This window comes from Takifugu flavidus, chromosome 6 (genome assembly GCF_003711565.1).
Source record: "Takifugu flavidus isolate HTHZ2018 chromosome 6, ASM371156v2, whole genome shotgun sequence".
In the NCBI taxonomy this organism is placed as follows: Eukaryota; Metazoa; Chordata; class Actinopteri; order Tetraodontiformes; family Tetraodontidae; genus Takifugu; species Takifugu flavidus.
In genome coordinates, this window is record NC_079525.1 from 16,564,214 (window position 1) to 16,636,302 (window position 72,089).

Genomic DNA, 72,089 nt, shown 5'->3' on the forward strand with positions numbered 1-72,089 from the left:
AGAAAGATCATTTCATTCTCAATTTTTCCAATGTTATAACACATTTCTCTCACACAAACACACACAGTGAGCATTGAGTGTGAGTGTGTGTTTTGTGAAACCTATTGACAAGACAAATGATACTGGATCCAGCTGATGCAGACACACTCAACACACAGGGATAGTGACAACATCTTTAGTGACATTATTGCTGTTTTTCACTTTCTTTTATGCTGGATTTTATTTATTTATTTATTTTAGATTTTTGTCTTTTTGTTATATTAGTTTTCATCCATTATTTAATCCAATGATGGTGTACCATGCCTTTGGTCAAACACAGCTGTGATAGGCTCCAGGAGCTTCCCGGTGAACCCCAAAGGGATAAAGCAGACAAGAAAATGAAAAAAGAAGAAATATATCATTTGTATGCTCTAAAACTGTGCAGGTACTCTTAATAATACTTATATTTCAGTATTAATCTATTTGGCCCAGATGCTGCAAAGAATAGCAGCCCTGTGATGACCCAGATGTGGCCCCTACATGGGCCCAATCATTGCCCGATGTGGAACGAATCCAGCTGACCACTAGCAGTGACGGCTCGGTACCAGATCCCAAACCTGTCTAACAGGGACTGCTGGGATGGACTTCAGCAACCTCTATCTCCCATTAGTTAAAGATATAAAGATCACGCCAGCTTAAGCAATGTTTTCTTTACAATTTGTGTCTCCTAAGTGAAAAATAGGTATTTTCCTGTGTTTTTGACTGTGCACCTCATCCTCTGACATGCAACACTGCACATGACGTGCAGTTAACTAACAAAACACAAACACGCCAACAAGTAACAAATAGCTGTTACTATAACAACCCGAGGTTTCTTTTCAGCACTGTGGCCAAATCAACCAAGAGTCACAGTGTTTTAGATCCACGTATCCCCTCTTCCCTTAGTGGTGAAGACTTCATGAGCTTCTTCACTGATAAAGTTCTAGCTATCGGAGAGAAAGCTAACCAGGCCATCCCAACAACTGGACCATCACCAGATGTGCTGACTGTGGGAACATACAGGTTCTCCAACGAGCCCTTAAACTCCTTCACCCTATATATTTTTCTGAGGCGTCATCGCTAATTCAGAAATCCAAGACCATCACGTGTCTTTTAGATCTCATCCCAACACACCTGTTGAAGGATGTTTTACCATTGACAGGCAGCTCTATCCTGGACCAGATCAATTGTTCTTTAGTGACAGGTTATGTACCCCGGTCCTACAAGGTGGCAGTGATTAAGCCGTTGCTTAAAAAACCATCACTGGATCCTTTACGTATTAGCAAATTATAGACCAATATCCAACCTTCCTTTTATCTCTAAAGTTCTTGAGAAGGTTGTGGTGACTCAGTTACTGAAGCACCTGCAGAGAAACAGCCTGTTTGAGATGTTTCAGTCAGGCTTTAGAGCTCATCACAGCACAGAAACAGCACTTCTTAAAGTTACTAATGATCTTCTCATAGCTTCAGATCATGGACTGGTCTCTATGCTGGTTCTGTTGGACCTCAGTGCTGCTTTTGATACAGTTGATCACAGCATCCTGTTACATAGACTGGAACATGTGATTGGGATTAAAGGGACAGCACTAGACTGGTTTAGATCATACTTATCTGATAGATACCAGTTTGCTCATGTCCATGGCGTTCCCTCTTCATACAGTAGGGTTAGTCATGGGGTTCCTCAAGGTTCTGTACTTGGACCAATCCTCTTCACCTTGTACATGCTTCCCTTAGGGAACATTATTCGGCAGCATGGGATAAATTTTCATTGTTATGCTGATGACACTCAGCTTTATTTATCCATGAAACCAGAGGAGACAGAGAAGTTAGTGAAGCTTCAGACCTGTCTTAAAGACATAAAGTCCTGGATGTCTTCAAATTTCCTACTCCTTAACTCAGGATAAACTGAGGTCATGGTGTTTGGTCCTGAACCTCTCAGGGATAGATTAGATCACATGATCACTCTAGATGGTATCTCATTATCATCTAGTCTCTCTGTGAGGAATCTAGGAGTAACTTTTGATCAAAATCTCTCCTTCAACTCACACATTAAAACAGTCTCTAGAAGTGCCTTTTTTCACTTGAGGAACATCACAAAGATCAGGAAGCTACTGACGCGGCACGATGCTGAAAAGTTAGTCCATGCATTTGTTACTTCCAGGCTGGACTACTGTAACTCTTTATTATCAGGGTGTCCAAACTCCTCTTTAAGAAGCCTCCAGCTTAACCAAAATGCTGCAGCCAGAGTTCTGACAGGTATTGACAAAAGAGATCACCTGTACTGGCGTCTCTTCATTGGCTGCCCGTTAAATTTAGAATAATTTTTAAAACCCTTCTTTTGACCTACAAGGTCCTCAGAGGCCTAGCTCCATCCTACCTGGAGAAGGTAGTGATACCTTATCAGCCCAATAGACCGCTCCGCTCTCAGAATGCTGGTCTACTTGTGGTCCCCAGAGTTTCTAGGAGTAGAATGGTGGGCCGAGCTTTTTACCAACCAGGCCCCCCTGCTATGGAACCAGCTCCCTGTCCAGGTACGGGAGGCTGACTCCATCGCTACTTTTAAGATCAGACTTAAAACCTTCCTCTTTGAAAAAGCTTATTGTTACTAATTCTGCAGTTCCAGTTACTATCATAGACAGACAGATTATCATACTTAGGGGGTCGTCTAATCATTAGGTTAACATCTTAGTTATGCTGTTATAGGCCAAGGCTGCCGGGGTCCGGAAACATGATCACCTGACAGGCCTCTGTCACCCCACTGGGTCATGGTTTCCTCTCCTCTCCTCTCCCTCTCCCTCTCCTCTCCTCTCCTCTCTCTCCTCTCCTCTCCTCTCTCCTCTCCTCTCCCTCTCCCTCTCCTCTCCCTCTCCCTCTCCCTGTCCCTGTCCCTCTCCCTCTCCCTCTCCCTCTCCCTCTCCTCTCCTCTCCTCTCCTCTCCTCTCCTCTCTCTCTACCCAGCCGGCCATCAGCAGGAGGGTCCCCCTACATGAGCCTGGTCCTGCTCAAGGTTTCTTCCTGTTAAAGGGGAGTTTTTCCTTGCCACTGTTGCTTGTCTGGGGTTAGGCCCTGGGATTCTGGAAAGCGCCTTGAAGCAATTTTGATTGTATAAGACGCTATATAAATAAAGATTGATTTGATTTGATTTGATTTAATAAGGTGGGAGAAGCCTTCGAGCAGTGCGGCTCCACTTGACTCACAATGATGCACACATGCACGCACATGCACACACACACACCTTCATTTAATCTCCTTCCTGATTACACCAGCACACTAACCTTTTTTGTTCAGCACATATTTTCTACCTTCCCTAAAACCTTTTTCATTTCCTCTGGCACAAACACACATGCACACACATTCCCAGCTTTTCTTTTGCCCCCCCCCCACATCCTCCCAGTAATCTGGCTGGCCCTTGGCCTCCTCTCTTTCGCTCCACTGTTCTGTGTGATAGAATATCGATCGGAGGGCCTCATCTTGGCGTGAAGCGAGGGCACACGTGTCTGGTTATGTGTGTGTGACAGAGAGAGAGAGAGATGGAAGGGAGGGGGTAGTGGTCAGACATGCTCCAAGGTTGTTACCACAGCAACAGCAAGATGGGTCAGAGGGTTGCCATGGCGCCTAGGTCGCAGGGTCAAAGGGAAGGTCCAGGGGGGTGGTTGATTCCAGCTATATTGGGTGTGTTAATAATGAATGGTGCTGTGTAGCGTGTTTGTATGTGTGTGTGTGTGTGTGTGTGCACGCGCGCATCCACTTGTGTATGTGACTATTTAAGAGCCCACCTAAATAATAAATAGTGGTCTCCTCTATATGAAACTACAACCCAACACTCAAAACAAAAGATGTTAATTCAAATGATTGACGATAATCATTTAAATATGACGTCATGTCCACATTACCCTCATGCACACGATTCACACACTCTGATACACACAGCTTGAAAGACAACAATAATGCAGATTCCTTCCAGTTTGCTTTGAAATATTTTCATGACTTTGGATCATTTTCACTCCTTCAATCACAGCTGAAAAGTGATTGGTTATTAAAAAACAAGCTGTTATTTTTAACCTCTATCTTATCCAAGTCTGCTATGGAAAAGAGGTTTTTAATTTCAATAGATTTTATCTGATCCTAGTTTGGAGTTTCAGTTTTCATTACAAATTATTTGACAAAAAAAGTTAAAATATAGAATACATTTATATCTTAATGCATCAATTTTACATATATTTTATTGCCATAAACCAAAATTAAGATGCAATTTTATTAAAAAGTGAGGAATGTAAAACTAATTGGTTTGAACATTTTGCTGTCATGAGATGTGATTTATGTCATCTATCATAATTCTGTTATAAATGGACACTTTTAGATGGTCCTGGCAGTTTACAATGAAAGAAATTATTAGTTTTAATTAGAATAAGCAGAAGGATTGTGTTTATATGCATCAGCTGACCTTACATTATTGCAAGGCAATCTTCCTATATTTACAATTCAATTTACAATATATTTACAATCCTGAAAATTGTTTGAGCATTCTCAAACATCTCATGGTAATATTGAGCTAAAAGGTTTCAGTGATATTTTGTCACCCCTGTTGTGTATTTCTGTGAAATGGAACAGGATGCCTCCGTGTCCAGAAGAGATTCTCATCAGTCTCCGGTTCACTCTACAAATTCACATCCAACTCATCTTATCAGGCCAAACAGCACCATGCCAAGAGTTCGTTTTTTTTCTTTCTCACATTTTATGCCAGTGGACCAAATAGGATCTTGAAGTCATGAATCCAAGTAAAGGCGATCTCTCAGCACAACACACTCCCCGCCATCAAACCACCCATCCACAGCACCCTCCTCTCTAATACTCACCATGGCCACTGCGGGGTTATCAGGAAGGTCCTTGTGCAGCTCCAGTAACCACATATCAGTTTTTCAGAAAAATGTTATCTCTTAAAAATCCGCATTAAAAAAAAAACCTTAACAAACAATATGAGTCTATCTGAAAATCCAAGGAGAAACCTCCCATAGCAGGTAGATTATCCTGCAGGATGAACACATAAAACATAAAATAACATAAAGTGTCTTCATGCACATTGTTCCAGCAGGACAATCATGCTGTGTGAGTTTTTTACTGTATAAACATGGGCTTACTCAAGTATTTGTGCTGGAATAAGTATTCCTTTATTATTGATTTACTTTAAAAATGAAATACAACTATACATTTTAGAAGAACCAAACACGTAATTAAAAATAAAAACCTTTACTGACAGTAAATACCTGACCTACTCCAGCAGCTCGGCTTTTTAACCAGACGGTGGCGCAAGAAGTCCTCCTTAAGTTACTGCCATGAGAGGAACCAAAGTGAGTAGATCGACCAATCATCATCATGATTTTAAAAATGAGTTTGAAATATTTTTCATGGACAAGTGTCCTTCTGTTTTATTGTTGGAGGCTCATCTTACTTGCCAATAAATCTGCAGTTTACAATTCCACTGCAGACACTTGGCTCTTTTCTGTGGCAGAAACCTGTCTGGAGCAAAACGTAGACCAGGAAACATTCGTGGGAGAGTAGATCTTTTTTTCAAGATCGACTTGAGCACGCTTGTTTAAATTGTTTCACAATTATTCACGATGGCGCTCTCCTAGACCAGCTGGCTGTATCCACAAGACTTTGGATAACATAAAACTAGTCTACGCACTTGATTACAAAGTTATTACTTCCTTCACCACTTTCACACTATTACATCAAAATTTAACATCAAATGTATATTTTCCTTTCAGTTTCATGTCTGCCACGAGCCTCATCAATGAACGCAGACGCGACCTCTTTTTCTGTTTGGCGTCTATATCCCGTTGCCATGGAAACAGCGAAGCTACAGAGGGGTTATGGTTTGAAAGAGTGTGTGAAGTTATAGAAGTGTCTTCAGAACAGATCAGAGGTGATTGTGATTAGCAGCTTCGTCTCATTAACCGGAGTTGTTTGGCTTTAAAAGCCATTAAAGTTTCTTTTAAAGCTCGGGAATATTTCTGCTGCTGTCCAGAGGGGTTGGAACCTGCTGAACCCGGCTGTTGTACGGCTGCACCACCGCTTTTCATCCCTCACCTGCGTTTGGTTCTCTGTCTCCCCCCTTTCTCCCCCCTCTTCATGCCTCTGAAAAGCCAGATGGACGGGGGCCGTTTGTCTTTGTCGTTGGGGCCTAGTGCACGTGCCGAAAACGCATGGTGGTGTGTGTCTCTGTGTGTGTGTGTGTTTGTGGGGGGGGGGGGGGGGGGGGGGGGGTGTCATTGAGCAGCCTCTGAGCACCCCTGAATTACTCTATTATGTCATCTTAAACTTTTATTTTCATGTTGTGGAGTTTCCGGTCGCCATCATCTACCTGAAACTGATTCGGGTTTTTTTCTTCAACACATCCATATTTATTTATTTTAGTGGGAGAAATTGTTAGATTTAATTAGATATTTTCTCACCAAGGTCGACATTTGAGGTACATGTTATTTTTGCGTTTTTAATTTAAACATGAATTAAAAAGCCGTCTCGAATGAAGATGCTACAGATTGACATGTTGCCGACTGACCTCAGGGAGGATGTTTGTTTCTACCGACTCATTAACTTTTTAATTCTGCTACTGATTTGATGGTGAATTTGTACAAATGAACACTGTACTTTTATAGAGAAATCAAACCTTATTACTTTTTTAAAAATCTGGACATAATTTAGCACAGAAATGGTCACAAAAGCAAAAGCGAGATATTCCGACCGGAGGAGGGGTTTGAAACTAAATCTAAATTTGCATTTTCAAATGAAAGCGTCGCAGAGCAACTAATGGCTGCGGGCTTTTCTGTAAATACCCTGAGTCTAATTGTTATTAAACGTGGTAACATTTTATTCGGATTATTCGAGGTTAATGTGGAAATAATGAGGTTGCTGATCTCGCGGCAGTGGCGCCAAAGATCGATGAACACACTGAGTTAATTATGAGAAATCAATCTAAAGGAGGAGAAGACCTGCTCATGGCCGAGAGAAAGAGGGAGAGAGGAAGACGGGCGGCATGGTCCCTCTCTGATCTCTAGATTGTTATAAATCTTCCGATTACTTTGCTTTAGCACAGGCGATCGCGATCCCCCTATTCCCAACTTTAGTTAAAGACGTTAACATCTTTAATCTATATTTCCTTGTTTTGTTTTGTCTTTATTACAACGTTCCTTCACTTTATTGAGCGGCACTAAATTTAAACTTTCGACTGTCATTTTTTTTAATTGATGATTAGGCTGTGGTTACAATGTTGTAATTTGCGTCAGTATTGTAAAGATGTTTTAATGTTGTACGTTCTGGGGGGGGGGGGGGGGGGTCAAATTTATTCTGATTATTGTTAGAACTGTACAGATTTCTCGGTCTTTCTGAGTTAGGTTATTTGCCAACCGCAAATTGCTACTAGCAAGTGAAAAATTAACGTTGAATCTGTAATTAATAGCAGCAAATGCCATCTACCGTTTGCCATTGCAGCACGCAGTGGATTTCCTAGTATAAAGATTTTTGTCCTTCTGACTTCAAAATGTATGCATTACATGTAAATGGCCTGATGACCTGTAAAGATCCCGATCATGGTTCTGTTTATTTTAGTTCAGACATTTTCTTTTGAACAACATAGGCCTAGAAATCAACAAAATTAAATCCTAGATTGAGTCATTGATAATAAATAATTACAATTTGCATAGTTTGCAGGCCTTTTCAGAGCTTCCTAAACGAAATCATCAGTTCAGACTTTTTCTTCGTTTGCATAAGCAAAGGCTTTTCTGCACCAACGTTATAGCCTATTTTATTTTTAAAAGACCATCTTTTAAACCATTCGTGGGTTTTTTTTTAATGTCTGTTAGTGATAAAGCGACGTTTTTGTTTGTCTGGACGGTTCGAGTTTTATTTCGTAATCGCAGTTTTATGCGAGTTATTTCGGTTCAATGACATTTAACGCATTTTTTGGTATAAATAACTTAAATTACAAAAAATAAAAATTTCGTGACAGAAAATCAGCAAGTAGAAAAAAAGGAACTTTTTCAAACTGTAAAATCCATTTGTTTTTAACAATTAAAAAGAATTGTATTTTTCCACGGATTGTTTTTATTCATAAATCATGAATCACCTCAGTGTTTGACCCCACTGCAGACTACTGTGTCAGAGGTCAGCCAGCCACATCAGGCGACCCCTTTGGTTGTGGTTATCAGACACAAAAATCCCCCTTTTCTCTATGTGCATAAATTGGCGAAAGTCATAATTTGTTATAAGCATAAATAAGTATCCATGTCCTATAATTCGATGATGATAAGTTATGATAAGTTTAGTAAATCTTGCATAAAAAAGATTCAAAATCTTATTTTAAATATTGTAATGAGATTTTTAGCCTTACATGCTACTTAAGCAAATTCATAAAGTCAGCACTGCCTTCTCACACATGCACTTTTTTGAATGTCAGCAACTGATTTATTATAATTGTTATGGGCATATAATCCCTCATCAATTCATAATAGAATATGAATAAATTAGTGAGACTTTATGCTGCCATTGGACAGCTGACATCAATTAACAAGGACATGGACTTGGTCATTTGTTTAACAAATACTTATTTATTCAGGAATCTGCACACACAGAACCGAGCAGTATGAAGAATGTTTTGTAATTTGTAACATATTTTAATTTTGTCTATCATTTACTGTGCACTGGCTGGATACATTTACGACAACCTATAATAATTTCAAGACTTCAAGATCTTTTTCTTTTTTTGTTCTTTGTAAATGGAAAGTAGAAGATATGATTACAGAAAATGATCTCTTCAGATGATTCTATCAGGATGTGTTGTCATCAACTATGAAGTAAAGTTGTCCAGCTAAGCTATAACTGTAAGCTGTTAAATGTTATTTTCTCGGCGGAAAATAAGGATCAGGACTGTCTGGTGACTGATAAGAGAGAAAAGCCCCTCACATGGACACAAACCCCAACCCCCTGTGGTTCTCTGCCATCTCTCTCTACTTCAGCAGTATGAAGTACAATAATTCCAAATAATAAAACTGATGTTACTGAATATAGTTTTAATCTCTATTTGCCACAACAGTGAAATCATCAAATAAAAAGGAGAAATGAAACTGCATTCTATCTATGCTTTTTATAAAAATGTTCTCAGCAAACTTTTGATTTAGGAATCTCAAAATAACAATCACATACTTACTACTGACCGCAGAATAAACTGCACCATAGCCAGCGTTTGACCAATAGTCCTTAATAAATAGGGGAAATGAAACTTGACCGGTCAAGGAAACAGTAACTCCTTATTGATTCCCAATAATCTGGCCATTGCCTGTCTGACCCACAAGATGCAAGCTGCATGGAGTTGTCAGCCGTTGTCCCGATGGCTGTCGCTTTGATGATGATTAGTTAATGAGATATTAAACCTTCGATAAAAGGGTCATGGAGGGAAGACTGAACAGATAAGTCCAGTTTGTCACGGCATTGCATTAAAGTGCACAACTAAAAAATAGTTGTACACCAAGTGATGGTTGCTGTTGTCCACCTGGTTAGGATACAAGAGGCTGCTCGTGCCTTAGAGGCCAAAGGTCAGTTTCAAACAAGACGCCTGACCTCGTCCACCAGAGCGTGACCTCAGTGCCATCGGTCTGTGTGTTTATGTGTCTGAGAATGGGGGTTTCACAAATCTAGCTGAAGCAACGGGGAGCAGTTGTTTGGCCGCACAAAAATTTTTTCAATTTGTCTGTATGTCCTGAAATGATCAATAGGTGCATTATTGGGAGCCCCATGATTGATCACACATTTACCAGTAGGAAAAGTTATTGACATCACAGGTGTGGCTTGAATACAATAAGGTCATCAAAGATGGTATATGCTACCAGTAACAATCAGTTATCATGAATTAGTTATCAGAAGTTAGTTGATTTTGGAGGGATGTCGATTAAATTAAAGTTGGGAACCCAGAATGGCATGAAGATGAGAGGTTAAAAAAATTAAGGGAAAACAGAAATGAGGGGAGCTTGACACTTGGATGGTCAATAGAAGGTTTTCTTCCATGCTGCTGACACATCTTCCATCCGTTCCAGCCTCTGTGCCTAATTTCATCCTCCCACCTTTGCTTTTCTCTTCACTTTTCCTCTCCAGTCTCCACATCCACTCTTCTGTCCCCGGCTTCTCTAGCAAATTATCTCCTGGCCTTGACTCATCACACACACACACACACACACACACACAGATATACAGTATAAGAGAAATAGGAGAGGGACTGAGGGACTCAGTATCTCTAAATATATCACCTAAATTTACTGTAGAATATATTTGCCTTTAATTTATTTGTCTGCTCTACATGTTTAATAATGGGAAATCCAAAATCTTTATGTGTTTTGTTACCGAATTGTGACAAATTTAAATAGTAGAGCTGGTGCACCAACCAGATTGATTATGGAAGTAGGATTGCATTCATGATTTTATTCCTGAGAGGCTCTTGGGCAGGGTGGGATGACTAGTGACAGGAACGGATGTATTACAGATGTAGAATTGGATGTCGTCAGAGTTGCAGTGAAAGTAGAGAGAGTAAAGAATGAAAAAAGGGGGCCGTACACCAAACCCCTGTGGGACACCCTGAGACAGGAGAGCCCCAATCTTCCTGTAGTGATGGCTATATGGAAGTTCTGGTCAAGAAGAAGATGAAAGGGTGTGTGAAAGCACAGGAAAATGTCATACAACTAAAAGAGGCCGCTGAATCACTAGAAGAATGCGACAAGTGCTAGGGGGTTTGAGGAGTCTGTGTGAGTGGGACTTGCTCAATTCTTGGATCTGATACAGCATAGAGATCCCTTCTTCAATTTCAGAGCTTTGATAGCAAGGACAGACGTAGGTCGGAATCATTAGTGTGTGGGGGCTTGGTAAATAATAATGGTCAGTTTGGGAAAGTAAAGGAGCAGCAAAGGAATGTTTTGGAAAGTTAAAAGTGCAGGTGAAGCCATGATCTGCATTTATGGACCCACCAAAATACACAAAAAAGAAGCCCTATTAGACCCATCACCAGCAGCACGAACTCTGTCACGTGCAAAATTGCCAAACATTTACGGTAGCTATCATTTTAGCTCCTCTGGTAGGAAAGACCACACACCACATCCAAAACTCACAGGAGTTCACTAACAACATCATGGATGTAATATTAGAGCTGGATGAATCGTTGGTATCATATGATTTCACCTCTCTTTTCACTTACTGTTAAAGGGGAGTTTTCCTTGCCACTTTTGCTTGTTGGAGGTCAGGTCCTGGGATTCTGTAATGCGCCTAGAAACAATTTTGATTGTAACAGACATTATATAAATAAAGATTGATTTTATTTGATTTTATTTTATTTTATTTGACTTGCATCCCCACCACAGAAGCAGTTAAAACTGTAAAGAAACACCTTCTACAGGATAACTTACTAGCTGCCAGGACGAACCTCACTCCGGACCATGTTGGTGCACTACTGGACCTGCTGCCTGATGACCACCTATTTCCTGTTCTAGGAAGATTTCTACAGACAGACAGAAACATGGCTTTGCCATGGGCTCAACTGTGTTGCCCACAGTAGCCAATCTATACATGGAAGAAGTGGTGAGCAGACCATTGATCTCCTTCGCAGGAACTGCTCCCAGCTACTGGTATAGATATGTGGACAAAACATAGGTCAAGATCAGAGCACTGGAAGTAGAAGCCTTCACGAAACACATCAACACAATGGAGAAAAACATCAAGTTCACCCCTGAGGATGTCAGAGGAACAAGTCTGGCCTTCTTGGACTGTGCTGTGCACATCGAAGGAGAAGGGAGCCTGAACATCAAGATCTGCAGAACACCCACACAGACCAGTACCTTCTTTTTGACTCCCACCGTGCTCTGGAACACAAGATAGATGTCATCAGAACCACCGGGCCCAGAATGTGTCCACCAGAACAGAGGGAAAGAAGGAAGAAGCGAAGCACATTAAGACAGCCCTCAAAACCTGAGGCTACCCTGGCTGGTCTTTCATCAAATCCTCTGGAAAACCCAAAGGAGACATAGAAGAATCAGCCAAAAAATAGAATAACATTGTCATTCCATATGTTGCAGGGTTTTCTGAGAAGCTCAGGAGGATTTTAATTAAACACAACTTTTGGGTGCATTTCAAGCCTTTCAACATCCTGAGGCAGAAGCTTGTATACCCAATGGACAAAACACTGAGACACAAACAGAGTAACGTAGTGTCCACAGTCCAGTGCAACGAGAATGCTCAGACCTGTACATTGGGGAGACCAAAAAAACACTTCACAAGTGCATGGCTCAGTATAGAAGAGCCAACTCCTTAAGCTGGGACTCAGCAGTTCACCTGCATCTGTAGGACAATGGACACTCATTTGAGATATAGAGGTTTTGGCCAGGGAAGATAGGTGTTAGAGAGAGGAGTGAAAGAAGCCCTCTATGTCAAGCTGGAAAGACCATCATTAAACAGAGGTGGGGGTCTGAGACATCACCTCTCACCTGTTTACAGTAGAGTATTGAAAAACAACCCCAGGAGGAGAACAGGCCATTCACACATGACCACTTACGAACCCCATTGTGTCCGTAAGTTTCCATCCACATAATGAGGGGTGGAGAAACCAACAACCAGATGACTGAAGCTCCAAATGTGTTAATGGCTCATGAAGAGTACAAGTATCTGGAATTCCCCAACAGTCAGAACTGATGAAGCCTCTTGGATGAGAGGTGAAACGTCTTCATGGAACCCAAACAGTCCAGTTGCTGTGATTCATCTAATTACCATGACCTGGATGACTGAGAACCTTCACAGAATTAAAAGTTTAGTGCTCGATAAAACTTACAGTAGCTATAGGCAGGATGCAGGGATTTCTACACAGGTGCTCTTCCTAAAACATAGAGCATTGGTTAGACTGGTTGACAGAAATGGAATCACAGTTACAATACTAAGGTCCATACTTCAAAGCGTATTGACATGGTTTTAATGAGAGGGCCATCTGCAGAGATTCAGTTTTAGTTGAAGCATCCAATGCTCTCCACTTATTCCCGTCCTGCTCCAAGTTCTTGCACACCAATCCCATCACCACAAAGGTTGGACAGATGAAGGTGAGTGGATGGGAGGATGTGAGAGGGAGAGGAGGGTTAAAAAAAGGCTCAACTGATTCGTGTTTCCATCTTTTTCAGCTCATCACAACTCTGCAACCAACCCACCCTCAAAAAAACACTCTCTTCCTTTTTCAGCTCTCATTCACCTTCTAATCCCTTGCTACTCCACCGCATATGTTTCCTAATCCAGAGTGTGTGGGAGGCCCATGGACCCCTGCCACCTCATGCTCACCCCCCTCACAACTTCCCTTTCTCTCATTGGTCACAATGCTGTAATCTTCTTCTATTCGATTTTCTTTTAGCCCCTTTTTGTCTTTTTTCTCCCCGGCTGCAGTGTGCATGCACCTGCCCCAATGCTTTGCCTGTCATTTCTGGAGTCGCTGTTTTATGCACACCAATTTTCTGTGATCAGACGTTTGAAATTAATCTTTGCAGCGCCCAAAGACACAATCATAAAACATTAGAAAATGTAGAAAATGTTAAATATCATTAATTCATGTTGACATGCTAGTCTTCAACTGCTCCACAGGTGGGGTTTGTGGCGGGAAAATTAAATTACTTTTTGTTTCTCCACTAAACTGCACAGGGTACATTTACATTACATTTTATGTAGAATGCTACTAAATTGGACAAATAAGTCCTTTAATCAATTTCATTCTTCACTACCTGATTCTGTTATTGCCCCCCCCCCCTCCCCCCCACCTGAAAATCAATCATGGGTTGATTTTAAAATTTTGGGCATCAAAGTAATATTTCATGTTCTTGTGGGCTCTCTCCTTTTTCTTCTTGGTAGCCATCTAGTCTGTCAGTCAGGTGATTTCATTCACTCACTTCACCTTCATTTCGGCTACACTACAACCCCTCTACCCCCCATCCACCCACTCCCACCCACCCACGCACACCCACACACACGTGTGCGCGTGCGCACACACACACACACACACACACACACACACGCACACACACACACACAGGCTTTTGTCTGGTTTCTCCTTTTCCTTTACCCTATTACTGAATAGTATTCCTGGAGTCTTTTGTATAGCCTTGTATAGGCACATGCCAAGTCAAGTTATTTCAGAGGAGTTTCAATGGAATTACCTCCCCCAAATAATCTCTTTTGACTCCCTCCAAAAATGTAGAAAGGGACAGAAGAATAGAGGAGAATAATGTAAAAATGAACCAGTGCCCTTGACGCAGAGTAAGCCTGCAGTACCACACGAGAGGAACATGAGAATATAAAAAGATCGGAGATTCTGCTTGTTATAGAAGACATATGTGTGTGTGTGTGTGTGTGTGTGTGTGTGTCTGTCTGTCTGTCTGTCTGTCTGTCTGTCTGTCTGTCTGTCTGTCTGTCTGTCTTTCTGTGTGTGTGTGGTGTTGGGGATGCTATGCGCAGACAGAAGTAAAGTGGCAACAACAGGGGACTGAGGAAGAGAGCAGGAGGGTTTTTTGGGGCCTTTCCATATATATTTACAGTATATATGTTATAAAAGTGTGTCATTGCCAAGTGTCGATAGGTTAATAGGTGTGGTGTTAGATTCAGTAACTCTCTGATTAGTTGACAGTTCACTAATCCACACACCATCCTGAGTTATTGGCACAGCCCATTGATTTCCAGCCTGGCAGCCAAGCCAGGAGGAACTCAGGGGTCACAAGTGAACCTGCTGCTATTGATTGGCCCCAGATCAACCTTCTCACCTTATAATAATGCAGCCATACACACAGACAAAACTGCTGTTCTACAGCATGCTGTTTAATTATACAATCAGACATTTATTTTTCTATTTTACTTTACCAGCAGACAAAGGGGAGACACCTCAACAGAAACTAGGTGAACGACCCGACCAACGACCCTGCCAACGACTCTCAGACTCCCAGATCATTAGCATGCAAATGGTCCACAGGGGCTATATATTTTCAAGCTCTCTCCCCAGCAATTTCAGAACTGAAGAAGCCTTCTGGATAGAAGGCGAAATGTCTTCAAGAGAAGAAACCCAGTCCAGTTGCCAGAGAAAACTACCTTGGATATTTTACTTTGACTTTCCTTCTATTTTTCTCCTATATTTTCTCTCTGTTTCTCCTTTTCATGTGTGTCATTAGCTGTACAAGTGTCATGTTGTGGCCTTGTCCATATGTTTAATAAAGTTAGATGTGTTTATTGACAGATTGTAGGAGTTTCAGAAGGCATTTAACATTTAACTGCTTGTGTTCCTCTCAGAGGGGCTGGCTGTCACTGCATTCATCCTCTTTTATATCGATGCTTCGTCCAAAAACACTTGTTTACGAAAAGTGTTTATGATATTTTCTTTGCAGGGAAAACAGATGCTTTAAAATAGTCTGGTGTAAACCATTTGAAAAATGTCATACGTTACATGGTGAAAAAGAATAGATTCCAAAATATAATAATATAAATATACACACCAATTTTTAATAGTGAATTTGACTTCTGCATTTAACAGAAGCTGATTACCAGAACTGCGGAAAGGGATTAAGGAAATGGATCTCCCACAGAACTCTTCATTCAACTTTAGTTTTACCATCACTTAACTGTACTCATATTGTAAAATAAAAACCTGTCACTTAATGTATGGAATGTGTGACCTTTATCTTTGGAATCATGTTCTGTCTCTTCGCACCCGTGTTTGCAGAACCATAAAGCACTGGATAAATTTTAATCTATTACATGGTAGCTCAGTAATCAATGTCCTTCTGATCCCTCTCAACAGTCACAGTATCCACTCTATCTGAACATACTTTGCTTCTTCCCTTTGCTCCCTCGTTCTTGCTTGGCCTCAGTGTAAGCATTGAGTGAGCTGGTGGGGGGGGTTGTTAAACATTTTTCTTCCTTCTTAATTGTTTTGACTTGTGCCATCGGCATCCCGATTAGGCCCCATTGATTTCACACTGCTAAGTGCATTGATTTCTACATTTCTCATTGATCCCCTGCTTCTAAATCTACCCACATACTCTGTGACTGCCCCATTCTAACACTACACAAGCCAAGTGTGTGTGTGTGTGTTTGTGTGTGTGCGTGCGTGCGTGCGTGCGTGCGTACGTGTGTGCGTGTGTGAGTGTGAGAGAGACAGAGAGAGAGAGAGATATTAAATGAAAGACAAAGATACAAGCATTGAGAGACAAACATTCTGTTCAGTAGTGGGTCTCATAATATATATTCATCAAATAGAACAATGGAGATTGAAATCAGTTATGTTCTCTAGACATTTAAAAGCACTTATCTTTTGTATGGAATAATTGAAATCTTTTTGGATTTGAATATAATTTATACCCTTTGCTTCAAAAAGAAAACTTTGTAAAACTTATTTTACTAATGTTTTTCTTTGTGTGTGTGTGTATATGCATATATATGTGTGAGTGTGTGTGCATGTGTGTGTATATGTATATGCATATATACATAGAGAAAGAGCGAGAGAGAGAGAGAGAGAGTGAGAGAGAGAGGGAGACTCTACCAACTTTACCAGGACTCTACCAGACCTCTGTGATCCCTCAGATCACAAAGACTTTGACTACATGAGCAGCCATAACAAACCCCCATATCGGATGGGTGAAATGCAGCACTGTGCAATAACAGCAGCAAGATGTGTGATCTGTGGTGACAGTAAAAGGATAGCCTACAGAATACAACACCCAATGATCCAATGGACCGCAAGCAGCCTGAACAGCACTGAGAGCCTCCCCCCCGGGCTGCCTCCTGCTCGAGATCTTTTTGCACTACAACAACCCACTAAAGGGACTTTAACAAAACCATCACTATAAATCATTCTTTATTTGATCTTTGTGGTGTCAGTGTAAATATGTTTTTCAATGCCAATACAGCCCTTTTAATTGAATTGAAATAAATTGAATTCACTTAAATTAAATGAAGTGAGAAAAATATGTTTCATGTGTGTCTTAGACTAATTGCTTCTGTGCTGCCTCACATATATAATGAATACAAGTGTGCCACTAACTTCTATATAAAACCACAGCATGTGAAACATAGATTATTTTAAAATAAAGTAAAAATTAGAAACCTTTCCCCTCCCATAGTTCAGTACTGTCTTATTTTTTGTATCTTAAATCCCCAGGATGCAGAACATGTATGAAATATGAAAGATTTGCATTGGCAGATTTGCCTCTGTTTTAGGTTTGTCTATTAATTAAGAAAAAAGTCTTATTCACAAATTGTTACTTCCAGCACACTTTAGGTAGTCTGGAACTCCTGAGCTGTAAGCATTGATCTGCCTCAGTGATCATATCAAGGTGCTACATCGACAGGATCATATTTTACTCCATGTTTGTCCTCTGTGGCATAAAGAGGAATAATGGAAATGTAGGTAGGATATTGACAGGGTTCAGACCCATCTATTGACAACCTGTCATCATTGATTCCTTAGTCAGGCTGAGACTAGAAAGACTGACAGACATAGAAGCAAACTGGCATGTTCTCTCTCCATGGTTCACCACAGGTTTCCTCCACAGTCAAGAAGCCATGGCTGCCCTGTTGACTTGAGACTGTACATTGCCCCTGTGTGTGTGAAGAGTGCATTCACCACTGTAATATGCTCAATTTACAGACAGACAGATGATTCAAAGTGTGTATTAGTGTATGCTTTGTTAGCCTGTATGTGTGCTAGTGTCTCTATGGGGCTACACATTTTGTTGAATCACATTTTACAACATGACATCATTAGTAGCTGGCTTGCACCTCCTTTGGTGTATTGAACAGGTTTGTGTGTGTGGTTGGGGGGGTGGAGGGGTTCCATGTGTGTGCTACATGCACGCACATGTGTGTGTGTGTGTGTGTGTGTGTGTGTGTGTGTGTGCGTGTGTGCTTGTATAATTCTTCCTGGACAGGGTTTGATATGGGTTAGGGAGCTAGTGAGAATGGATAGGTTAAGAGGCTGGGTAATTATATGCATTGTGTGTCTGCAAGTCCTCACAAAGATAGAAGCACAAGGATGTGTTTGTGGATGTGTATGTATATGAAAAATTCCCATATTGAATATAAACATAACCTCTTTCTTTTGTCATTTTCTTTTCATCCCAAATGTAGCAACAAACATGTGACTGTGAAGTTAAAGTCCTTTCTGTGTGGGTGTTGGGGAGTCAGGACCAATTTGAAAAACATGGACACCATATCGGACAAAGTGAAAACAACAGCAGTGTGTGGAACCCTTCTCTGAAAGGACATGAATTATAGCACCTTATGTGCTAAATTCTTTAACTTCTCATGCATGTCCGTGCGCACCTTCCTTCCTTCTCTGCAATGGACACAAACACACTCTCTTCTTCAAGAAATAATTGCTTTTGTCTGAAAGGAGTTTGGATCGGGCTCCTCTGTGCTCAGCCCCCACTGGAGAAAAGGGGGGCTTCTGACGGACGGACAACGGTCGTTTCTGGAACTGGCCTCCTCCTTTTATTTTTCCTCCCTCTTCTGCTCTTGGACACACAGATGTCATCTGCCAATGGGGAGTGGGCTTTTATGTTGTGCTGTGTGTGTGTGTGTGTGTTTGGGGGTGGGGTGGGGTGTGCCTGGCTGATGATGACATGACAAGCTGCTCTAGGATAATAGCAATACATAGAATTGTAATTAAATATAAGCGAAAGAATAACAAACATAACATAAGCGAAATTATAACAAATGACACAGCAGAAGAAAATGTAGTCAAGCCATTTGGAAACCAATTGGAAAAAAAGAGTAAGCACAAAACAAATGTGCATTAGTGGAGAAAATACTTTTACAAATGGGAGAATGTTCATGGTTGAATAATGAATGTGAATGTGGTAGGCACTTTATATTTAATGTTACATCAAATATTTTTATGTTCTCACAACAAAATGTTTTTTCTGCAAAAGATACAACTGACACAACAGTACAAGAACCCTCCAAACTGAAACATCTTTTGAGAAACTCAACAATTTGACTTGCTTCACCGATATACAGTATGTGATATAGTGACCAAAATATATAGTGTATTACAAATTCCTGACTCTTTTATGAGGTTGATCATAAGAATTTTAAGGGTAGGGTTAAACACATTAACAAAATATTAGTAATAACAACTAACATGCAAACAAAAATATTAAAACAAGCAAACATGACGCATGTACAGAAGCAATAATACTAGTAGTTATAGTAATTTACACCTTTGTTATGCAACGCCAATCAGTAAAATAGTGTTATAAGCTTATTGAGAAAAGGAAAAGTCGTGCAACAACATTGCTTTTTGGATCCGAGAGGGTCTCTTTTTCTTTCTATCCATAATTTATTTATAATTTATTTGCATATTTTGAACAGAATCTAAGGAGAGGAGTGGGCTATGTTTTGTTGGAGTTTTATTACAGTTATATTTACTACAGAGTTCTCAATTTAAGGAAAAGTCACAATGTTGGACATTGTACCTCTATTTTAAGCATGTTCGCTGATTGTCCCCCTCTGTGGGGTTAACAGCAAGAAACAGGGTTGCTGCAGATGACCCTGCATAGGCCAGGCACACCTACATTTATATAATAGATAGTGGTGCTGAAATATACATCAAGGCCGGCACCAAACATCTTCCTTGGTTTTTTTTTCCTCCGCACGCTGTGAAGAGCTGATCGATTTTTCCGAGGCTGACGATGATGTGATCATTGGCTTTATAATGAAGTGATCAGAAGATCAATACAATGGATCTGTGTGCGATCCGTGCGACGTTTGAAATAGCAAGAAAGAGGGTATCTGAATATGCCTTATGGATGAGATATTTTACTCACCCACATTGTTTTCTACGCTATTAATGTGCATATACGTTCATGCTTCATCTGATGATGTGAGGGGTGGGATGAGGGGTCGGGAAAAAGGGGTGAGGGGGTGCAAAAGAGGAGGGGTGCTGCGTATCTGCCGTCTGTCCAGAGAGCTTCTCTCCACCAAAGTGTTTTCAGGTTTGCGCGGTGTCGGACCGGCTTCCACAAATAAGCGAAGGGAAGCAGGAACACGCGTGCACACGCACGGAAACACACATACGGAGACAGAGGCTGGAGAGGAAGATAGAGGGGGGCATCAGCGGATGGCGGAGAGGAGCCAAAGAAAATACTTCCCAGAAAAAGCAGAAGCGCTTTCCTCGCCGCGCTGCGCAGCGTTCCGAGGGAGGACAGCAGAGGGCAGGTGTATGTCCACGGCCATGGATCCACTCATTTATCCGTCTATTGAGTTTGTTTTAATAGAAATGCCACGGTAGATAAAGAGGAGACAGAAACAACGACGGGCGAAGAGGGAGGAGCGAAAGTCAGACAGGAGGTGCCTGCATTACTTTTTATTTCATTATTTCTGGTTTCTTTTTAAACTACGTGGTGTTTTGGGGTTTTCTCCTCCATGTATTTTCCCCGCAGCGCAGCCAGCTATTAACCACATCTTCACTGGAACCAAAAAAAAAAGAAGGAAGTCTGCCGTTAGTGGACAGTGTAGAAAACATTCGCCACCGGACTGTTTATCCACTTTTCAGCGTAACGGGATGAATCATTTTTCCAAAAGCTAAACCAAAGCAAATCCCGCCGGTCGAATAGAGAGGAGCCACTGCGAGCTGCGCACAGCTGTCCGAATAAATGGAGTCTATTTGTGTCAGTGTTGTAACCAGCGGAGAGCAGCTGACATTTACATGAAGCCTCATCCAGCCTCTTTTCAGCTCTAGTTTTAGTTTTAGATGCGATTCCAAAAAAACAAACAAATAAAACTGGGATTGCATCTTCTGCACATCACTGCGCGTTTGACACGAGTACCTGCATCACTCATCTGTGTCCCAGATCTCAAGAAATAATAGAAAGAGAGATGTGACCCTGAAAAGAATAAGTCGGAACCCAGTCCTAAAAGCCAAAGACCAATTTTAAACCAGCAGAGCTTCCCACGCAGAGCGCCAGAAAAAAAACGGGAAAAGGCCAAAGACCGACCAAGACAAACGACGGATAAAGAACGAAATAAAGTGAAACCCAACGGCCCTCAGATCGACAGAGGACCATGTTTGTCCCCCTGCCGGTCCCCTTCGTCTTTCAGAGATCAGCGTCCGACTTCAGCGCTTGGAAACTCAAGTCCTCGCTGGCTCCGCGATCCAGCCCCGGTAAGTTGCTCCCCCACCTCCAGGTGTCAACAACTAAACCACAAAAAATCATCTCTCCAGCAGTCTACAGGGATTTCATATAAGAATCTATGAGAAATTAACTTTAAAAAAGAGATAAAGAACAAGTTGTATGTATTTATATTACTCACACAATTTCCATTAGTGGAAGTCATCTTGGAGCTGCTAGATTTGGCCTTTCATGTCTTTATCTATGGGATTTATCTGTGATTTGCTTCACACTATCGGGTTTTGCCGTGAAAAACGCCTGAAAAGTTGTTTTGTTTGGAGGAAAAATGTGTAAAATATCTGCAAGTTGCATTTATTGCAAATTCCCTTTATCCCTGCTAATATTGACTGAATATATGGTGACAATAAATTAGAAAACTTACATGCATTTAAAAATGGCTCATTAGCATCTGTCACAGCGTGCCGCACTCTCTCCTCATCTCCACCTCCATCCCATCTGACTTCTCTCCTCACTGCTTTCCTCTCCTTCAGTCTCGGTCAGTTTAGGGGCGAATATTCATGGTCATCCATTGATCAAACCTTATTGATCTTATTGATCAGTCTTGTGGATTTGTCATTGAACCATCTAACTTAAAATTGATCATTATTTGTGAAGGAAAACACCAGCAGCAGAGCACATTTTTGACATTAACTAACAACAACATATTAAGGAAATTAGTTGGATTTTTCTTTCTGGCTCAGAGAATTTGCACCTATCACACAACATCACACTGTCAGAAATTCCAAAATCTTGCATTTGCAAGTATCAGTTATTGTCCAGGAGTAAAAAGTGGAGGGTTTAATTAAAAATATCCATCTGTGTGTGTGTGTGTGTGTGGTGTGTGTGTGTGTGTGTGTGTGTGTTTGTGTGTGTGTGTGTGTTGTCCCTTATGAAAGAGAATAAGAAGAAGAGCTGGTGGAGGTGGATGTTTTCTTAGAGCGAATGTATGTTTCAATTTTGTGAATGTGAAACTGTTGGTGGGTTTATAGCAGAACTAACAAGAAACTGTCATCAAGTTAGACAAAGAAAGGGAATATATGAAATAAATTACAATATGGCCACATTTGTCAGCATTCGTGATCAAAATGCATGCATATAGAAGAGAATTACAATATTACTAATGTATTGTTTATCATTTTCCATGTATTAACTATATACAGTATTTTGCTCAAATTTGGAACATGAAACATACTGTTCATTCAATTATTATTTATGAATGTATTAATGGATGCATAGATTGATAAATTGATTTGGAAAATAGTGAGTCATTACAGGAGGAGAAAGCCTAAAACGAGCTGATTTTCTCCACGTTATCCATGTATCTGCTGCTTCCCCTGCCTCCATGTGTCCAGACTCCACCTGTTATTGACCTTTTTAACACATTGGCGGGATAAGCAATTGACACAAAAGGGAGAAATAAACTTGGTAGCAGAGCAAAGGCCAGCATTCGCCCCTTATTTCCTCTTCCTCTTTCCTCTTCTCCCTCTTTTTTTCTCATTCTTTTATTTGTAATCTCTTGAGAGAAAGAATCTCCTCTGTTTCACATTCTCTTTCATTTCTGTGAAGGATTCACTTGACACCAGAGTCTTTTCAGTAAAATGCAAACTCTGCTCCCTCTCTGTTGTTCCCCGGTGGACCAGCAGCTTGTTGAATTGGATTTTCCTGGTGTGGTTTGGCCCTCTCACATAAGCCACTTTAGCTAAGTCTGTTACCCACAATTCTCTCTCTCTCTCTCTCTCTCTCTCTCTCTCTCCTCTCTCTCTCTCTCTCCTCTCTCTCTCTCTCTCCGATCCACACCTTTGACCAGGTGTGCATCCATATGATTACCTGTGTGTGTGTGTGTGTGTGTGGGGGGGTCCATGTGTGTGCTTACATGCACGTGTGTGTGTATGTGTGTGTGTGTGGTGTGTGTGTGTGTGTGTGTGTGTGTGTGTGTGTGTGTGTGTGTGAACAGGATGGAAGTGTAAGGTTTAGTGTCAGAGGGGAGAGATTGGCCCTAAACAGCAGACGTTAGCAGACACTGGCTTTACAGCGGCTCTGAACTGACAGCTTATGGTTTTTGTCGGTTCCTCTCTTTAATGCTACTGTAAGACAACTGGCCTCACCTCAGCACAATAAAACAACACTTGCTAGATAGAATTTGTCGATGTATTGAGGGTTGTAGAAAATCTTACGCACTGATTCATTTATTCAATTGATTGCCAGCAGTTGCAGTAGTTTAATTACATTTTCATCCTGCTGAACTTTTTAACAGTCAATTAGAAGACCATAAGAGGGGTAAATTCGTCTCATGTACAAAATGGGTTGAAATAGTCTTCCTGAATTAACTTCCTGCACCACAGCAAAGGAAATAGAACTGGTGTTTTTATGGCCACCATTGTGAAATCCTCCTGGAATACTGTTGTCTACGTGATACTTTCATTGTCCAAATGCACGTATACACTATTAAATGGAAAGGGAGAGTAAGCTGCCTACTTATGAGTTGATATTCTCCAGTTCATCATGTGTTGTCAGGCATCGCTGACCCTATAGCTACACTAACCCCCCTCCATTTTAGCATGTATGACATGTTTCTGTTCCTCTTCCTTTCTTCTGCCCTGATCTCCTCTTCCTTTACCTGACCAGCCATCAGCAGGGGGTCCCCTGCCATACACGAGCCTGGTCAGGCTCAATGTTTCTTCCTGCTAAAAGTTTTTTTCTCCGGACATTAATGCTGTGGATGTTATATTCTAAAGTTTAAAACCAAGTGTGATATAAGTGTATGGTGTGTGTGTGTGTGTGTGCGCGTGTTTGTGTGTTGTGTGTGTGTGTGTGTGTGTGTGTGTGTGTGTGTGTGTGTGTGTTCTTGTACTTGCAACATATTGAGTACCAATACATGCGTTCCAAACATTTTGACATTTTGACTTGAAAATTTGACATGAAAACCATGTCTCAAAACTTCAAAGGACTGAGGTTTAAGATATGGTTTTAAGCTTGAAGTAAGAATTAGGTTTAGGCTAGCATTAAGATTAGGCATTTAGTTGGGACGGTTAAGATTAGAGCATGGAGCTGGGGGAATGTATTATGGCTTTGAAAGTCCTCACAAAGATAGAAGTGTGTTTGTGTGCTGAGCCCAGGGTGGGGGGTGAGGTAGCTTAACGCAATAAAGCATGTTGTATTGACATCTGTGTTGTGTCTATTGATTCCCCATTATGGAGCTAACAAACCCTCCTGGACGCTTTGTCATTCGCAATCACGTTAGCACCGGGACTCACCAAGAATGCTGCCCCCTTTTAAATCAGATCCATGAGGACATTCACGTGCACTGTCGAGTTCCTACACATCCAGAATGATGTCGAAACAGATATTCAGTCAATCTCTCCATACATTCTGATATGCACACCAATCTGGTAGACGGCGAGTCGTCGGGGCTGCCTAATCAATAGTGGTGGAAGGTTAAAACCACTCACACAATGCGCAGCTATGAGCTGCTTGTGGTTTCCACATAAACACCAGACAGATCTATACCTGACCTCAACATATAATAATGAATCAACTACTTGTCCCCCCATGTGCATGCAAACACACCTACACACACACACACACACACACACAAAGAATGTATTTTTTATATTGTTGCTGTCTGAAGTACAGGAATGTTATAATACTTATGTATTAATCCTCGAAACTGGCCATTGACATGAAAACTACTTTAGAAAACTGAATTGCTGTAACAAAGACCAGAGTCCAAGTTGAATACATCAGAAATGTGTGATTTTTGTTATTGCCATAATCAATAGAAAACTGACAGAAATAAAATGCTTATTATCATATATTGTACATGATTTGATTAAGGTAGAAATTAAATTTCTGGCATGCATTGAGGGGGGTGATATTTATGTGGAGATATTTATGGTGTAGTTTCAAATAGGAGAGCTAAGAAGTAAAGAGGAAAAAGTCTGATATCAACTTTTTTTATATATAATACAGATGTAAATTTTAAAAATATATGTTATCTATATTTAAACACTTTATTCATAAATATGTTATAATCAGATTAATTTATTTTACCTCCTCTGTATAAAAGGACAATTTCTCAGCTGATGGCAGTAAAGGTAAAAAAAAAAAAAATTAAAGCAGTGTTATATGACAGGCTTTTTACTTACTTTATTAATTCAATCATTACAGGCAGTTATTTTAAATTGAGGCCTATTTAACAAAACTAATGTGGATAATTTTGCAGTTGCTTTTTCGGAGGTGCACTTGCAGCAGTGAATCCTCAAACACATACCTTGTGTCCTTGGCTACCTCCTGCTGAGGTGATAATAAGTAAAAATTTACCCTTGGACGAATGGTCATCTAAACTGTGCTTCCCTTTCGCTGCCATTTAACGTGTTGCAGTTCAGACTCTCATTGTTACCGTGGAAACATCCATAGACCATTAGACACCCATATAGAAAGAGAGGAAACTAGGTAAACACACACTCTCTTTCTCACACATACACCCCCCCCCCCCCCCCCCCCCTCACACACACACACACACACTGGAGAGTCATCATTGTCTTGAGCTCTTGATGGTCACAAAGACCATTAGGAGATAAATTGGTGTGTTTGTCTGTTTCTCACTTTCTTTCAGTCTGTAATCACCAATCGTATAGAAAAGTGTGTGTTGGTCCTTGTTTATTGCCATATATGTAGAATGTTCAGGTATCTCAGTGTGCAAATGATGGGCTAACTTCTCAATATGGGCCTGAAGAATGGTGTTTTTTTGATGCCTCACCTTGTGTGTGTGTGTGTGTGTGTGTGCGTGCACGCGTGCGTCCACTTGTGTATGTGACTATTTAAGAGCCCACCTAAATAATAAATAGTGGTCACACAGGACAGTTTTTTTTAGTGTGACCCCCTAAATAAATGCCGACTCTTTCTCTGACAAGGTGTCCATCCATACACTCTCTCCTTAGAGCACACTCGTGCTATAAAGAACACTATGCCCATTCATTCCTCTCACATTCCTTGTCTTTACAACCCTCACCATTCTCCTTTTACCACCTCCATCACTGTTACTCCCTGCTTTGGCCCCAGCACATTTCCAACTGTAAGGCAGAAAGAGATTTGAGCAAGAAAGACCCGAAGGCTGTTCACATGATTTCTGCCTGGTCTGAGGTCATGGCAGAATAATTAGGTTTTACACTCTGTGTGTGTGTGTGTGTGTGTGTGTGTGTGGTGTGTGTGTGTGTGTGTGTGTGTGTGTGTGTGTGTGTGTGTGTGTGTGTGTGTGTGTGGTTTTAATCAACAGTTCTTATCTCATACTGCATTTTACAGTTGTATCAGATTGTTCCTCTGACTGTCAGGCTGAAAGTTGTGGATCAGGAGCAACCAGGAAGTAAAGATGGAGCAGGTAAAAATCATTTGTGTAGATTTTAAAGCCACATATCAGGATTAATTTAGTTCTTGTCTGGCATGGAAGTGGCATGGATCTAAATGTTTTCTGTGTTTGCCTAGTGTCAGAAATATTTTGTAAAAGATCATTATTGTATTGACATATGCCTTATCTCCAGTAGTTGAGCTTAAGAGGTAAAAGGTTTTTGTGGCACCTTTCTCCTCTTTCTGCAGATATTCATATTCAGTATTCCTTTGTAAGGTGATAAAATAATAAAACCAGTGTGTAATCTGACTTTAGCTTTCTGTGAAAGTACAAATAAGCCACTTTCGACACTACTTCTCATTAGTTTGCTCAGACAGCACAGATGACAGCCTTGTGACTTTGTGTTTCCATGCATTTTTCTGGTGAACAATTTTAAAACATCATTCACTAGAAGGTGACTTTATGCTTGCAAACGTAGGTTATATTGAGTGAAAAAATGAGAGCTAACGTGACAGTTGCATGCTCTGATCTGTTGTTCTTTATTTCCTGTGTAGATACATTTAGCTAATAAAACGGGATGATAAAAGTGGGGTTAGTTGGATTGGATTCCATCTCTTTTGTCTCCTGCTTACACCAGTTCATCCCTTTAGCCAGTGGTCGGCACAATTTTAAGGGCAAGAGGGGAGATTTAGACCCACCAATTTAATTTTGTAGCCAAGAGTTATGATGATGAGGATTGTGGGGTAGATGGAAAGGGGATATGAAAGGAAAAGAAACAGAACATATGGGGGATGAGGGAGGGGTTACTTTACATTGGGACACAACATCCTTCCTTTCCACTCTTGACCCCTCCTTTCCTGTTATCCATCCTATTGAGGAACCAGTAATGACTTTTTTGTGGAAAGGCATAATATCAGTTGTGTGCACACGTGTGTGTGTGTGTGCGTGCGTACGTACGTGCGTGTGTGTGTGTGTGTGGATGTGTGTTGTTGGGGATGCTATGCACAGACACAAGTAAAGTGACAACAATAGAGGACTGAGGTAGAGAGGAGGAGGTTATTTTTTTGGGGGGGGTTGCTTTTTAATAAATTTGAGTGCTCTGGTTAGTGCTTCAGTCTGCTGTACTCAGCAACCTCCCACCCACAGTACTCACACAGAAACACAGACACATACAAATGTTGTACATATATACACAGTCCTAGTGACTCATTTTCACCCAGATTTGCTTTCGCCATATTAAGCTCAAGTGCTTTCAGATGGTTTCACCACCCTGCTGGCACAACTCAAAACATTATTAGTATTAGTATTTTTACCTGCTTTTAAAACTCTACCGAACGCACCGAGCAGAACGATGATTGTAGAGTGGTAATTCAATAACGGCCCATTAAGGGTTCTTCTTTACCTGGAGAATTTGAACAACAAATATCCAAGCAGATACCAGCCCCCCCCCCATAAAAAGCTGCATCTGCTGTCTGACCATCTCCACATCCGCTCACATCAGTAAAAGTTTTAAGATCTTAGATGTTTTTTTCTCCAAAAGTGATATCACATTAGTTTTCTCCAACTTCCAAGTGGCAGAATTGTGGCAGAATGAAAAAACACACAGTGTGTGTGGGTCCTCGTTATTGTGGTGTTATTACACATTCTTAACCTAAAAAAGGCGTTTGAGTCATGGAAACAATGCAATTTCACATGTAAGAACACCAGGTTCACATTCTCAAACTGAATGATTTAAGAGAAAAAAAGATATGATTAGGATGGGAATGAATGATGAAATGACTTATTTTTGCATAAACGTCCAGAAAAAAGACACCTTTAGAGACTGTATACGCTTGTATTCATTTCTAAAAGTGGTCCTCTGTGTAATCTACAGGATCTTATTGCAATCTGGTCAGACTTACTCAGAAGCACTTCTGAACATATAATCATCTTAATGGGTCCAATTTCTCACACATAGAACACTTCCTCAAATAAATGAATCAAAACAATCTCTTTACTCTTTTATAGCTCCTCTCAACTCTCCTGTTTAGAACTGCGCCTCAATTTCCTTTATCCCTTTTACTGTTCTCATTACTTTTCCTTCAGCAGAGTCCAGAAATGAAATTAATCGGTTGTACTAGGAGCTCCTCCCTACCTCCATCATCTGTTCCTCCTCCTGCGTTGTGCACTACTTCTCCTCTTGTACCTCAATCTGAATCTGTCTTGGAGAGGATTGTAAACGTCTCATTAATCTCTTCATAATCTATAAGAAACCGTTAGCCTACAACGTGTCCCTCTGATCTTTCACAGTCCACACAATAAATACATACATACAGAGACATTATTCCATACAGATATTTAAACAAATATTTTCAGCCACAGGCTCATACATACGTCACACCTATGACATGTATGAACACAGAGTCCTCTTGCAGGCTTTCCCAGTATTTCAATCGGAGGCTTTGATATGAAGCTGTTCAGGCTCATTCTATACTGGCAACAGCAGCAATATATATGTCAGTGTTCCTTTTTAGGAGGGACATCTTTCATCAGGGGCCACGCTTTTGGACATAGCTGCCCCCATCCCCCGTTATTTTATTCCTGTCGCTTGCACATAGAGGTAGGTTATATTGCTGGATTTTAGCTTTGGCCTTGACTGAACCATTCTGCCTTATTAGCTGGTATATTGAATGAATGAGGGAGGCCCTTTGCTTCATATAAAAAAGGTAGGGAGGCAGGAAGAAACAGGGGGTGAGGGAAAGAAATGTTGGGAGTGAGTGAGGCTCTCCTTAATGGCTTCCCCTCGGGGTTTCATTGGCTGTGCTAGCTGATGCAGCCCAGTGTAGACATAACAGCGAAATGGGACAGGTGAAGATCCTCCTCCTCCTCCCCCCCCCCCCCCCCCCCTCCTCTCTAAAGCGTGGTATGAATATGGTAAATCCGTTGTCTGCTTGGTGGCATGATTCTTTCCATGAAAATAGCCCTGTGTGTGTGTGTCCCTTGGGGATGGAAACTAAGGAGATTCTGCATTTAGGCTCAGCACACTCCCTTTTCACTCTCTGGGGGTTTGAAACGGCCTGCCCCAATCCTCCTATCGCTAAGTCTCAGCACTGCAGCCGTGATAGCAGCTCAGCAACACAGCAGCTTAAACATGGGGACTGCAGTTCCATGCCTATCACTATCTGGGTACAGGTACACACACAGCTGGTATCCATGTCAATATCTCACTGACTGGTGTTTGCCTGAGGGAGAGAGGGATCATCAGTGACGATTGTCATGTTTTACACACACACATCCACACACATACATGTGCATACACACACATGCATGTGCTGAGCTGTTTTCAGCACTTGCTGAGGATGGACAACGCAGTTGGTTGGTAACTCATACAGGCACCCAGTAGCACCCTAACCCTAAATAACAAAGAATTTCCTTTAGCACTGCATATTTTATTGACCCTGTCATAATAACCCATAATAAGTGCATGACGAGCCATCCTAAAATGTTCTTCTGGGGTTGTTCTTCTGTATCTTCAGCAGGTTGTTTGCAGAATGGTGCTGATCATTTTGGATTTTCATTGCCCCCTTAGAGCCAGAGTCCCTGTCACAGTCACAGCATCTGTATGAGCTGCATGAAAATATCAACCATTTATTACATGCAGCTTTTGATCGGCTTCCTCTTTCTCTTCAGTTGGTAGTTCTATTAGTAATTATTGCAATATAAACCCTGAGATTGCTGAGATTGAAATTTGTTCTCAAGATGATCATGTGACCCAAATCAATACGGTGGCCTCCGAGCGATGGGACAGTTTGAACACACAGTATGAATTGTTGCCTGATCATAATTTCATTCATGAGTAAACACAGTGTGCACATCACTGTGGCATGGCCAAATGTTAGTATTTGAAGTCATGTCTGTTAAAATATTGACAGAAATGTAAATTGTGTGCTTACCTATGTGACATGTGGCATGGTTTTTGTGTATATGTATCCATTTGTGTGTCTTGGCACACGTGATCCAGAGTGTTTGCATAGTGCATATGCTTGTGTGTGTGTGTGTGTGTGTGTGTGTGTGTGTGTGTGTGTGTGTGTGTGTGTGTGTGTGTGTGTGTGTGTGTGTCCACTTATATATATGGGTGTGGTAATTTCTCCTTCCTCCTCCTTCCTGGTGAAGGCTTGAGCAGCAGGGATCCAAACCCCTCTCCATGTCTTTTGTCTTCTCTTCAGTTAGGGAGCGTTCTGCCAGGGACCCTTGAACATTGGGGGTTGACCTTTAACCCAAACCCTCCCTTTGCTGCTGCCCTGGTGATTCATATGCAAGTGACCTATTGCCCCCCTATTCTTTTCTTTCATCTGTCCATGCCCAGCCTGGATGTTGTGTCACGTCTCAAGTTCAAGTCCTTGGACAATCCATGCTGTCCACACCCATGGGTCCGTTGGTCAGACCAGGCAACAGCAGGGAGTGGTAGGAAACATTGTCTGACTGCTTATTTTTTAGCAGGGGGCAATGGTCAAAAGGTGTTCTGGGATGGGCTGTAATTGAGCCACTGGGGTTCGCTGCAATTGTTGTGTATTTCTTCTTGTAACTGAATCTGCTGTTAATTCTGTATAAGCTTGATTAGCATGAGTGGCTTTACATTATTTTTGACTATTATTGTCTAAAAATATTTGTTTTATTTATGTTTTTGAAATTCAAATTCAAGTTTTAAATTTTTTAGTTAGTTTAAAATTCAAGAAAAATTCACCATCAAGAAAAACGGGTCTTTTCCTATAGGGGAAAAATGGTTAATTGGAAGTTAAATGTTGAAAATGAGATTTTTAACTAATCATTTACGAAAGACAATACTGCTACTTAATATATGAATGTTAAAGCAACAATTCATAACACACTGTATTAATACTGACTCCACTTTAGAATGTATCAAAGGTCTAAACAGATTTTATTTTATTGGGTTTCAATTACATATTGCATTATTAAAATATTTTTGACACTTTAGTTAAATTTATGTACTTTCACCCATTCAGTTTAATAATTGTCAGGCATTGCTTTTTGTCGCATGGCTCCATTGCCGCCATCATTTAGGGGCCTGCTCTGGAGATTGTGGTTGTGTTGTGTTGTCAGGGTCAGGGTCAAGGTGGGTGGGGCCTGGGTCAGTTAGCCAGAAGGATGCACAGACGGTGGACTTGACATTGAGTGGCTGAGTGGATTAATAGGATTGGGAGGTTCCTTGTGTTTCAGTGTATTGTCAGTGAGAACGATGAGAGTGATGGTTTTCAAGTGTATGTTTTGCAGTTTTTCCTGTGCGGCAGATTCATTTTCTATAAATGTATACTCAGAGGATACTGTATCGTTGTTATCCCCTTTTTATTTTGACTCAAAGGTATCACCTATTCTGATTCAAGTTAGTGAGTTGAAAACATTTTCATTACCTGACTTTTAATTGCATTTTTGAAAGCAAAAAAAACAGATAATATGAGGAAAAAAAATACTGTCCTTCAAATTATGTGTGAAGTATTGAATGAATACGATAATGGTTGGTTGGGTGGTTGGTTGAATACTCAGTTTTGTCATTGAGAGACTGGTGACCTGAGGTCACCTAACATTTCTTTTGGAAAAGCAGCATCCCACAAATTGAGAATTTGTGAAGTGGAAAAACAAATTTTTAAGCATTTGACATTTAACCTCCCAATTTCTGAGGCATTCTTGCAGATTATAGGCTTGGGTTTTGATAATATCCCAATTGCCAACTGATCGAGACAGCCTGAAGGTTACACAGAAAATGCTGGATGACTTCGACACTTAAAGAGTAAAGATTTGCCAGAAGGTGTTCTGTTTCTGAATTTTCAGTTATTTCTTTTTGTGTTTTCCACAAGAGAATGTGTGCCAAGGTTAAACAATCCATGCAATTGCGACTGCAGGAATGATATACCTGTAATTCTGCAAAGTTACCCATGCCTATCTTCTCTGTATGCTTTGCTTATTTGACCTATGTGCACAGTACCGTATTGGCCCGAATATAAGACGACCCTGATTATAAGACGACCCCCACTTTTTCAGTCTTATTTCAACGCAAAAAACACCGTCTTATATTCGGGCCAATACGGTAAATCCTGATAACTCTTTGTTTGTATCATATTGCGTTTCAAATTGTAGAGCTTACAGATCACAGGAATCATAGTTGTATGATAAATATCTTTTTACATTTATTTGTAATTGCTCTAGAGGTCACATTGATCTAGAGCTTTCTTACAGTGGGGTCAAAATGGGTTAAGCTCCGATCTGACAGCAAATTTCATGAAATTCCACATCTAATTATGCCAGTATGACAAAAAGTTCTTTGAATGTTTAACCAAATTCTAAATGCTAGCTAGTTATGAATGCGCATTATTAATAAACTGCATCTAATCCATAATATCATCTCATGGAGGCATTTGATACATCACTATTTCAAGCTAGTTTGTTTAATATTAGCATAAGTAAGAACCTTTATTAGAGAATGTGAGGCAAATTCCATTTGGGTGCATCATCAACAGTTTGTCTCCAAAGACTGTATAATTTGCATTTCTCTTGTCAATCATAGATTTTACATCTATATTACATCTATATTCACTGTTGGAAATTACAATTTTCTATTCAGCAGAATGCACCATTTCTGATGAGGCTCAACCAGCAACAACAGCATTACAGAACGATCCATACCATAATACAATCACAATATATGATCAACCAAACATAAACATCCAATTGACTTTGACCTAGCAGAATACAGAGATAAATGTTGTGTAACCCTAAAAAACCCTAACCCTAACCCTAAAAAATTGTGCCTATTGCAAAAAAAAATCACAATTTTTACCCAGCAACCAAAAAAGGCAGTCAGTCATCAATGGCAACTGCCACTTTCCTCTTCAGTGAAATCACTATCTTCCACCTTGTCATTGTGCTTGTCGGCTGTGCAATTTACCTCCATATTGATAAAATCACACGTGGCATATGTCTCTTTTGCCTGAATGTGTGTAAAATGAAAAAAATACTACTTTGTTGATATTACATCATTCCAGCAATACTGTCCTTGACAGTTTACTGAGAATTTACTCAAGCCATTTAAATAGCTGATAGTATTCTGCTAAGAATTTGTAAACTGAGTGAAAATATGTTCTTCTTGGGTGCTCCAAACAGAAATCCTTCTAATAATGTAGTCTTTTATAGCTTTTAGTTGATATTACTGCATTTTTACATTATTAATAAAGAGTCCGCCTACACACAGTTGTGTATTGCACTATTTTCACCTACATTTATCATTCCCTCAGGAAATGAAATGAGCAAGATGATGGTGTTGGGTGAGTTTGGTGAAAGAACAAGAAAAGAAGAGAGTGACAGAGAGCAAAAAAGAAGAGATACATAAGAGGGAGTGTACAAAGAGAGAAGGCAAAGATAAGCACTAAGAGAATGGGAAAGGGAGAGAAAAGGGTAAGAGTGGCTAGGTGGGAGGGCGACAGACATACAGACAGTTGGGCATTAAAATTCATGGCCTTTTTTATTTTCCATGCTGAAAATCAATACTGTCTACTATGGATGAGGTGAGATGTGGACAACAGTGGGTGCTGGCCAAAGCGGGAGGAAGGGAGAAGAGGTTGAGAAGAGGGGGGTGTTGTCAGTATTAGCCATGAGTTTGAGAGAGAGAGATACAGAGAGAGAGAGAGAGAGAGGGAAATGGAGTGGGGGGAGGGGTGTAGGGTGCAGGGTAAGGTTCATTAAGTCTGACCAGCAGAGCTTTTGGGCAATGTTGCAGCAGCAGGCCCTTTGTCCGAGGGGCTGGAGACACATGCACGCTCGAATCCCCCCCACCCACACCCACACACACACACACAGATGGATGGATGGACTGATGGATAGTACCCCTCTTTCCTATTGTAATTTACAACCCCCTTAGAAAGCTCCATCATTCAGCAAATGCTTGTGTTTGACTAATGTCTAGCAGATGTTCTAATGCTACACACCAACCATTGTAGCAGCACTGAGGTCAGTTCAAGTCTAATTCAGGAAATGGAGATTCTACCACGTTCCAAAACTATAAATCTTCTAGTATGAAAAGCCTCATCCTTTTTACTCTGTGTGGTTATTAAATTAGTTTCATTTTGCACTTCAACTGCTGACTAAAGCCACAGAGTATTTGTGTATTTGAAGGACATACATTCGGTCTTGAAGTTAAATTATGGAGATATATGCACTTTGGCTTTATTCAAGTTAAAACAGTCTACCACCCTCTTGGATTTTTGTAAAACTAGATTTGTTGTATGTCACTATTCATCACAGACCAGCTGAGCTTATCATAAATATGCTTTTAATGCATTATGTGATCCAAACAACACCATTGTTTGTATCATTTTTATTGATTGTAAAAAAAAAGAAGAAATATATTAATATGTATTCTATAGCATAGTATGCTCCGAAATATGTTTTATGGCTTTTGTTAATAATTACCACAAAGATAAATGCAGATTAAGTGGGCTGATTGTCTCTTACTGTCATTTACATAGTTGATAACATGAGTGATGATGCTTTGCGATCTACAGACTGCTGCTGGTTAAAAGATAAATAAATAAAAGATGTGATTTCTCCTGTAAATCCCTGGGGAGGACTATTGTTTTTTGCTGTAATGCCATGCAGCTTTAACCTGTCTGGGCGATAACTTGTTAACCTGTCTGGGTCCTCCCAGTCTTCACTCCCAGTGGCTTTGATGTGTCGCTGAATAGATGCTGTTTTTCAGACATTCAACCTTTAACTTCATGTGCAATTGATCTTCCTAGGAATAAAAAGCTTTTTTTTCCTTTTGTGGGCTAAAAGGAAGTGAAATTAGTTGATCTGTGAAAAGCATTGCTTCAAGCTTCAGACATGTCACATGCAGAACTTTGTTTTTAGTTTTGGACATGCCACTTCTGACCCCAAAGGTTAATATAACTTCAGTTATGTAGACTAACAAAGAAACAGAAACGCGGCACACTGATGCAAAAATATTTTGACAAGCAATCAATGCAGATATGACAGCCACTGTTATCTCAACACAACTTTACAGTGTCTTCAAGTTATGTTAAGCATCAAGAGCAACAAAGCAGGGATCTTTATTAGAGACTTTTAGTATTCGGATTTCAGGACCTCGCGGCTGTTTTGGCTTTGTACTTACTGCATGTTATCACCAATCAAATGCTGAACCATGCAGTCGACCATTGCCTCCCTCTATATCAACAAACACCAAACATACGAGTTGTGGTTACTATGGGGATATAGAGAGAGTGAGGTAGACAGAGGCAGGCCATGGTTTTGAGGTGTAAGGCATCATAAATAATGGAGGCTGCACCTCACATTGAAATGCAAAGGCTAGAGCACAAGCCTGAGCAGAAGTAATGCTGGCTTTTTGAAATTTAGTTTTCATAAGCGTGATCCCCAATCCCTCCCATTCACACACATATACAGACATATAAGCATGTCCTCTCATTCAGCAAACGCACACTGACACACTTCTGCATTCTGAAATTTCATCAAGTCTGTCATTCATCAATGTGTCTCGTCAGCAGCATCACAGTGAAGCTAGTTACTCACGTGTTCTTATTATAAAATATGATAACATTTCATCTTTTCCCCGCTTTTCCCCACATATGTGTGTGTGTGGGTTTTATATTATGCCTTATTTCTGAGTGTACAAGAAGGATCTGACATGTTTCCTTTTAAACACGTGTGTGTGTTCAAAATAACATGCCAACACCAGCTAAAGAGAAAGATGCAACAGTTTCAGCCAGAATATGGATGAGACTCCTAATTCCATATGACTGACTGACACCACACATATTCACATCTGTGTGTGTGTGTGTGTGTGTGTGTGAGAGAGAGAGAGAGAGAGAGAGAGAGAGAGAGAGAGAAGAGAGAGAGAGAGAGAGAGTTAGGCCACTGTGATTCTTGATCCAGTTTATTTCCAGACCATTTGTGTGGCAAAGGTGTCAGAGAGTTGTAGGGTTCTGTCTTCTGGCAACCTGGAACAGACACACACCCATCCGCACAAACACACACAAGCAGGCAAACATACATGGAAGCATGTTGGCATCCATCCAGAGAATCAATTGTGAGTTTCAGAGCTATTTAAAGGCCAATTTCTGCCAGACCTAACATCCTCCATCCTGCTCAGTTCATCACCTCACTGACCAACAGCTGGATCCTGTTGAAAGAGAGAGTGAAGCACAAAGAGAATGACAGAAAGAAATTAAAGTGAAAACAAATAGTATGTATGCACAGACATTGTAAGTTAAACAGATCAAACGTTGATTCATTATATTAATCTGCAGTTTCAGATTTTCTCATAATTCACCTAATGCTCCTTACTCACTGAAGTTTGTGACACCTAAAAAGCTGTAGTTTGTCTTCGTTATTACTGTTTATTACTGTTTTAAGTGCTTTGTTGAACTGATTTAAGCTTAATGTCAGCCTGACTTCGAAAGGGCAGGATTTTACTGTCATTGTTTTTTAAACATTTATTTTACCAAGAAATTCCGTGAGATAAAATCTCTTTTTTGACACCTGACCAAGAGGCCCATAATGCCAGATGAAATGCTGAGGCTGTGAGTTTTCCAGGTTGTTCCATGACACAGGTGTATTAAAGGTAAAAGCCACTTTGAAGACAAGTGTGACTTGTACCCACTCCTAAGGCAATGCTGATAAGGGGGTATATATGAATTAATTGGAACCAATGCTGTTTCTTTCTTCAGCTTAGTAAAGACCCCCAGAGTAAATTTTTACTCATGGTGGTGTTCAAACAGACTTAAGCTTTTTTAGCAGATGTTCCAAATGGGGTGTATAAGACAGTTTGTCATCAATACAGAGGTTCTGATACAGTATTTGTACCGACACAGGTGCGATTGTTTCCCCCTGCGAGGTCTGAAAAAGTGTTATAAGCTGCATTGTGAACATGAGCCTTTGTAAATTTCATAAACTTTGTTTTCCTTTTGTTTTGGCATTTTAACCAATTTTAAATGACAGAAATCAACTTGAAGCTGGTAGCAGTCATCATGTAAACCTAGCATAAACATGAAACCCAACATAATGCAGAATCCTCCCCAGGATGTTTTCTGGACAGGTGCCAAAATGGAACCTTGTGATCTCCATAAAATCAGATCTGAGAACATTAACAAAAACACACTGTTATGTCTGAGAGCTAACAGTGGCTGACTTCAATTGCCTTGAAAAGCTCCACAAGTAGAGCCACACGGTGTTGATTTCTGTCCAAAGCATTGATTAAATCATTTGCTACAGAGGCAGCGGCAGTTATTGTGCTGTGACCTGCTCCAAAGTCTGACTGGCTTCACACACAAGAATATTGTCAGTGAGAAATTGCCTAAACTGAGAATTAACCTGGGATTTAAGAATTTGGGCAAGTATTGAAAGTTTGGATATTGGTCTCGGGTACTTTACTTTTCCCTAGCTACATTTCTTTAATCATATTTTAAGGATCTCCAGAGATGCAGAGATTATTTCCCTTTCTTATATCCAGGAGTTTTTCTGTTGGTTAGAGATTCACCAGGAAAGATTAATGCGATATTGCCAAGCACACTTATCATCACAGATTAAACTGACCTGGCTAATATTTCTGTTCTTTAGGTCATGGTAGGATGCCTGCACTTCAAATTATTTAAAATATCTACTGAAAACAATGTTTGGGTAGTTTTGCATCCACTACAACTGTCGACAGTGCAGCAATCCCTGGCATCATTGATACACCGTGTATGTCTGGGGTTCACTACTCAACATTTAGTATTGTAGCTTTATTTAAAACATGTGTATTTATGCTAGTAGGGCCATCTATCATTTGTACAAGGTTTCATGATATCCCAGAACTTCTTAAATCTATCTGATGCAGAGAGAGGCATCTCTGATTTAGACTGCCCATGAGCAGTGGGACTTCAGTGTCCCAGAGTTTATGAAATACACCTGAGAGTGATATGAGTGTTCCTGCTTAGGTTAAATTCCCTTCTCACAGCAAGCAGCTGTCCAGCTTGTGTTGTGGACAGTGATTCAGGACCATTTAGATTCATTCCTTCACCGACTCAGCTCTTCATTTGTAGCATCATCATCATGTGATCTCGTCCCTGTTCAGAACTAACTTGCAACAGAAAGTGGTTGCAACTATTTACAAAAAATGTAAACACAAAACTCTTGCAGGTGGGCAGTTGACAGTATAGAACATTTCATGTACAGGCCTAGACATGAACTTGAAATAAAACTGGTTTCCAAGGTGATAAATTGAATAAAATAAACACACCACAGTCTGGCTCGGACTTTTGAGTTTGTTTCTCAGGTCATTTTTATACAGACAGTTGCAATATTTAATCAATCACCTGTCGCGTCGTTTGGTTGATGAACAGGAGCATCAATTTGTCATGATTATATGGTGGTATTTTATTCACACTCGTCTTAAATTACTCTGGACAAAACTGTCTGGTAAATGACTAAAATGTAATAAAATCAGCAGTAGACAGTTAAGCTTGAATAGTGAGCAGGAGACCCTCACCTGGTGTAAAACTTTCTCCTTCAAAAGATGGTTATGAGTGATTTGTTGTCTTGTAACATCTCTGCTTATCTAGCTTCCTTTACATTCCTCCATCCTGAGTTTTACTCTCTTCCTCCTGAGTTTTGCCCTATAAAATCCATCCTTGTACACAGGCAAGCGGCTCTGTCTGCGTATTGATTGCCTTAAACCAGCCTCCTCAAGTATATTACAGCCCAGTCGTCAAATATCCACCTGTAATTTTCATTAATACTGTGACGCTCATCCCGTCCACTGAGATTTCTTGCCGCCCTGTCCGCCCTATTTTTTTCCTCTGCTTCTTTTTTCCTCATCTCATCTAATTTTCGGTATTTATTCACTCATGACACACTGCCTCCGTTCCCTTTTTTCATCCATCCAACCACTGCCTCATCTCTCTGCAAGCCCTTGCCACATCATCTTCTGTCTCACAACTATCCCTCCTTTGCCCTACATCCCTCCCTCTCTAACTGGCTATTGATCCAGCCATAGTTTTCTGTCTTCTTGTGCTGGCTGGCTGCCTTTAATCAATATAGATAATTGTCTGCTTTCGCTTCATGCCAAACACGCTGTGTTTTTCTCAATGAATCCCGGTCTTTCCCTGATGCAACCTGCCGGACCCTCCCTCTTTTTTCCCTCCATGCGGGAATCCCTCCATTAATGACAGGAGATAACCTGCTTTCCTTCCTGATTTTCCTCCTCCCATCCCCCCATCCCCTTGTTCATCGATTACCGTGAGATATCACCCTGTGTGCCCCTTTCAACAAAAGTAAACATGGAGGGCCATGTGGCTCAATATGAGTACACACATTTACAAATATTCAGATGGAGAAATGCACACAATCAGACACGTATGGCTCTTCGATCAGTTTGATGCAACTTGTCTTTATCTGTACTATTTTTTTTTATACTTTTGAATGAATGTGTTCATGTGTTTTTCTGTCCTATAGCAAAATGTCAGATTTGCAGATTAATGTCAATGTAATTAATGGTAACAGATACAAATAATCTTACTTGTCATGAGGTGAATGAATAAACAGATTGTGGAAAAGAAAGTTTAAGTTAACATAACACGTGCATAATGTGCAGAAAACCAACCACACAATTAATAACAGGAATAAGTATTAATAATTATTATTCATAATTATGAACTCAAAATGAGCAAATGCTTGACCTGTTGTGTTTTTTAAAATGAACTGCAGACTGTTCTGCTTTTTCAGTGGATAAACATAAGACAAACCTTAGGGTATGTTTATTTTAACCAAGCCCCACCTTCATAATTGTAATTTATTTATCTGATCTTAGAGATATATGAATTTCACAGTCATTTGAGAGGATATAAATTGCTAAATGCTAAATGAAATTTAGTTAAAAATAAAAGTTTCCTTAATGTCCCTTGAGGGATATTCATGAATTAAATTGCAATATGGGCAATTTGTAAGAAGAAACCATTATATACAAGACAAAACTATCTTTTCATTTGATGTTTATGCTCCCATGGTCATTTGGAGATTAACACACCCCATCAACACGAGAATTTCAACCCTCTGAGATATATGTAATGCAGCTACAATAGCATATGGTCCTGCCATCTGTACAATTATACATAGGTACATGTACCGGTAGGTGGGGACGGCAAGGCCACACTGTAATTGTACAGTCCTATATAAAGGAGGTGGGGGGGGGGGGAGTGAAAGCAATGGATGGAATGTACTATATATCGTGCGACATTGTGGCCAAAGGTACCACAAAGAAACTCTGGCTTACAATCAATAATGTCTTAATAGAATGAATACAAAGGTGAGAACTTACTTTTACTAATGCAGTATTAAAGCAGGCCAGTATTTTAGTCTAAAGTGACTTCAATCAATGCTTTAATAATAGTAAAAAGAATACATTAAATGGCCTTTAGATGGAAATGGCTTGGATTTCTGTTTGGAAGGAAAAGATTCTGCTGACATGGCTTATTGTTCAGCCAACACCCACGTTCCAACAGCCTAATCGGTGCGTTAATAAGTAAGAAAACTTCAAATCATCCCCTGAAAATTTGCAGCCTACATAAAGGTTAAAAAATCTTAAAAATTTAGAATTGTATAACAGTTTATTTTTATAGCAGCAAAAATCGTGCTTTAGATCCCTCACTGTTTCATCAAATTTTTTCTTAAATAAATTTGAAATTTATCATAAAAATTGAAAGACAAAATAAAGTTTCACCTTTGTCTTGCATCTGCTCTGTAACTCCACTGGATAAACAGACTCTGACCACAGCATTTCGGCCATTTTGAGCTTATTTTATAGAGTGTGCATATGTGTGTACATGTGTTCACTGTGTCTGTGTGTAAAAGTGTGCTGGTGCAGAGAGAATGGACCCTTATCCAATTTGTACTAGTCAGTGGTGTGAAATGGTGGGAGGTCAGTCAGCCAGGCAGAGTGTGTGTGAGTGTGAGTGTGTGTGTGTGCACACGTACGTGTTCAAGGGTGTGCAGGCGGCCGTGCGTGTGCATGCGCGTGGCTGTGTGTGGAGAAAGCATTGTCTTAGTTGCTCATATTGCTGTGAAGGTGCCATATGTGCAGTTTGGCTCAGCATGCTTTCATCTATAGTAAATAACAACCAGCGCGCACACACACTTGCACACACACCACACATCCTGACAATAAAGGGCATGATTACTGCAAGACAGGGTAAGACACAATGTTGTTGTGAAAAGTATAATGGTCTCATGCTGGCATCCTTTTCATGTGTTACAGTCGAACCACATGCATGTGTATGTGCGTGTATACAGAAGAAAGACACATACACACATTCCACCCACGAAACATATACTTTTCCATTAAATTGGTTGTTATTGTGTAGTCTACCCCCTATGGATCTGATCCATCCAAAGACAGAGAGCACAGTTACTCTCTGTGTGGTTGTGATGATTATCTCTTTTCCAAACGACTATAATTGTGCATGTGGATGTGTTTGTATTTGTGTGGATTTACTACCTTTAGTTCACCAAAAATGAGGATTTTTAGAAATGTCTTTTTTTTCTCTTTTTTTTTAGAGATGTCTACATCTTTATTCAAATTTACATATACAGACTTTAAATATTTTAATATACTTTGAGGATGAATGAAAATTTCAGGTACACTTTCACCATTTTTTGTTGGGTTTTTTTTTGTATTTTTTAGCTCTCACTTTTAAATCCTCGCATAAACTGTGAACACAACTTATAGAAACCAGTCTATTGCTGCAGAAAATGACCCCTGATCAAACCCTGCAGTCAAACAGTGGGGCAGTGGGGCAGCAGGTCATTTACAGTATCTGCTAAAGGTTACACAATGCACAAAATGCATAAAACACACACAAAAAACACTTGCACAATGTCTCTCATTAACTTAATGAGCACCACAGTGATTTTCTCTCACTATAAAATATACAGTATAAATATACTGTATACCTGTGTATTTGTCCCTCTGTGTGTGTGTGTGTGTGTGTGTGTGTGTGTGTGTGTGTGTGTTGGGGAGGGTCCATTTGTCATTTGATGAGTGAACATAAGTGGGTCTAGGGCGCTCTGTTGATGGAGGGAGTGTAAAAATAGAGAGATAACAGCCACTCTAGCGCAAAAGAGTTGAAGGAGGAAGAGGGGGCAGAGCAGGGTGGCCTTGAGCACCCATTCTTCCCTCCAGTCGTCAATTTGTCCATCTCTCTTGTTTGTGTTGCTCTGCCATACAGTATATGGGTGGCTCTGCAATTCATTCATTCAGAGTACCCAACAAAATGGATTTGTCAGGTGGAAGGACTTTGTTCAGCCCCCTATCTATCTATCTATATCTATCTATCTATCTATCTATCTATCTCTCTCTCTCTCTCTCTCTCTCTCTCTCTCTCTATCTATCTATCACAATAGCATAATGTCTATTAGAAAAACAAAGTATGCAATATGATGCTGCATTTATGATGTTCAAAGCTTTTCATATCATCATGATCACTCCTGTCAATATGACATTACAAAATTGAGATATACACATTCTTAAAATCCAAACACTCCCACAACCCAAAGAATCATGAAATCATGAAATGATTTCTTTTGTGCCCCAAGGAATGTTGAGAGGTCATGTGGCCAGTAAGAAGGCACAGAAGAAGGCAAAAATACCACTCAGCCTCCACTCATCCACCATCCCATCCTTCCTCTCGATCCCTCAGGGTGATTTCAGAACCTACAACCTCATCCCATCTTATCCGTAAATTCAGAATCTGCCTGAAGTGCCCTGATCCCTGCCTCCTGGAGCTGAGGACCGTCACGCTCCCAGATTAAGGATTTTCTGATGCTGCTCCGATCAGGACAGCAGCTCAGCCTGGCAGCCAGGGATTGTGTTTTGGCAACGTGTGATTTAAAATATGTTTACTGTGTGTGTGTGTGTATTCATCACCTTTCCACTAAAAGACACACCTGGAAAGGAGCTGAAACACAGAGACAACAGTCCAAAGCAGCTACTGTGATGGACCAGCAAGTGCAGAAAGAACCAAGGACTATAATTTTTTTTCTTTATTTGTTCAGTTGTGGTTCAGAAAGACAGACAAAAAATGGCGAAAATGATTTTTTTTAAAAGTCAGGAAAATAGTGGAGGAACTGGTGTTTCACATCATGATGTGGATTTCATTCACTACCATTCCAATTGAGACATGTATGTTTTGGATATATCAAAAGAAAGGAGGATAAAGGCCCCACAAATTTACAAGTACAAAACAAGAGAAGGAAAGGGTAAGAAAGCAGAGGCAAGGGCGTGTGCAAATGGAGGGGCGAGGTGTGCAGCATACATGCAGTGGTCTCTGCAAAAGAGCCTCCAGTGATTGTAGGTCTGGTTACCCCCACTACAGGGCCCCGATCGATACAAACTCAGAGCAATAAAGCTTTCCCCCTGTCATCTCCGCGGAATACAAAATAGAATGGGGAAGGTGAGGGGGGGTTGAAGAGGGATGAGTTGCTGAGGAGGGAGGTGAGCAGTTCCAATAGCCACGCTAATTTACCCCTCCTCTTCTATGCTCCCCCATTTCAAAACCTAATCTAAACACATACCCCCTACACACTCACAAACACACCCACACACACACCAAAAGCCAATAGAGTTGATAGAGTGCCTGCGCTTTACTGTATAATTAATGATGCTTAAATAAATAATTGAAGAATTCATGGTTGTTAAAATGTAACGAGTGATGGATTGACTGAAGGAAAAATTAAAAATAAAAATAACAGCAGGGAAATCAGAACTAGCTATTCATGGGGCATTAAATAAGTAGTGATGGGTTAGACAGTAGTTTGAGAATGAAAATGGGGTGATGGTCATAGATGAAGGGGGGAGTGTATGTATTACACAGAGAAGAGATAGATGTGCAGATAGAAAGGGGCTCGGTGAGAGGGGGGTTCTAGGTAGACTGAGAGGTTGGGATGGGGTATTTAACGACAGGAAAGAAAGGACAGAAAAGGGGTAAAGACGTCGAATAAGTGCTCAGTTTAATTGGAGGCCATATTAAGGAGGGTCAATCAATAAACCTGTAACCATCTGAGGACTTGGGGCACGTGGCATAGATCTCTGGGAAACTGTTGGGCTGTTTTTATTCATCTGTTTATTGAACTCATAGGTGTAGAAGTGTACATAAAGAAAAGATGCTCTGAGTATCCAGGGGAGCTTTTTCACCCTAAACCATTGAATCATAGTCACAGTTTACAGGATAGTTACAGTTTAAATGAGTACAGACGTTTCTACCTTTGGCAACTTTAAGGCCCCATCAGGTGCTGGTCAAGCTTTTCTTTTCTTAACTGCTATTTTTCCTTATCGCGTAGGGTGCTGGGGTCTAGCCCAGCTGCACAACAGCAGGGTACACTCCTGGACATGTCACCATCTCATCGCTGGGCCTGATGTGGGCTTTTGGAGGTTCGCTACCGTGCTCAAGGGTATCTCAGCAGGGGTTTTACAGTGTCCTGTTTAAGTAGGAATATTTTCTACTTGCGTGCCTTTTATTTGAACATTTTTACATTTTCCTCCTTTTCCTTCCATTTATTTCCGGTCATCTCTTGGTCCGCTCTATGGTGCTCAGTCTACCGCCATGCTACCTGCTTAATCACACGGACAAATTTTCTTTGTGCTTTTTTTTTTGGGAGTCTATTTCATGTTTTCTTTTGTAGCAGTAGTTATCCTTTTACTTCTTGTTTTCTCTCTTTTATGTGTCACATATTCCTTTATTATTGTCTAATTACATATCTAATTTTTAGAGGCCTATTCGTCTTTCTTGTTTACTTCCACCGCTTCCTCAACCTCCATCTCTCACTTACACATCAGACATGCATAGGGGTTCTAGAAAGGGACCTAGCTTACTTTTTACACTTCCTGGTTCCACCTGTCCTCCTCGCTTCCTCCTTTCTCTTTTCTCTGTTTCCATTCCTTCATTTTGGGCTCCTTGGGGAAGGCAGTAATAATAGTAGAGAGAATGAGAGAGGTAGCTTGGCGTGATTATTGTCTTGTCGGAGTCAGAAGAATCGATCGGCACAGAAATATGTGGTGCGAGAAAGAGGTAGTGTATCGGATATAATAAACACTCTAGAGACATATTCGGAAAATGCTTGTGCACACTCATCTGTTCACCAACGCATGTTTGCACTCTCTAATGTGATCCCTTTCTGACTCACACTGGGGGGATTTTTTGCAGGATATTAATGAAAAAGTTTGCTTTATATATATATACAGTATGTGTGTGTGTGTGTGTGTGTGGTGTGTGTGTGTGTGTGTGTGTGGTGTGTGTGTGTGTGTGTGTAGTATTAATATCATTATTAAAAAGTATTAAAGTATTAAAAAGAATCTCTACAACCTTTTGAAGATAAAATATAGTGGTTACATAAATTCAGATTTAGTAATTTTATTGTGGAATTTGTGTTAAATTTGTGTTCAATCTATTTTCCACTCATATTTATATTGCCCGTCCAATAACAATTGGGCAGGCAATATAAATGTCAAGAAGAAAAACAATGGCTGAGTAATCCTTTGCTACTGTTCTAAAGGTGTAAAAACCTATAGCGACATTGGCGTGCACTGCTTTGTTTGCCTGGCACTGAAGCCTGACCCACAAGCAGGGAAACATGTTTATTTTTAATGATTAACGCCCTCACAGGTACACACAAACATGTGAGCAACAGACACACATGCATGTGCACACAATGATCTTTTGCTGCTGTTGCCTGGCAACCGGTCTGCATTTCTTGTGTTGGTGCTGCCTGACTGGTGCCTTGACCGTAGCGGCTGACCACTGCTGGAGGAGAACGAAGGGAGCAAAAAGGATGAACGGGAGGAAGCTGAGTTATAGGGAGACAAATTAGAGACCTACACATGTTTTGACAATTGGGCAGTTTATTTTTGGTGATGTTTAAAAACAGAACTCAGTGTACTTTGTTTAGATCAGCTCAGTCCTCCATGTTTGACCCTCTAATTTTATGCATTAGGATAGTTTTGCACAAGTTAGAAGAAGTTTTTGAAATTCTAAGCATGCAGATGTTACTTGGTCATTTATAACTGCTAACAACTTCGGACCATTACGGATTTGGCCATGATAATCAAACATCCCTGTGATATTGTAGGATTAGGAAAAAAATCTAACATGAGTTAGTTATCATTGTACTCAGCGATAACTCAGTCATCTTAAGTTTTTTTTTTTTTAAATTTAAAAGTGGAATAGTCGGAATTAAGGAAAAACAGGTGTTAGCAGTGAATGAAAAAATATGTGGAATTGAGTTTATTTTAAGTGAAGGGTTTTATATATGTTACAAATTTCAACATATTTGTAACATTCAATCTTTTTACTCTGGTTTCCTTCTTACTAAAGATTAAAGCAATTCCTATCTCTTAATGCTTTCACCAACAAACAAGGTATTTATCTGCCGACTACACTAATTTTAGCAGTTCTGAGTCATTGCAGCAATTTGAGCCTCCTCGGTGTATTTATTTAACAAAGAATGTGACGAGACAGGTGGGAAAGGCACTAGTGTGTCTGTGTGTGTGTATGTGTGTGTGTGTGTGTGTGTGTGTGTGTGTGTGTTAGGGGGATGGGATGGGGCATGAGATCACTGGGACCATGTGCCTGACCTTTGACATCCACACGCCAAACAGGCGCTTCAGGCGCTCGTACCCCCTACCCCCCGACCCGACTTGCAGAAACCCACGCGCCGTCTGTCAGAAGCCCATGACAGCCATGACCAAGGAGGGGTCGCTGGGCAACAAGAGGAAGCACAGGGGTGTAGGACCCCTCCAGCCATCTTACCCCCTTTCTAATTCTCAGACAGTGACCCCCCTCCTGCTTTTTCTCTCCTAACACGCACGTGTGTTAATGCATGTCAGCCCCTAAAGACAGATGCATCATCTGTCGAATGGCCTCTCTTCTCTCATTCACTCTCTTTTTCTTTATAGGTATTGGTGTGAGGGGGAGGAGGGGGAAGAGAGAGAGAGAGATTGTCATTGTCAATGATTTCTGTTCAATATATTGTTTTTTCTTGTTTTTTTGTTTGTTTTTTTTAAAAAGCAACTCATGACCTGGCCTGGACAAAACCGATTTCACTCTTAACATTATATTTAGTTGCTCGGCATGTTTACATTTGTCAGTGATACTTCAGTAACTGTCAACCAGAATTCTGACCCTCTCATCCTGAACAAACCGCTCCAGATAGCTCAGCTTTAATGGGTACCATCTTCAGCCTGCAGTTTCCTTCTCCTTTCACAGATGTTCTATAGGATTTAGAGGATCATCAAGCTGGTTAGAGATGGTCTAATGTGTTTACCTTCTACACGTTTGTCTATAATTTGATTTTGTAGTGGTGCAATCATTTTTTCCATGGTCAGTTATATTAGTTTGTTTTTTATGTTTCTGATAAACCATAACTCAAAAGCAATGGCTGTTTTCCAAAAGTTAATTTTCAGTATATTTCTTATTTATTAGCACTGAGTTTCAAGTTATTCTAGTGACCACTGGGTTGGGGTAATATGGAGGATGGGAGTGGAAAGGCCTCCTGGCTTGTTGATCAGATGGTTATTACATGATATGTATGTTTGAGGTGGAGGGTTTTACAATAAAAATCATATATGAAAATTAAATAATACAATTTATTATATTTCACATTGCTGAGATTGGTCAATCTGCTAAATATATTAATACTTTAAATAATATATCATCAGTACTGACTGTAGATCAAAGGCTAGTGTTGACCTGAGATTTATATTTATAACAGGCTTTGGATTGGTATTTATTTAAGACATTTGTAAATATCATCATGGTCTAAAAACTATTTTTAAGAACATGTTTGAGGTTTCAGATGAATTCTTAAAATAACCCGCCACCCTTATCGACGCCAGAGTTGCGGTTCGGCATTTCCAGCAAGGTGCTGCCACCATGTGACAATAGTTGTAAATGCATCGATGGAGGTCTGACAAAATGTTATATACGTTATTTAATTACTGATTCTTTTTCTCAATTTATGTATTTTATTTATGTGTTATTTTATTTGTGATATTTCTACTGCCAATACACTGAAACATCACAACTATTATTTTTCTGACTCTATGAAGATGAACGGGTGATGAGATTATAAAAGCCTTTAAATCCCTTTCTTCTTTTTTTGGCGTGTAATTGTAATTATGTAATCACTACGTCCTCCTCAGGATGTGTGCAGCTTGTTTACTGTGGCTCCCCTCAAATCTCTCCCTTCACCATTTATTTCCACATCAAGCGGAGTTCTTTAGAAAGCTTATTTCTGAGCAAAAAACAGAACTCACAGAGGTAAAGCTCAGAATTAAAGACCATAAGGGACAAGGTGATATACGGTTTCCATAGCAGCATTGCTGAGTAATGTCTGCTGCCGGGTAAAACGGTTGCTCTGTTTGGGTCAGTCTTGGTGCAATTAGTTACCATCTTTCAAAACTAAAAATTCGATTCCAAGATCTGAACCTATAAAGTTTGCATTGTGCTTTCTAATTTTGGGTTTATTACTTTTATGGAGGAATGTGTGTTTGACTGGATTTTGTGTTTACTGGCACATATTTGCTATAATTGCTGAACTTTGTAGGAAGATAATCTTTCAATGTTCCTTTTTAATAATCACACAGCTGATATTTTTGGCAAAATGCTATTCAAAAATTAAATATCAGTACAAAATATTTCCATAAACAATTATCTTTACTGCCAGCCTTAAGAAATAAATTAATTAGTCGAAAAATTCATATACTAAAACTTAATGTACTACTCAGGTCAAAATAGTTAAAATGACCTGCTCCAAATGCTGAGGTCATGTTTTACTGCTGGTATCACAACAGAGGTATTTTAAAACATTTCAATTTATGAAATGATATTAGAAATGTCCATATTATGACCATGTTTCTCCATCAACACAGGAAATAATTCAAACTCTGTGTTTGTCTGTAATTATACAGATATTAGGATGTCTAAAGCAACAGAGGAGGAGGTGCCTGTGGATGAATATCCAGGGGATACTTCAGGTTGATGCCAACATACAAATAGAGTTATATAAATAATAATTGTACATTGAATATGTATAATTATCATTATTAGACTGTTTATAACAAGTGATCCTGCTGTTTTACAGACTCTGACAGAAACAGCCCTGATGACCAGGTTGGTATTGACTTTGTTTAATGTCCAGTTCCAACCACACCTTCTTATAACTATAGCAGTTGACCATAGACCTTGATTCATTTTTTTGAAAAAGTAATTAAATGAGTAACAACTATGTTTTCTTTATCTGTAGCAAGGTGTTTGAACTATTGCCAATTGTATAAATAAAGAAATGCAATTAACTTAAATATAAAATATTCCTTTAGTAACGTTTCTTTTGGTCTAATTGCCATAATAGTTGATTTGTATGCAGCAGCGGTGTTAATATGAAGTAACTATTTTGGGATTGAAAGAATGGTTCAGGGGACCAAGACCCCCCGACAATCACTGCTGGGATCTAACACAGATCCTGAAGAAGAATGCAGTTAATAGAAAGAAAATCACAGTATTCAACATTCAACTTTATCATTGGATTATGTAACTAATGTAATTAGCTGCGATTAGATATTGTTGAGAATGTGTGATAGATTTCTTTTAACTTCCTTTTTGACTTGTTTCACTTTTTTCCTACAGGTCCAAATGATGAAAACCAGTCACTTCAGCCTCCCTCCTACAATGTCTGGTGACAAGGTATGTGTAGTGGGTGGGTGGGAGGGAGGGACGGACGGACAGACAGACAGGCAGGGTGGCAGGCAGGCAGGCAGGCAGGCAGGCAGGCAGGCAGGCAGGCAGGCAGGCAGGCAGGCAGATAGATAGATAGATAGATAGATAGATAGATAGATAGATAGATAGATAGATAGATAGATAGATAGATAGATAGATAGATAGATAGATAGATAGATAGATAAGCTTGGATTAATGGTGTAAGAAAAAGAGTAATTGACTGTGATCTTTTTCAGAGGCGGAGTGATGAGAGCTGTGAGATGACCCACAGCACCAGTGCTCCTCCTGCTCCTCCTGCTCCTCCTGCTCCTTCCTCCCAACAGCAGCAGCAGTCCCAGCACCACCACACACAGCTGATGATGGCTGGCAGTCAGCTTGCAGGAGTAAGAGAATTTATGTATTTATGCATTTATGTATTTTCCTATATTTCCACATTTATGTATTCATTACAATTATTATATAAGAAAATAAATAAAAGTAGACCCACAAAAATAGTCATCACCACTAATCACCACGCCTTTTATCAATAGACTTTAAGAAGGGTTAGATAATGAGTCAACATCAGTAGACTTATACAGCAGCCATTACAAACCCTACATTGTTGATTCATAAATTATAGTTTATTCAAGGTCAAATGTTAGTGCACTTTTTAAATGTTCCAAACTGGTCCTGTGCTTTATTGGAAGTGTGTCTAGTTTGTCACAACTGTCTTTGCACTACAGCAACACAGCAAAAGCACCCAAAGCACATGACGAACATGACGCTGCTCATTTTTCCTGCTCTGACTGTTGGCTAACAGCATCAGTGACACTTCTCTTCCTACAGTTCTTGAATTTATTGGCTTTCTGTCCTCTCTTCTTGATTCTTCTTTTTCATTCTATGTTCTATCTCTCTTTGATTCTGCCTGCATATCTTATTTCTGCTCCTCTTCCTCCTCCTCCTCCTCCAGCTTGCTGCCCTCCTCCCGACTCAACAGCAGCTACTTATCCAGCAGGTTCAGGCTCAGCTCCTGGCAGCTGCTGTCCAGCAGTCAACTGCTGCTCATGCCGCCCAGGCTGCTGCTGCACAACAACAAGCCAACCAGCAACAGCCAAACCAGTCCCAGTCCCAACAACAGCAACAACCGTCACACAAACAGGAGCAGACCGTCCAGTCTGCCCCACCACAGCTGGCCCTATCACAATCAATCCAGCTCACAGCCCAGGTAAAAGACCATCTACTACAAATTTATTCAGTGATTAAGTGGCTTTTCTGACCTTTTTATGATGCATTGGCATGTTTTTGTAGGACATCCAGCAGCTTCTGCAGCTCCAACAGTTGGTCTTGATGCCTGGTCACCCTCTGCAGACACCTGCCCAGTTTCTCCTGTCTCAACCAGCACAAGCACAGCCACCACAGCAGGGTGAGACAATCAGAATGAGTGACACACTTTCTAAGAAAACATTATTTGTTCTTCTGAATGTTTGATTGTTGATGTCACTTTCCCAGGTTTGCTCTCAACACCAAATCTAATACAGCTACCTCAGCAAAGCCCAAGCAGAATACTGACCACGCCGCCTCATCTAGGACTTCAGGCACAGGTAGTAGAAGAGCTTTCACTGCCTTCACTACTTTAGGAGGACCAGACCAGATATGACTTGCAGCAATCACATGTACTGTATTTATCAGCTTCTAGCAAAGACATTTGTTCACAGGTGGATATAGTAAACAGGCTATATAATGGATTTTGGTATTCCCGAATGCTGGTATATATTGAGTGTGAAATTGAGCCTTCTGGGGAAAAAAATAATTAAATAAAGAATAATAACAATTTACACATTCTGTATATAAAGGGATGTAATTCTTAAGTATTAAATTTTATAAAGGAGAGATAAATGAGAGAATTAAATAATTCATACTGTATTTAATATAATATTTTAAATATATTTAAAGTGGGCAACAGGGTTATATATTTAATATATTTAAAGTGAGGACATCTGTCTGTGAATATGTTTTTTTTAATAATAGTGAACTAAAATACAATAGGGGCTCATTAAAGAAAATAGTTTTTGTCGAAGAAAAGGTCAGCTTGGCTGCTTAATAATGCAAGACCTCTTCACAGTAGAAATATGTCAAATTAAATAATTTGTCTGATGCCCACAGCTGCTGACTTCTTTATAATACTGCATGAATGCATCCCCACACTCAGAGGGCTGCCATAGATTTTCCATTAAGCTTCAATTAAGTCATGTCAGACAGAAAACCAGGCTATCCCTGCATGCTGGGGTAGTTTATGCAGAGATGCAGGATGTAAATGAGGAATACAGTATGCAGGGGTCACACATGATTTCTGCTCTTAGTTGATACCTTCAGAAACTGTGCCGACTTATCCTGACTTTGTTGCTTTTGAGGCCAAGATAATCTGTATAATTTTTGAAGGAACCCAGGGTTAAATTTATGTTTCATGTGTCCTGGTTAGTTTGTATGTATTCCTTAAAGACATTACCTTAGTTTTGGGGGGGAAAAGTTTTTTTCCTTCTCTCTATAGATGCATTTATAATACTTTCATTATTTTGCATATATTGGCTAATTTTCTCTCTTCCCTGACTTTGCAGAGAGACAAGAGTAGTGATGTTGTTGAAGGGAGCAGCAGCGGCAGCAGCAACAGCAGTGGTGGCGGCGGTGGAAGTGGCAGCAGCATCGTGGCTTCCTCAGCGTCTGCTGGTGTCATGACGTCTTCACTCACACCCAGCCTGACTCAAATGGCTCACGGCACTCACATGGGGGAAGAGCATAGCGACTTAGAGGAGCTCGAGCAGTTTGCACGTACCTTCAAACAGCGACGTATTAAGCTGGGATTCACCCAGGTGACATGACGGAAACAAGAGTGGCCATGATACGGTTCCCACTCTGATACCTTCTCTGCATGTTTCTTACAGGGAGATGTTGGCGTGGCTATGGGAAAACTTTATGGTAATGATTTCAGCCAAACCACCATCTCTAGATTTGAAGCACTCAACCTGAGCTTTAAGAACATGTGCAAACTGAAACCACTACTGGAGAAGTGGTTGAGTGATGCAGGTAACCGCAGGAAATTTATCAGAACACATGTCCTCTAAAACATTGTCACTCAGTTTACTTTAATGAATGCTTTTTCTTTTAAAGTTTATTATATTTTGACCTTTACTTATACTTTGGCCTTTGAATTCTCAGTGTGCTGTTGAATTTCTTTGCCGACATATTGTCCTCTGTCTTTCTGTGACAGAAACCATGGCAGTTGACAGCATGCTGCCCAGTCCTTCCTCCATCTCCAACCCCATGTCAGGCTTCGAGGGTCTCCCCGGCAAAAGAAGAAAGAAGCGCACAAGTATCGAGACCAATGTCAGAGTGGTTTTAGAGCGTAACTTTAACACGGTACAAAAGATGTTCTACTTTACAACTAATAGTTTCTAATAGTTTCTATTTCTTAGCATATCATTCATTCAAATTTGCTACATATCTGAGATAATTACTTATTATTCAATTAACTGAAATTCTAGCCAAAAGTCTAAATTTTATGCCTGAAGAATGTGTAATCTAGTTCTTGTCTTTGTACATTTTGAGCATACAACAGTTTATTTTTAAAGTTGTTTTAAAATATGTCACCTGCTTTTACATCTCATATTACTGTACATTTCGATGCACAATGTGTTCTGTGATAAAAATCTAATTTACATCTCTGCAGTAGTGTTCAAGCCCCTGCCCAGGAAAATCTTTCAGTGCTGTTCTGTAAATGAATGTGTGGAGTTTTAGTGTCTGTTTGGTCACGTCGTGACCATTAAAACGTATAACACCGCCCTTTCACAGCCGTCAAAGGTGTGATATTGGCTGCTACAACAATAAATATAGACTACTCTGGATATTTTTCACTCTTCCACTTTCACTCAATATGTCATCTACCTCTTAGACAACCAATTTGATGGCTAATTTGACTGATGAGAGCCTGTGAGTTATTAACTGAATTAACTGTTGTGAATCGGAGTCATGATTTCTGACTTGCTGACTGTCAGATGTTCGGGGAAACCAAACGCTTTCCATTTTTCCCCTGCAGAATCAAAAACCTACCTCAGAAGAGATTCTAATGCTGGCAGAGCAGCTCAACATGGAGAAGGAGGTTATCCGCGTTTGGTTCTGCAATCGCAGACAAAAGGAGAAACGCATCAACCCGTCCAGCAGCACCACACCCCCGTTGCCCAGCCAGACCTCACCTGTTGTGACACACAAAGCCTCCTGCTACAGCCCACACATGGTACAGTCTATCAATCAATCAATCAATCAATCAATCAATCAATCAATCAATCAATCATCAATCAATCAATCAATCAATCAATCAATCAATCTATCAATCAATCAATCAATCAATCTTTATTTATATAGCATCTTTTACAGTCAAAATTGTTTCAAGGCGCTTTCCAGAATCCCAGGGCCTGACCCCAGACAAGCAACAGTGGCAAGGAAAAACTCCCCTTTAACAGGAAGAAACCTTGAGCAGGACCAGGCTGATGTAGGGGGACCCTCCTGCTGATGGCCGGCTGGGTAGAGAGGGAGGAGAGGGGGGAGGACAGGTAGAGGATAGAATAGGTAGGAGAGGAGAGGAGAGGAGAGGAGAGGAGAGGAGAGGAGAGGAGAGGAGAGGAGAGGAGAGGAGAGGAGAGGAGAGGAGAGGAAACCATGACCCAGTGGGGTGACAGAAACCTGTCAGGTGATCATGTTTCTGGACCCCGGCGGCCTTGGCCTATAACAACATAGCTAAGATGTAAATCTATTTAATACATTATTGCCTGTACAGTGATCTCACTGTTGACCTGCTATTTATTTGGGTGATAAATGACAGAAAGGGCTGATTTTTCTTCCCTCCGTTCTTCTCACTCTCCAGATATCAAGTCACGGTCTGTCCCAGGTCACCACCAGCCTCAGCACAACAGGTGAGGTGTAATTATTGTTTGTGCCTGTGTCGAGTCCTGTCAATAAATAATTAAAGGTTAGTGCAGCGCTTCGCAATTGTTGTCTTGGACCCTGAGGTCAGTCACATGAAGATTAAAGTGATCCTGACTTTATTTTGAAGAATTTCATGTTTCTGTGTTGCTGGGTTGATGAAAACAGAAACATCATCACTTTCCCACAACGTGATATCCTTAAGAGATTGAAACAGAAAACAATGATGTTTTGTTGACCACAGCATGGAAGTCGTACTCCCATCCTGAGCTGTTTACCTCCTTGAGTTATGATTCTTCGTCATGATTTATAGAGCTCGCTGCAACTCATCCAGAGACCCACCGTTAAGGCAGACAGGTTGAAATGTAACAAAACACAGCCATCGATGTATTGACCTGTTGGGCTGTGGAGAATATGCTCTCTTCTCTGTAAATCATCTACTATACTCCCACAACAAACCTATCATCCATGTTCTTCTTTATTTCTATACCCAAGGGACCAGTTTGTCACCGTCAGCATCAGGTCCTATGACTCCTGCCAGCTCCACAGCAGCTGGTTCTGCCTCTTCAGCTGTGACCCCACCCCCAAATAGCACAGCCAGTCCAGCCCCATCCAACCTTGGCCCTCATGGACTAAGCACTGGGTGAGTTTTTAAATATCTAGTATGGAGTAATGAAATGTTACCCCTGTTTTGTAAGGACTGACTAAGCTCTCTGGTTGCATTGGTGCTAATAATCCATTTATTATGCTACTAATGCACCGAGAAATGTGTAGAAAGATGGAAATAGGTGTCAACTATAGCCTGGCATCGTAACAACATCGCACAGACTAGTAGCATCAATCACCAATATAGTAGAACTGGACATAGCAAAGGTTTGATGTCTGTTAAATTAGTGCTCAGAGGGCCACACTGCGAGGTTTTAGATGATAGGGATGAAAAGATTTTGCTAACAGCTTTTTGCATTCATTTGGTGGAGGAAAAAAACTAAAATGTCAAGCATTTAGTAACACAAGAAATAAATACATATTAATGTCCAATATTTTCTCTGCTATTGTGGAATTCAAATGAAACAGCCTGTTATTGACTTTTCTTTCCTTTTATATCATAAAGTAGATTAATTTTATATAGATTTATTTTTACAGTTCTTGGCCTAATTTGAAGCAAAAAGAAAGAATCAAATGCAGAGCCATACAAAAAATAGGTGCAGCACTAAAACAAAAACTGCCTTAGTTCTGCCTAGACACACCAGAAACATAACTTCTTTGTCCCACTGTTTCATCATCTGTATGATTGCACGTGTGTTAATAGCAGTTTCTGGTGTACACACATTTTCTAGGAACACAATGATGGGCGTAAGCACAGCAGTGAACCAAGCCCTCATTGGCAGCAATCCCTTGGCTACCATGAAAGGTAGGTGTGTTTGTGTGTGTGTGTGTGTGTGTGTGTGTGTGTGTGTGTGTGTGGTGTGTGTGTGTGTGTTTCAGTATGCAGTCCAGCCTCGAGAGTCTTCCTGATCCTCCATTTCTAAAGGCCACTTCCCATTTCACCTTTCATCCATTCTGTCTGAAATGAATTTCCTTGCAGCCATACTCCTTCTCCTCTTCCTGAGAACAAACTTCTTGAATCACTCAGTTTGGAGAAAGATTCAATTTGATTCTCATACAAAAGCCTGTTATTATTACAAAGTGGCAAGAGCCCCTCGTGGCAAAGCCAAGTCAGCCCAACACAGTCAACAGTCACAATCCCTGAGGCCTGTTGGCTAAATCAAAAAATCTTTTTGAACAAGAGGAACAGCTGTTAAATCGATTAAGCATTAAATATAAGAATCATTGCTTTTTCCATATAGTGCCGATTTAAGCCTTCATCCTCTTTGTACCACAGCATCATCATTTCATGCCAGCCTCCTGTGGGCCATGTTTTGATGAAATGGATACAGTTAGTTAAAAAAACTGCAACTGTGGCACTGTCGCAGCTGGGATTCTGTCCTACCAGGTAAACAACGTGGGATCCCACTTTCCTTGGAGGAAGCATTTTGTGCCTGGTAGGACAGAAAACCTGGCTGGACTCCAGCCTCAAGGACTGGATTTTGGCACCCCTGCTCTCCCATATAGACCTGCTGCATTCACTGAAACTGGCTGTTGGCTTCCTCCCTTTCTTTTGTTTTTCCCATTTTCTGTTCACTGCACTTTTCCTCAACATCTCTTTTCATCGTGTCTTCTCTCTGGTCCTCTTATTCATCAGCGCTGGCAGCCAGTGGAGGACAACTGCCCATCTCCAGCCTTGAGGAAGCAGGTCACATGCTTCTGAGTGGCCCTGGGGGTGCCACGGTCCCCACTGCACTTCGCCCATCTCTCTTCCTCAACCACCCTGCTTTTCTCCCTATCGTGACTGGCTCCATGGCAACAGTCTCTTCACCTGTGATGGGGCTGTTCAGTGGCAGCAACAGCAGCGTGCCACGGCCCACCTTCTCCCAGTCTTCTTCTCCAGGCGCCAGTAACCTCATGAGCCCGACCTCATGCCCTGAGGAAACTCCCTGTTCAAGCCCTGCCTCTTTTTGCTCCTTTAGTGAAGCCCCGTCACCACCCTTGGGAGGGACCATGGCTGATTGATCAAAACCCAAAGTTTCTGATTTTGGAGGAAGAAGAGGAGGAAACGGAATGGAGCTTTAAAAATCTGATTTAACAACCTCGCCTTTGAACCAAAGCCATCTCTCTGTCTGATCCATCGCTCGTTCCAGCTCTCTGTTTCTCCCTGCTGAAGTCTACCGAAGCCAAAAAATATATACAGATGAAGAGGGATGATAGAAAGAGAGAGGGAGGAGGGAGAGGACTGCTGAGTGGAGGTGTAGTTTTAAACCAAATAATGACCGACAGCTGGGAGGAAAGACAAAGCTGTTTAACACAGTGTTGGAGAAAACAGTCAACCTGCATTTAAAAAATGAACTCAAAGAGGGCAGGGTTATAGAACAAGACTGTGGGGGGGGGGAAGGGGGAGCCTAAAAAAGACTTAATAGGAAAGCCAGGTGGTCAAAGAAGACAGACACTTAACAAAAAATTAAATAACTCTCCAAATACCAAATACTGAAAACCAAAAACAAAAAAGGGAAAGAAAAGCTTTAGTAATAAAGACTTTTTTTTTTAAATATTCCATTCATGCCAACCAGTTCCCATTTTAGTTCTGATTTCCATTATTTATATTTTTAAATTATTATTTCTAGGAAGAACTTTTACAGAACATCTATTTTTATATTATTTTCTATTTATCCCATTTCTAGCCACATTTGAATATTTGACAGTTGATCCCTCATACAGGATATCTAACTACCTCTTCACAGTACGAACCTCCTGTTTCACAGACACAGGCTAGATTTGCCAAGTTTCATTAGATAAGATGCCAATTTATGCATTTTGTTTTAAATAGTTCCTTCAAATGACTGAGCGGTGGTGTGTAGTACTACACACCCAATAAAAGACCCTGTGTGTGTCACATGAAAATTCAAGTTTAGCCTTTAATGCAAACATGTCAGGTGATTTTAGGTGGCTTATTTTCTGTCCCAGGCAGCATTTATTCTATCATCATCATCATTATTTGCATTATTCTTCAGAGGAAATGTGAACACTTTTGTATGTCATTCACAAAGAACTCAAGATAGTCAAATACAAATGAAATCAGAAAGGAAGGTCAACTCGCATTCCTTAGAGTTTCATATCTGAGCCATTATTTTATTGGTAATCTACAGCATCGTTGGTCTTGTATGTCTTCAGTTTTCAGCCATTTCACTGATGTGCTGATGTCCTTTGTGTTAAAATTGAGTTGTATTGTGACAGAAGTCTTTATACTGCCAAGCAAAAAGCATACAGACATCATCTTTTCTCTCTTTTTACTCTGGATTATTTGTATTCTTGTATTTATTATCATTCCATTCCATCTTCATCACCATCATCATCATCATCATCGTCCAGACTGCTTATCTACCAGCAGACAGTCACTCTTGGATACCAAAGCTTTGCCTCTGGCTGTGTCTCTGGACTCACCTGGGAGACGAGTGTCCAGATGAACCCTCAGTGATGTAAAGGGGGAAATGTGCACACAGGCACACACAGCAAGTAAAAAACCAAGCCAAAAAGGAACAAAAGACAGAGGTGAACACCGGCAACCCCCCTCCCAATACTGCCCCAGACCCTGCCCTCATCCAACACACCCCCACCCCTACCCGTGTCCCTCCTTTGTGTCCAAAGATCAGATCTAAGGGCAAGACTAAAGAGAAAGAAGACGAGAGCCCAAAGCTGAAGGGGAGGAGGAAAAGAGAGCAGAAAGAGGTGTGCTCGAAGCAAGTGTGCCAAAACCAAACAAGAAGTAAACCAAATGCCACCACTGCTGCTCCTACTTACAGTGTGTGTGAATGACTGAACCACTGCAAAACCAAATACAGAGGAAGAGGACGAGGGAATAAAAGGGTGATCTGTGATTGCTGTAAATGTGTCAACACACACAGATTCCCCCGCTGGAGACCTCACATTTCTTTTTTGTGGATGGATAAACCGTGGAATAACCTCAACAAACAGACTTGAGAAAGCATTTTTTGTTATTGCTTTCCATAGTGTGCTTGTTAATAATGTATGGATTAGTCTTATTGCTTTTTACTTATTATCCTATGGGGGGGGGGGGGGGGGGGGTCGCTGATGGTCTTCTTCTATGCTTTTTGATTGTGCTCTGGGCTTTTACATTTGTTAATGGATGAAGAGCGCAGTGGAAATGTAGCTATGGAATCTTTTTAGCAACCTAGAATGTTGTGACAAAGCCAAACTGGAGACTGAAAGTTGATTTTTAACTTATAGACATGCAACAATTCCAAATAGAACCAATACCAAACTAATGCCCAAGATTGTACATATGCGCGTGTGCGTGCATGCGTGTGTGTGTGTGTGTGTGTGTGTGTGTGTGTCATATGTGCATGTTGAATCCTCTTGGACAAACCAATGAAGCATTTTTTTCTGTCACACAAGCTTATAACATTGACAGTTATCAGTCAGTGCTTAAGACCAAATATCAGTTATATTTCAACCTGGATCTATTCTCATCGCTTCTCCATCAATCTTACTATCCCAAACAAATATTTTCCCCCATCTTCCTGTTAACTGCATAGGTTTTTCCAGTTTCCAAAGGGGCTTGGAGGAGGTTATTGTGATTATTGTGCGAGGAGAAGTCAGGCTTTTACAGTTGAAGTCCTCAAGTCTCACCAAAAGCAGATTTGATTCCTCTGAGGTGTTGTTGGTGTAGTATGAATAAATCAGGACTTCCTCTCTAAAAGCCAAAATGTCTCTTCTCCATCTCAGTCTGTCCCTGCTAGAACTCCTTCCCCTGAATGATGAGTTGCTCCTGCAAACTTTAATTTCCTCAACTGTCAACTCAGCTGATTGCCAGTGAGGCAACTTGAAAAAGATCAGGTGATGACAAAAGTTAACTCCAAAAAAGTTCACCTTCATCACTTTAAAAGGTCGGCTTCTTAACCTTCGATGGAGCAGGATGACGTGGTCCAGGTTGAACCCTAGTTCAGCTTTAATATATTCCAGCATGCACTTACAGCTGTCAGTGATGAAGACGATGTGGGAGCAAGTGGGCTGACTTTAAAGGGTGTTAAAGGAACTGTGTACTTTAGTTATAGGTCGGGGGGGCAGTTATTTACAGCCTGGTGAACTGCTCTTGTGCTGGGGCTGGTGTGTATAAAGGTTCAGAGATGATGATGATGATGACCAAACGCGATGACTTGATTTGAGAACCAAAAGCTTTAAAACTCTCACGGGCTCTTTGATAGAGAAAAAAACTATTTGTGTTTATTGTAAGTGTGTGTGTGTGTGTGTGTGTGATGGGGGAGGGGGTTCTGGGGATGGGGGTATATTTTGTATTGTATGAACTTTGTCTCTGCCTTTATTTATTTATTTATTTATCAATTATTTATTATTTATTTTATTTACATCTCATTGGATATTTGTAATAGTTTCTTCTGATGGGGGGGGCGTTCAAATCAGGACAAGAAGAGAAGATGCCAAATGAATGTTCCAAAGCAAAACCAAACCTAAAGCAGGGAAACTGCAACTGAGAACGATGCTAGGATTGGAACAAGCACTAACTAAGATTTTCTCTCCATTAACTTGTTTTTTTAAAATGGTTCCTGACTGGGTGGAGAAGAGATTTTACCAAGAAGTCATTTGGATCACACTGAGGTTCTCTTTACCGAAGGAACATCAACTTTATTAAAACAGTGTATACATTATTATTACAGTTAATTCTAATAATTCATCAAAACAATTAAAATGATGAGTTGTGCTTCCAGAACAACTGAACAACAACTTAAAGCACCCAGCAGGATCGATCAATCACGATTCCAGCGTCAGATTGACCTTTGTTCCTCTTCAGGATGACACATTGGAGCTCGTATCTCTTATAACAAACCAAAAATAGGTGAACACTTTAAATAATAAACAACACATCCAAAAAAAGAATTTGAACTCAGGAGAGAGAGCAATAAAAAATATTCTGATGGAGAAGAAACAAATTATTGTTTTATGGCATTAGCCAACAGAGGCCACTGTGTCTGCTCACATTCAGTAAAATCTGGTTGACAGACAAAAAACCAAAGTTCAAACAGTTGAAACATGTGCACCAACACACGCGAACCTACAGGTATATGGCTGTTAGACTGCGACCACCCTACATTGTTCCATGTGTACATAAACATTCAGGAAGGTAGAGATTCTAATTGCTAAAATCATCAATGGCCTGTTAATATTTAAAACCTAGATATTAAGAACACTACAGGCCCCGACAGTTTTCTACTGTAGTTCTTGTGCGGGTGTGAATATCAATTTACTATGTTCAACCTCCCAAGTCATCTGTCGTAAGACACTTTTCTTTGGCCTTGAGTACACAGGCTGTAAGAGAGTGGGTAAAAACAGAATACCTTCCATTGATATTGTTTAGCCCCATCTTTTTGTCCCCTTATTTAGGGGGAATTTAAAAAGAAACAGTTGCTTTCTATTTTTTCTACAATGCAGCTTAAATCCAAAGGTTACGAGGACAGCAAAGATAGATTTTACTGCTAAAGAAACAAACCTCAATAGTGAAAACCAAAGAGCTCCACCGTATTTCGTCAGTTTTTCTCCACATTGTACAATGTCCATGCTTTTATGATAGCTGTGAACTCCAAATATAGTAGCCTAATGATGATGTTGATGGTGACGGTGATGATAAAAGATGAAACACTGCTTCGTAATCATCGCCAATTAGCCAATTTGGGTTTGAGTTTTAATTTGTGTGAACAATACAATGTTTTTTTGGTTTTTTTTACCTTGAGGTCATTCTCTAACATGATTCTTTTAGAAGTGCTTGAGTTTCTCTACTGTCCCTTAAGCTCATTGCTATCTGTGTGCCTGTTGTGGGGGCAGGGAAATAGGGAACAAAACGAACTGTAAGTGTTAGAAATAAAGTGCAAATTTAGACCAAAGTTATCTGTGTTGTCCTGTCCTTTTTAATGCATCGCGTAAAATTTAAATTGTATGTGTAGAGATTATGAATCATTGGGCCTGTTAGGGTTGAACCCCTAACTTAGGATTCTTGGTATTTTCTTTCTAACGCCACTTTCTTTTTGCAGGCAGTCTGTAAACAGCAGAAGCTCTCTCATCCTTGGCTTGTTTCCCTTTTCCAAAAAATCTCCAGTGAATTTTGTTCTTGCTTCATTTTTGCGAGGCCAGAAAATGTTGTACCAAAGAATGGAGCGTGCCAGTGAGGTGAGGGCAGAAGTGGCCTCCTGTATAAAATGAGATACCTAGAAGTAATTATAAGTAAGTATAATTATAAGTATAATTATAATTTTATACATGGGTGATTGTTCTTTATGGCCGGGTAACTGGGAGTCAGCCCTGAATTAAACGACTCACTTTCAACTGGGTAAATAACCTCCATGGTCAGAGCTCAACATGTCTAAACAGGCCCAATTACTAAACCTCTCAACATCAAGGCAAAGTTTATGCAGTTATGGACCATAAAACCATAAGTGACACAATAAGTTATGTCATTAGCCTACAGCTACACATACAATTACAATAGTTGGAAAATGTTTTTCATCACACCAATAAAATACAATTTATAAAATTCTATTTTGCATTTGAAATACCTATCTTATATGTATTGGACATGTATCTCTGCCGGACTTTCAGCAGTTCTGGGTTTAGCAGTTGAGTAGTTGCAGTAGCGATGCATTGCATTGTCCTGTCTAATTGAATGTTAATAGACATAAACTATACTTTTTCATGATAGCTAAACTCCATGCTATAGCATCCATAGTAACATCCTATAGTTCACACACAGCACACACCATAGCGGGCATTTATGCTTTTATGCTTTAGATTTCACAGTTGGAAATCACGTCAACAATAAATTTCTCTCTGGCCATGTGGCAAATGTAGCAATGCTGTGAGGAGGACTGCTGATGATGTGTGGGGGGAAAAGATGCTGAGATTTTCTTCCTAAATCCTCTTAGAGTTTAGTTTTCGAAGACTTGCCGACATAGCAGGAAGATTTTTATGCTCCAAATACACTTTGGTGTTCCTACGACGCACACCGAGAGGTGCCCGTCTGGGAGAATAACAACCCACAATCATTCAGAGGGTACCAGAGCCCTGAAACCAAATTTCATAGAAATTTAATGTGCGCTTTCTGAGCACTTTTAAGATCAACTTTACACCACTAAAACTATCACATGGCTGGAGATCCAAACTGTGTTGGTAAAATGAAGAAGGTTCTATTCTTCCCAGTTCAGCTCTCTGCCATTTCGCTGTTCTAAGTTTGGTCTAATGTGGTTTGCAGCTTAATAATATCAGACCAACCAAATGTCCCACAGCTGCCGACACCCACCGTAAATCAGATACTTCCAGCTGTGCATACAGACGCAGAAGCTGCAAACATTTTCTCACTTTCCATCCACAGACGTATTTCAGCCCTCCATCTACAAAAGCAAATGCTTTGTATAAAATCGACGATGTATCATTTTAATATTCAGCCCCAGTCTGATAGAAAAAAAGAAAAGATTTTGATGGTGGTCCTGTCTGGTTCAGATCTGGGTGGCCTGGTTTGTGTTTCCAGTTAGCCTCTCTCTCATCTGGGAATTGGCATGTAGTAGGCCACAGATCCCTTGGGAGCAACTCCCGTCACTGCATTTTCAGTCTGAATGATTCTGTGTGCCTGTCTTCACCAGGCCAAATTAACGTGATACAATGTAAGAAGTCTCTAATGTCATTTGCACAAACACAAGTATAATCGTATACGTTTAAATTGGAATGCAAACAGCTTTGTGTGCAATAAAAAAAAAATATTTTCCGAACAAATATCAAAAGGAATATATCACAATGGTAAATTATTATAATAATAAAGATACAACACAGAAATGATGCACCCATAAAGGAGAAAACATGAATACAAATTATTACTTAATGTGCCTTTAACACATTTTGTCTTCGATATAAACTCTTTCAAACTATATTAAATGAATTTTAAGATTTTAGTTGCATCTTAAGATTTTATTTTCCTCCATTTTTGGTAAAAAAAAATAAATACAAATGACAATTTTATAATATAATTTATAATTTTGATTTGTTTCTTTGGCTTGCTGTTAACATTAAATCTAATTTTATTTATAAATTAAAAATTATAAATTTAAAAAAAAATTAAATTAGGAAGAAATTATAGTTGAAATATCCCTTTGTATCGCTTGATGGCGCCATTTAATCACAGAATTCTCTTGGCCTTCTTCAAATATGAGCAGGAGCATGTTCCAACCATCCGAAGTCTTCAGAAATTTGTGAAATTGCTAAAACTCAGGCAGATAAACTAACATAATCATAAATCGAATGTATTTATGATGCGTTTGGTGCGTAACTATGTAAATAATGCCGCAATCAGCTGAAGTTAAACATAACACATAAAGCAACAGTTCGAAAAGTTGCTCCAATATGTCAACAGCTGAGAAGAAATCCTAGAACTCCTAGAATTGTCAGTCATGTTTAACCTGTGAATTAGGCAGCAGTCAGTAAACCCTCAACCAAAAGTTGCAAAGGAATACAGATGTGATGTCCTCAGACTGGTGGGTGTATCTGTTGCCCTTTAACCAGGTGTTCATTTAGCCTCTGAGGCCACAGAGCACATGGGTACAGATGGATAGGCTTCATTATTCACCCGACACACAGATTCTAGTGTAACCAACGCCAACTCCATTTCCCTGTACTTACTCATGGACAGAATCTCACATTCAATTTAATTGTCAGTAAATTCAATTTGTCTGTATTTATATAGCATCACAATTGAAATTGTGTTCTAGGTGCTTCACAGAAACCAAGGGCCTTAGCCCAACAAGTGGTGAGGAACCCCGGCCCCTGCTATGTGGGGGTCCTCCCGCTGAAGGCAGCAAATACATTGCACATATACGCAAATACACTAATTATACTGAGCAATCAAAATTAAAGCTGAGTGGGTCAGTGTGTCAGAGGTCGGCAGGTCAGTGCACTGATACTTGAACCTGTAGCCTTTCTAAATCAGAAAGTCAGTTCCCAGCTTGCATATTTATTAATGAAAACATATTTTATTTGCTCAGATTTTTTTTCTGAAGACTTGCAAAATATAGAGGCCATAAAGTCAATGCAGTCTGGATTTCATTTTAAAGAGCTGAAATGCAGATCAGCAGATAGATAAACTCTTTTGCTCCTCTGCTTGGGGATTCCCCTCCTGACTACCGAGATGGATTACTCCGTGTCTGTGCAGAATGAGGTTTCATGCCTCAAGTTTAAATACAGGAATCATCACGACGCCACATCTGCTTCTGACGTTTCACTGTCTGCCAACTTTCTTTAATGCAGACACGACATCCACAGCTAAACGCTACTAACCGCTCTGAAGCATATTGCTATTTTGTAGCTATAGAAACACAACAGTGCACTGTGGTGGTGGGGGCTCTGCCTGTGGTTTGCTGGCTGGATGTCTGGGGTGCTGGCTGGTTCTTTGTGTTGTGGGCCTGGCTAATCACCGCAGCCATAGTGTAATGTCTGTTGCCATCACAGTCTTAATTTCAGCCAAAGGGAGGCCTGTAACACACCGCTGAGCCTTTAGGCTTCTCCTTAACCAGACCCCGGCCCAAACCTACACAAACACGTCAGCAGCCAATCTCAACCGAACCCAGACAAGCCCAGTCTCAATCCAAACCTATCCAAGCGGAACCGTGTGCAGTTGAAGCCACCACACCACACTCCACCCAGCCCAAACCTAACACTCGATATTTAATACCCTGCACAGTGTTTAGCTAATGTTCCCCTCCTGAGGGACTTTTGACTGCAGACAGTGGAAGAAATTGTAGGTGGCAGGACCACTCTGTGGGCAGAGGGAGCGTCTCATCGTTAAAAGGTCAAAGCCTTGAGTGCATCAGCAGCTAATTTTGTCTGTCAGTTTGCTGTCAGAGTGTTTTTTCTTTCTTTCTTTCTTTTTTCAGGAAAACAAACCACAAACCACATAGTCTCAGTTGTGTTCGAGCCCAACCCACAAATATATCAAAGCATAATACATCACAAAAACAGTATTAACTCAAAAATGATGGAGAGTTTTTGTCTTTGACTTGGGAGAAAAGCATTTTTTAATAATCTCTTTACTTTTTATTTGACCCAGTGGAACACAAAATGTCCTGCTCCTGACAACAGAAATTAAATATTTTCTTTAAATATAGATAGAAAAAGCAAAAGTTAATCCCTCTGTGCAGTAACTATAATTTGCCTGAGACGCAGGGATGGACAAGCGTTGACAGGGCTGTATAATATCAGCCTGTAGACTATACATGTCAGTGTGAATATATATGTTATGTTCAAAGAATAGAGACAGACAGGATGAGGAATAAAGGAAAAGAACTGCTCAATTTCAGCGGTGTTCTCCTAGAAGCCAGAGCAGAGATCACTGGGGAGAAATGAAAAGTGACATAGAGCAGACTCATGGGACGAAGAGGAGATGGAGCAAAAAAGGAAGTGAGCTGGTGAGTCTGTAAGGACAGTTGTTGACACAGGAGGACTGTGCTACAATATAGTCAACCTGCGAAAGAGGAAAGTTTTAAAATACTGTATCTGACTCGCAGCAGCATATTACTGCTTCCAAACCACAGACATTTAAATCCCATTCAACCACATCTCAGCGTCAACAGACTTTGTTTTACGTCACTATATTTGTGCTGGCTGGTCTGAAACATCTGAAAAGCCTCGAATGAACACATTTAAAAAAAATAAGTTTTCCAAGTCTGAGTTTAATGATATTTTACAACACATGTTGCATCTGTATATGCTCAGGTACCTGTGGACAACAGATTGACTGGCTGAATTGGTTGCTATTTCTTTACTATGGCATTTTAATTGAATTCCCTTTTATATTAAACAAAATGGAGAAAATAGATGAAATTCATAAATACAGTTATTGTCCTATTGTACTACTATTTATTACTCCTGCAGAGAGGCTGTTACATAGTGGAAAAAGCAAGAAAAACACAAATCAAAAATCACCTATTAGGACATTGTTGAAGAACAAGAAGTCGTTCAAAATAATCGCATACAAAAAAAACTGCCAAACTGTTTTAATGGCTCTGAATCACCAGTATGTGCATGTTAAATGTATATGATAGAATTTATTTAAGGACAGAGAAAATCTAGTCCAAAGAGTCCATACATCTTGTGAGACAATTTAAATCCACAGTCACAGATTTTCAGATATAATCTCACTGAATGTATCGGATTTTCAAGATTAATTATCTTCAGGTTGCAACCAACAAACTAACCCAGAAATATAAGTAAATATCACTGCAATACTATTACGTAATCTAGTTCATAATCATTCTTATTAATAATAAATTTGTGATTAATGCAGCAATTTTGACATGAAAAAGAATTGTTTCCAAAGAACCACTTTAAAGATGACGATCTGTGGCTACAGCCAAGAGGATTACCTGATGAACAGAAAAGTTGTCTTGAAGTCCAGACAGGACTGTGTTTCTTGTATTATGACAGGAAGTGGTGCAAGGTGCCACTAGAAGGACAGAGTTCCTCCACAGATAGATGGAGAAGACTGCTAACACATGCACCCTGGGCCCTATATAGCATGACACCATTCCATACATACCTTGTGCTCAATCTGAGCGTCTGACTGCAGCTGGCCTGACTTTATAATACCCCTCTACCCCTCCCTCACTCTTTCTTTTTCTGTCTATCTGTCTCTCCGTCTTGCCAACTCACGCTTCTCTCCTTGAGTTATCAGCATAATCTGCCTCTCCTTCTTGACAGACAGACAGACAGACAGACAGACAGACAGACAGACAGACAGACAGACAGACAGACAGACAGACAGACAGATAGATAGATAGATAGATAGATAGATAGATAGATAGACAGACAGATAGATAGATAGAAATTCACTGATGAATTCAATGAAAAAGAATGAAATACTAGAAAAATTTCCAAGAATCACTTATTAATTAAACAAAAAGCAAATAAGAGAAATAGAGCATTCAAAACCTTGTATACTGGATTGTAATGGACTGCAGAACAGTTTGAGTGGTGCACATCAAACAGTGCAGACAGGCCCGAGTGCAGCTCCTGAGGAATTTAAGCGCCAAGAAAATAAACAAGCCTTTTGATCACAAAGGGCCCATTCACTCTCTCACCCTCCGGCTCACTCTTTCTTTCTGTCTCTCCCTCACCCCCCCCCTCCACTTCTCCTTGGTATAGTGTCTCCTCAGAGGTCTTTATCACAGTCTGCTCTTTTAGATCCTGACTATCTAACTTATCTCAAAACATATGCATCTGAAAGGAAAGAACAACAGACATGACTTGAGGAGCCAGGGGACGGACAGATGGACGGCCAAGCGGGCAGGCCGACATACAAGGACTTCTTTATTTCATGGGGACGGGAACATAACATGGAAAATTTCCTCATCACTCCACAGTACTTGATCAGTGACTTCAGCACAGAGTATCCCCCCGTGTTAAAATCTACTGTCACGCACATGCTAGAAACCTCATTCTCAACAAACAAGCATGTGTGCAAGTGTGTTCTTACGCACGCGAGTGTAGCTCATATGAAAAGGCCATCCTCTCCCATTACCCTTCTGTTGTGACCGTGTACTGCTTTCTCTGGGTGTGGCTCCATTACCATTTGCCCCCTCAGGCCTATTTTCCATTTTCAACACAGCAGATTTCCTCCGTGAAAAACAAGCATGAACTGAGCTCCATTTGAGACAAACAGTCATGAAAATAATATTACATTGTCATTACACTCTTCACAATCTAAAAGTGTACAGGGGTGCTTGTGTGTATGTATGTAAATATTACATTGACTAGTAGCGTGCCTTATAGCACAGACATTAAAGAAAAATTCTTATTAACAATTGTAACATAAGATACATGCTGAACAAATGGGATTTCATCCCAGGATTTCCTGCAAGTTGGTTTTAGCCATGGAGGGATGTTTGAAGTATTACATTGAGTATCAGCACTGCTTATCACATCAAAACCTCTGCCTTCAGTATCACTGGATTTCCATCATTACCCTCATGCTTGTAACATAATTTTAATAATAAGAATATGCAGTATCAATAATAATATAGAATAGTCTGATGTAATGTAGAATTTAAAATCCCTCCCTTTAGCATGTCATCAGTGACCACATCAGAAGTAAAATTTGGGGCTTAAAACCATTTATTTCTTTATTCTTCATTAACAAATAAGTTTTTGATCGATTGGTCCTAATCAAAGAATGGGATCGTTAGCACCTCAGTAATGAACTGATAGTTACGTAGATAACTGATTATCCCCAATCACCCCCGTCAGTTCACCCATATGCAATTGCCAGATCACCTCCTGAGCTTTTGTCGCTGTTGCTTTTCATATGCAGCAAGTGTCCCTGACCCCCTGCCCCACCACCCACCCAAAACAATCGACCCACATGTCCCAAACATCACAAAATTCACTTTTTTTCCAGTCAGTTTCAGAAGCAATCATTATTCCACAATCAGTGTTTTGTATTGGACAGATTGGTTTTTGTTGCTTTCTAAAATTTTGATTAAAATACACAGAGGACACAACGGCTTTTGGTCTGTTCACTAAGCTTCGTTAGCATGATGTATATGTGCATTATTCAATTCCAGAGATTTCCCTTGAGGCCTGATATACAGCTGGCAGAGCTAGTGGTCCTTTTAAAATAACAAGAGTGGATGTTTAAAATGAACAAAAACAGTTCCAAGTAGCTAAACGGATAAAATGCAACTAAATAAGCATACATAGAATGTTACTATGTGAGAATCTGATTATGACAGTTTTGAGTCATACACTGTGAAAAGAAATGCTTCATAATATATCAGATTCTTCCTTCGATTAACAAAACTTACCGATCAACACCATGGAGAGGAGGAAAAGAACATTTAGGAGGAAAAAGAAAGAGTGAAGGTGAGAGAAATAAGTTATCTCTCTCTTCTTCTGCGTGTGTTTTAGTGAATTTGCTCTACATTTCATTTTAAACTAGCGTCTATTTCCGGAAGGCGCACCACCTGTTGAGCAGCCCTTCCTTCCTGCCAGTGTTGTGGCGCCTGCCCTGCTCAGGTGAACACTGCGTGATCAACACCCGCGGCCACGAGGACGGGTCTCCACGGCAACACTGTGACGCGGCAGCCAGGCGCGAGCGGCGCGACAACAGCGGAGGCAGCAGCGCGCAACTGTTTTTAATCGGAGATTGTCTATTGAGATGCATAGGCTTGAAAAAGCGTCCCCAAGCGCCATTTTAAAGTGTCCAGCTTTTCTTATTTTACCTGTTATTTAATTGACGATTATTTGTTTCGAATTTATCCATTAAATTAGAATTTATCTGTTTTTTAATTCCTTCATCAACATGCAGTGCTTATGTGTTCAGACATTAATGAAGATTTCCATTATTTATTTATATGTGTGTGTGTGTGTGTGTGTGTATATATATATATATATACTGTATATATCATATTTATATATTTCATAGGTTTACATTTTCAATATATCGTTTTTTTCTGCTGAACATAGGAAGGTAGATTACAATTGATCAGCGATTTGGGGACTCTAAAACCTCATTTAAGACATCGTTATTATGAATAATAACTGTCCGTTGGGCGTTCGTAAAGACCTAGAAATTGTCCGCGGTCATAAACGATCTTTGGTGAGCAGTAGGCGTTCGGTTCCCCCTTCTCTCCCTCCCTCCGTGGGTCAGCGTGGGCGGCCCCGTGTGGCAGGAGCAGAGCGAAACACGACACCCCGGCAAAGGAAGGGGGTGATAGAACGCAGAGTGAGTGAGTGGAAAAAGAAAAGTGCGTCCAAAGAGAGCGGCGAGCGAAAAAACAAGGCTAAGCTTCATTTGATCTTCCACAAGTGGTTCTGTTGTGACTGTCGGTGAGGAGCAGAATGTGGGGCAGGGATCGACCGTACGATAGCGCTGCAACAGACGGGGTATAATTCAAAAGTGCCCGCATTCCTTTGCTCAGCCACGGACCACGCAGCAAGGCTCATCCAAACTTCGACCTGCGCCATTCAGGCTTGCGAGAGTGGATTTTTCCCCGGAGTCTCGGGCAACTTTCACAAGAGCCGTCCCCGTGAACACATTGAGCAGCGCAAAAGTTTTCGAAGATATCTTGATATGTCGAGATAATTCAAAGACGTATGT

At 40.3% G+C, this 72,089-nt stretch overlaps 2 protein-coding genes across 3 annotated transcripts in view; both read left to right on the forward strand.

Annotated features, from left to right (window-relative positions):
- Positions 1-19,969: 19,969 nt before the first annotated feature.
- On the forward strand, positions 19,970-59,805 carry LOC130527820 (POU domain, class 2, transcription factor 2-like). Its single transcript, XM_057036595.1, has 16 exons — positions 19,970-21,228; positions 49,579-49,644; positions 49,752-49,780; positions 50,294-50,350; positions 50,620-50,766; positions 51,333-51,587; positions 51,671-51,785; positions 51,872-51,963; positions 52,978-53,229; positions 53,302-53,443; positions 53,628-53,776; positions 54,453-54,650; positions 55,278-55,326; positions 55,832-55,979; positions 56,674-56,747; positions 57,579-59,805. Exons 1-16 carry the CDS (start codon positions 21,129-21,131, stop codon positions 57,944-57,946), a joined length of 2,241 nt encoding a protein of 746 aa, XP_056892575.1. The 5' UTR covers positions 19,970-21,128; the 3' UTR covers positions 57,947-59,805.
- An 11,813-nt stretch (positions 59,806-71,618) lies between these two features.
- The window catches only part of erf (Ets2 repressor factor), a 24,096-nt gene continuing 23,625 nt past the window's right edge, over positions 71,619-72,089 (forward strand). For both annotated transcript variants that reach the window (XM_057035343.1, XM_057035344.1), the window contains exon 1: positions 71,619-72,089. This exon is cut by the window's right edge and continues 227 nt beyond it. The gene's annotated coding sequence lies outside the window, so the exon portion shown is untranslated.

Excerpts from the sequence above, each read along its gene's own strand:
- LOC130527820 (XM_057036595.1), top strand. The coding sequence starts at position 21,129 with ATGTTTGTCCCCCTGCCGGTCCCCTTCGTCTTTCAGAGATCAGCGTCC. Across the intron at positions 49,645-49,751 it reads ATATCCAGGGGATACTTCAG|ACTCTGACAGAAACAGCCCT; the intron begins GTTGATGCCAAC and ends GCTGTTTTACAG. Across the intron at positions 50,767-51,332 it reads CTGGCAGTCAGCTTGCAGGA|CTTGCTGCCCTCCTCCCGAC; the intron begins GTAAGAGAATTT and ends CTCCTCCTCCAG.